Below are 72,089 nucleotides of genomic sequence, written 5' to 3'. Positions count from 1 at the left end.
TTCTTTGGTTTAGAGGGTGGTTTTGACACAGTTCTGCCTTGAGACTCAGTATGTTGACGATCAATAGCTGCCTGAACAGCATTGTTAATCAGAGCCTTCAGTTGTGCGCCTGTCAAGTGTACTGACGCATTGTCATAGTCATCTTCGTTTGTGTGGCTGTTCTCTCCATTGGGATCCGCCATTGTAACTTGAATCTGTTACAGAAGATAACAAAATTTTAATTTAGGAGTTTATTATATGATTGTCTTTTATGACAATTTATCAACCATGGTACAGAGACCATATTTGGTTAACTTTTTATTTTACTAAATATTAGGATTTGAATATATCCTATTTCAACTATATAAATAGTATTGGCGGCATAAAGCCTAATCATGATGATGTTTTATAATATTAGCCGAGATTTCAGAGAATCAAAGGCATAGAGAATTGAACCGTAGTTCTTTTATCTCCTTCTGACAGAGAGTCATAGACTACCACTGCCTTTTGTCTTTATAAGACAGTTATTATGGCCCATAGGCACTACACCTCTAATGGATGTTTGAATATAGTCGGCCCGTAGGCACTACATCGCTAAATGGATGTTTTATAGTACTGGCCCGTAGGCACTACACCACTAACGGATGTTTTAATAATATTGGCCCGTAGGCAATACATCACTAATGGATGTTTTTATAATACTGGCCTGTAGGCACTGCATCACTAATGGATGTTTTTATAATATTGGCCCGTAGACACTACATCACTAATGGATGTTTTAATAATTCTGGCCCGTAGGCACTGCATCACTAATGGATGTTTTAATAATACTGGCCCGTAGGCATTGCATCACCAATGGATGTCTTTATAATACTGATCACCTTCATTGGTGATTTAACCCGCGATTTATAAATCATTTAGTTGGGTTTTGAAATCCTTAAAGGATTATTGTATAAGAATGACGTGCGTGATTATAACGAATCACATCTGCCATGAATGTTAACATGCGTACAGAGGTTAACAGGGAATCAGAATCTTTTCAGTTAGGTCGTACCATCTTGACTAGATCTTAAAAGACCCCAAGCTAGGTTTCACCCTTTTAAGATTCTTTATTTAGGCAGATCAATATAAAAGGAATGGTTTTGATTTATTTTATATATATTAAAACAAAACTCATAACATACATTCCAAAATCTCAAATACAGTTACATATTGCCCTAAACGGGTCTTTCAAATAGTACATACCTCCAGAGAGGTTTTAAAATAAGTGACAAGTCCACGCAGGGACTAATATAAGATAGGTGTCCATGCAAGGACTAAAGATAAGTCCACGTAGGGACTGAATTACGATAAGTTGTCCACGCAGGGACTTATTTCAAAGTAGAAATTACAGTAGTACTACTATTAAGGGCTAATGGTCACGTTTCTTCTTTTTGCCCTTTAGTAGGTTCGCCAAGCCCTTGAGAAATCCTCGGTGGCTTTTCTTTTCTTCCTCGAACTCTCTCTCCACACGATCTAGTCGATGGAGTATTTCTTCCTGTTCAGGAGGAGAGAATCGTGGTTGTGGCGCTTGATGCGGAACTGGAGGTCTGGGAGGTATTGGATACCCATGAGCTGAGTAGTCCGGTGGTCCCATGTTTCCATGTGCTCCGTCAGGGTAGCGCGCATTATATCTTGCCGACACCACATATGGGTCGCGCTCATAGCCGTAGTTGTATTGTGCTTGTGATGGTTCGAACGGGTTGTAAGCCGTTGGACCTGTGTAAGCTGGTATGGGTTGGTCATACCCAAATGGTGGCGAATTTCGTGCAGTAGGTGCGGAGTTCGCTTCTTGTATTGGACTTGAAGGTCCTTCTTCTTGTAGCGGCGGATAGTGGCTACTACTAGAATGTCGAGGAGTGCTGAAGTGGATACCCCCTCCTCCTCGTGTAGACATACGAGCATTTGTCCTCCTACGCCTCGGCGGATCAGGTATAACTGGTTGTGCCGGTGGCGGAGGTGGTGGCGTAACTGCCTCAAAGCGTGAATCCTCAGAGGGATCCCGTGGATGTCTCGGTTGCGATGTCTGATGAGATGGTGTGTTGTACCACTCATGTCGGTCAAACAAGGCCATAAAGCTGTCTGGGCCTTGATACTGCGGACCATGATATGAAGATCCATCAGATACTTCTATCGGATGTGTGGGCGTACCACGAGCTGGTTCAGTTGGATCCTCATCTTCCTCCATGGGATCTTCAGAAAAATGGTCTTGTGGCCCTAGTGGAACAAAACCTGAAGGTTCCTGTATGTAGTCAGCCGGATTAAACTGAGCTACGTAGTATGGAGTAGGGTCGTCATAATTCCGGTGCGAAACCGAACGTTGTAGAGGTATGAAGGAAGGTTGTGGGTTGTTGGGATTATTTTCTGAATCTGGTCCAAAGGAGTGCCGGTAGGATGGCGTCGAGCTGTGCGAAGTGGAATGCCTCACGGGTTCATAAAGATCTCTTCGTCGTTGTGGCTCTTCGCTCCTTGTCATCGAAGGATGTCTTGTACCAGATGGTCCAGCTTCTTGATCGTGATGTGTCACGATTTCTCCTCGGCCTCTACGTCCCCTTCCTCTTCCTCGGAATATAACAGGTGGCATTTTCCTGCTCCAAAACTTATTTAAAAAATCAAATCGAAACATAAAGACAAAAAGGAGTAAAAATCCGAATTTGTCCTAAGTTATTGTCTAGACTCAAGTATGTGCAATTGTGTCACTGAGATTAAACACAATAGGATAGTGTTTAATTCACTCAATGTTGGCTCTGATACCAACCTGTCACACCCCGATTTCCACGTGTCTCACCGGTGGGCCCGGTGGGGGATTACCGTGACGATGTTGGCAACAATATAGTCAAACCACACAATTATATAATGCACAGCGGAAGCATAAGATAAATATATAAATTTCAACCTCTGATCGTAATATCGAAATGTATTACAGGGGTTGAATATATCCACAGTGGATCGTAAATAAACATAAGTATTATTCCATCAGATACTGCAATCAAGCTTGCGAGACTTATCCCGACGCTAGGGAGCTAATACCAGCCAATTACGTTTAGGTACCTGCACTTAATCTTTTTGGGGAAAATACGTCAGTTCACACTGGTAAATACATTCAACTGACACATTTAAAAATGTTTATTAAAATTGATTTGAATGCACAAGGCACAAACTCTTTTATAACTTGGGAAAATTCATAATGATCTTGTGAACGTTTTACATGTTCTTTTATGCGTTTAGTAGCCCGGGTCGTGCCGGGTTAAAGATTTATAGACACACCACGTTTGCGTAAAACCGTAGTACAAAAACCAACGGCTACGTCTTTTAGTTTTAATGTCGACACTTTATACCGGGTGTACGCCTACACCGGGATGTCGATGGTCGTGGCCATTTCGTAAAATGATGCCAAGGATATCCGGGACAACGGTCATTAAACCCCCCAAAGGCTTATAAGCAACAAAACTGTTTAAATGAGCCGATCATATTTAATCAATTAACCACCTAAGCGATGGAATTATATAATGCTCAATCAAGCGGTATTAATATACCGTAACCCAAGCCCATATAGGGGAAATAAGTCAAAAGTATTTACCTTTGCAAGTATTAATCCTTAATTTAGATCAAGTCACCGATAGCTTTTACTGGGGCTCCTAATCTGGAACGAAGGTTTTAATTAACCTCTTAGAATCCTAACGGTCCTTGTATTAGCCGTAGCTTAAACCGGTTGATTCCGACATATAGATATGGTTAATTCGCACGAAAAGGCGAAAACCGAGAATGGAGTATGATTTGGACCCAACAAGTTCAGCGACTTGTTTTATATGGGTTTATAGTTCATACTCTGGATTTTTGGGGTTCAAATAATATAATTTGACCCATATCGGCTATTGCATGAAAACTAGTTTCATGAGCCGTACCGTGTGCGCAAATAGGCGAAACGGTTAACCATAAGTGTCCTACGCTTATTTCCTAAGTCAATATGCCTTAAAAGTATTTTGGTATCAGTAGGATACCTTCCGTAATGCCCGTAACGAGTTTAAGTTAATATTATGCCCCGTAGGGGCTTTTCTGTCATTTTAAAGACTTTTAAAAGGGCTTTTCGAGTTCTACAGGAAATCTGAGTTTCCCGAACAGCTTATAAAGCTTAAAATACTTTATTTATTATTTAAAACCCGTGGCAATTGGAATCGGGTCAAAAGACCTTGTAGAACTCCCGTTTTGGCCAAAAAGGGCATATTCGGTATTTACCGAACCGTAGCCATAACCGCAGGTTATGAGCAAGGTAAAAATTATTAAAAATCTTTAAAATTCCCAAAATATTATTTTACCACAGTGGGTAAAAGTTTTGGTGACGAAAACTTGGGTTAGATGGGCGTTATGCTAATTGCGCCGTTAATTACAAAACTTTCTTAAAAGTGCGCCTTTTAGCATAACTCTCATTCTAGGCCTCGGATTGACGTGAAACTTTAAGGACATGCTTATAATTTAATAAGCAAGGTTTTGGTCCATTCACGTGTCCGAAATACTCGTTTTAATTTTAAAAGGCCGTTACGGTCAACTTTTAGGCGAATGACGGAATTGCGCAAAAGACTCGGATAACTCATGAACCGACCACAGAGGTTTATACCAACATGTGACCTGGTCCTAAGAGAGTCCTAAGGTATATTTATACATCACTAAAACGGGTCAGAACTGAAGTCAAAGCAAAAGTCAAACTTTTGCGACATTCGGCTCCGAACCGGTTCTATATAGTAAATGATCGATTCAAACGAGCGCAAATAGGTTTATATACTTATTACCATGTTTTATGATTGTCAAAACAGGTTCCATAACATATACATTACAGATTATGCATAAATCGCTAAAATAGCTTTCTGTTGACTTTTTAACCGCACGTTTGACTCGACATTTGACATAGTTAGAGTGGTGATCAGGGGGAACCATTTTAGAGGTTTATTACCCACGTAAATACCAACTCATAACCACTTTTGATTCGTCATAAGACTGAACCATTATTGAGTTATTGTAAAGTCAAACCGTAGTTACGACGGTTTGGTTTTTAGCTAAAAACTAAGCATAAACTGAACAATGGATGATCAAGGTAACTTACAGAAGTTAGAACTTGAATATGGAGCAGAGAAGAATGCTTGGAAGCACTTAGAATGATCAGAGAGGTGTTGTTTGAGTTGTGTGAATGTTGTAACTACAACATGGCTATTTATAGTGCATTTTAGGCTCCAAGATTATTCCACATTGCCCTACAACTGGTCATGGATGATGGGCAGGTGTCCCTAAGGGTTATGGGTCGTGTAGGGGGCGCCCATGCTCCATTAATTGGTGTTTGATCGTTTAAAAGCTCCAAAAGGCAAGAAACTACAAAGTTTCTGCATCTGGGCACTTTACGCGGCCCGCATGGGAGTTCCCATGCATTTTAATGCGGGTCGCCTAAAGATCAAATATTAGTTGCGTATTTGAGGTGGCTCGCGGCCCGCCTCAACTTAACTATAACCTTCACGCGGGTCGCGAGAGGTTAAGATTTCAGAATTTTAAAATCTTTTTGCAATGATTGCAGAATCCAGCCATTAATAACGAAATCTTTCGTAATGATTTACCTGACCTTTCGGGTTTGAAGGGGTAACTTTGCGGTTTGGCCCTCGGTTATTTACCGATAGGAGCCTCGTGTTATTTACCCGCTTTATTAAGTCCCCGGTTTATTTATTTATTATATTGGAAAGCCTTAACTTTCACTGTTGACGCTTTTAATCCTTCTACGAATTCGATCGTAACTTTCTCGTTTCATATCGAAACTTCGCGAAATTCATATATATTATTTTAGTGAGGGTATAATACCGTTACAAAGTCTTTGGAACGTTAAAGGGTCACTCAGAGGTATTATTAAACATGTTGACACAGTTAACCCCTGTAGTTTGTAATCTCTCACTTTCTTCCGCGTTTTGTTTTTGTACGATCTATAATTTATTCGTTTGAAGGTTTAAGCATTATTTAGGGATACTATACAGTATATTTACCCTTGTTGACATTTATAACCCTCGAATTTATATACTTTCAAGGTTTGTCAAAATTAGTCCTTTATTTATTATAGATGCCACGTGTAAACAAATGACACGTGTTAACACATCATTGGACACAAAAATTCGAGGTGTTACAGAAACCACATATATGTTGGTATTTATGTGGGAAACAAACCCTCAAAAGGGTATTCTCTGATTCCCACTATATGCATGCTAATTGTCGAGTCAAACTTGTTTCTAAAAAGTCAACAGAAGTTGTTTTTGCAAAAATAAGCTTAAATGATAATGTAAAGGACATGCAATCTGTTTGATCATCATAAACAACCTATAATACATGTAAGAATATGTTTTATCATAATAAACTCGACAAATCTTTAGTATAAATACGAATCGGAACCGAAAGTCTTGTAAAACGACTATTTCGTAGACTATCGATTCGGATTCGTACATGCATGTTTGAGATCTGTATTGAAGAGTATTTTTGACCATTTTTATTTTGGTAAAACTCTCTGGAATTTTGTTGCTTGAGTCTATACTTAGCCGATTCATTTGCATGTTTCCGATTATGCTTAAAGTTGACTATTTTGCCCTTTTTGATATAAAACATGATTTTTGGAAAAGTGAAAGAGTAGAAATCTTTATTTCTAATATATAAACTTGCACCGAAAATTTTGGATCAGTTGGTGGTCCAGATTTTGAGTTATGGCCATTAGCGTAAAACTATGTTCTTAAGTTACATAAACGACCCTTTTCGCGTATAACCCATTTCAGGCCACGTTTTGATACAAAACTTTTTACCCACTGATGTTATATAATATTTTGGGATTTTAGATGATTTTTATTTAATTTCTTGGCTGGTCGTATCTTAGATCGCTTAGTTATTTCGGTTTAATGTCGGTTTTGACCGTTTAAGCCATAAAATGAGTTTTATACATTCTTTTGACCCGAAACCTTTTTCTACTGATTTTATATGTTAAATAAATTATTTTGAGCCTTCTGGAAATGTAAAAATCTCAGCTTTCTTATTAAAACCCGGAAACGGCGTTAAATCGTATTTTAAGCGTTTTTAGCGCATAGTAAGCGTTATACTCATTTTAAACATATAAGACTCATACCCACTGATGTATTTAGTATATTTTCATGTAATAACAGTAAGTATAAGTATATGAACTCAGATTTCCAGTTTTGGCAGTTTTAGCCCTTGTGAAATTACTAAAATACCCCTACGGTGCATAGTTTGATTTTAAATGATAAGTTTGGTATATGGGTCATACCCTACTGTTATAATATGCTAAATGAAGTATATTTACTGTATAAACCAGACCCGTAACTCAGATTTACAATTTTACTCTTTTATAATCTTTTAAATAACCAAAATGCCCTTCTAAGGCATAAATTGAGTTTAAAAACTATTCGGGGCATAATAGAACATAACTTACTGATATTATATCATATTTAAAGCATAATATCTCAGGGAACTTACATATGACTCATTCGGCTACCCGTAACGCCCATTTTGCGTTCGTTTCGGTTTATGTAACTAGTTTGCATAGATTGACCGAAACGGGTCAAACGTTATCATTTTTGTCTCAAAATCCAGAATGTATTTAGTATACCCATATTACACAAGTATTCAAACTTGTCGGGTCTAAATCACGTTCTATCCGGTCTTCGCTTAATCGTGCGCTTGAACCGTATATTTCCTTAAAACTAACCGGTCTAAGCTTAGGCTTAATTAAAGACCCGTTAGTATTCTAATTGGTTATTTATACCATCGTTCCAGACTAGAGCTTTCCGGTAAATTGTACCTACGCTTACTTAGGAATACGGCTGAGTTATTATTCTTGCTATTTAAGACAGGAGCTAGCTCAGGTAAATACTTTTAACTTATTTTCCCTTATACGGGCTTGGGATACGGTATTATAAAAATACCGCTTGGTCGGGTGTAGAAACTGTTTAATCGGAGATGATTAAATTGCATAATCCCGTTTTAATCTGTGTTGATTGATAACAAATAACATTGGGGGTTAATGACCGTGTCCTGGATATCCTTGGCTCATTTTAAAAAGTGAATGGCCACGACGTAAGCACAAGGTGTAGGCAAAACACCTCCTGTTGCATATGTATAACGTATACTCACTCGTGAGAGTATCTTCTTGTGAGATTATATTTGTGGTGTGTCGATTAATCTTGTCCGGCTTGTATTGTATAATCACCGGCCCTAAATGTTGGACAACCATGTAAATCGGATACAAGATTTTTATTAATAAAATTGTCCCAAGTATAAAGATTAATTTGCCTCTGTGCATTTTAATCAATGTGTCAAGATGTTTTGTGCCGTTTGCACACGAATCACTTTTCAAACTCTTTTTCCAAAATGAGTCAGTTAATTGTATTTACCAGTGTAAACTGACGTATTTTCCAAAAGGTTGAGTGGCAGGTACTATGCGTAATTGGCTGGGAGCTCGGGGCGTCACTAGGGAATCTTGCAAATTCTAGATGCCTAAAGTCTATTGAACAGTTTTCTTTTATTGATCCGCCTGTGGATCCTTTACCTTCCGTTGTAATACTTTGACATTACTTATATTCGGAATGTAATATATTTATCTTTTGCTTCCGCTGTGCATTTATATATTGTGTTGTTTGTCAATGATGATGCCAACTACGTCACTATACTCCCCACCGGGCCCACCGGTGACACGTGGAAAAATTGGGGTGTGACAATATCCGGAGCGCAAGTCTATCTTAGAAAAATATTTAGCGCCTTGTAATTGATCAAAAAGATCATCAATCCTAGGTAATGGGTATCGATTCTTAATTGTAACCTTATTCAATTCTCTATAATCGATACACATTCTCATCGATCCATCTTTCTTTTTCACAAACAACACCGGTGCACCCCAAGGGGATGAACTAGGTTGTATAAATCCTTTGCTTAGTAATTCATCTAATTGCTTTTTCAATTCTAACATTTCGGTAGGAGCTAATCGATAGGGTGCCTTGGCTATCGGTGTAGTTCCTGGAATTAGATGAATCCTAAATTCTACCTCTCTATCTGGTTGTAGTCCAGGTAAATCTTCTGGAAAAACATCTGGGTATTCTGAGACTACAGGAATTTCCTTAAGTTCTTTTCCTTTAGTACAAATGATTACTGAAATCATATATACTATTCCTTGTTTCCGTTCATAATTAGCAACTTTCATTACTGATATGAACTTTAGTGGCTTCCGAGGTTTATCTTCTGAAATCTTAATTACTTCTCCAGTAGGTGTTTGAATTTCTATAGAGTTTCTATCACAAATGATTTGAGCATGGTTGGCTATTAACCAATCCATTCCTAACACAACATCAAACTCGGCTAATTTCATAGGCAATAGGTTTGCAGTAAATTTATGACCTAAAAGTTCTATTTCTACTTTTTGCAAAACCTGATGGATTTTGACTGAATTCCCATCTGCAGTTTCGACTGTAAAAATCTGCCTAACGGTAGTTAAAGGTAACTTAAGAGCTTGACAGAATGAAGTATTTATAAAACTTTGGTTTGCACCAGAGTCCAATAATACTTTTGCATAAATGTTGTGAACTAAAAACGTACCGGCTATCACATCCGGGATGAGTTCTGCTTCTTGAGTAGTTAGCTGGAATGCTCTGGCATTCTTCTTAGTAGCTCCTTCAGCTGCCTTGGGTTTGTTGTCTACTGGGTTAACTAACTTAGGACATTCTGGTTTGATATGTCCGGCTTCCCCACAATTGTAACAAATTATGGATTTCTTTCTGCAGTTTTCTTCCCGATGTCCTATTGTCTTGCAAAAATTGCAAAGTTTGTTACATTTTCCAAAATGTTTCTTTTTGCAAATTTTGCAGAATGGCACAGTTGAAGATTGTCCTGTTCCTTTCTTTTTGAAATTACTACTATTACCCACCCTAAATCCTTGGGTAATTTTCTGAGCTAATTCCTTCTTCCTATCTTCATCTCTTGTGCGTATCAGTTCATCAGTTAAGGTGTTAGCTAATTCTACTGCATCGTCAATAGTGCGAGGTCTCGCAGCCTTAACGATATTTCGAATTTCGCTAATTAATCCCCAAATATAGCGAGAAATGAGTACCGGTTCTGGCGAAGCCAGGTTAGGTACCACTCTAGCATATTCAAAGAATGTCGAAGTATAACCACGACAATCCACACCTATCATCCGATGAGTTAGGAACTTATTTGCCATTTGTTCCTTTTCATACTCAGGACAGAATTTTCTTTCTATCAAACTCTTGAATTCTTCCCAAGTCATAGCATAAGCCCTATTTCTTCCTTTAGCTTGTAACACAGTGTTCCACCATTCCAGTGCTCCTTCTTTAAACAGATTTGATGCGTACATGACCTGATCATCTTTGGCACACTTACTTATTGCAATTACTGCTTCGGTTTTCTCTAACCAACGCAGTAATGCAGTTTCCCCTTCATTGCCTGCAAATTCAGTGGGTTTACAAGCAAGGAATTCTTTGAAAGTGCAACCAGGTGTTGCAGCTTTCTGTTTCTTAGGGAGCAGCGTGTGCTGAGATTCATTGTCATCATTATTGCCCCCATTTATACTATTACTAAAGTTATCTTCAGAAGTACGTTTACTAGGAACAATATGTTGCGGTTCGATTGGACTTTTTACAGCAGCAACAAATGCTGGAATAGCATTGGCTATCCCTTGAGCAACAATATTTTCAATATCTTGTCTAGTCATATATTGATCTCCTGGATGTTGCTCCGACTGATTAACCTCATTTACTGGTTCATTACCATTATTTGCCATCTGATGATATATAATAATTTTTATTAGTATTTGATAAATAGTAATCATATATACAAACAATCAGACAATTCACAATGCACATAAAGTCAAAACTATCGATTTCTCGATTCCATTTCATATTCGTTATAGTATGCATCACTACACACAGATATTTTACAAAGTTTTATTTGAAGTTATGTTACAGACTGATTTCATTATTTACTATACTATTACACAACTATAGTTTACCACCTTCCTATCCCTCACCGTTTGTTGTTCTAAAAACGCATTTCCCTTTCATCATACTTCCAAGCAATCTGTCCCCCTATCTCTCTGATTCTATTCCCTGCATCCATCAATTCTTCACCGAAATGGCGAAGTTCAGCCATATTCTCAGTGCTCATTGGTGGATTAGGTAGGGGTTCTGGGTCGAATTGCGGAAGGAAGGAATAAGGGTCGTTGACAATATTTTGAAATTGCCAATCATTCGTCCACCATTCTTCCATTTCTACAGGTTGAGCGTGGACTATTGGGTCTGGGATTGCTGGTGCAAAATTCATAAGGAGTGGATTTTCACTAGGATAGGTAAAAACATTTGTATTGACAGGCTGAATAGTTTCACAGTTTGCCAATAGAAAATCTATTTTATCCTGAAAAGTTATTCCCTGGTTTTGGTTTTGATTGGAGCTCTCTCCAATTTCTATCTGAGTTGGTCTAGAACCTTGTCCTACTTCCATTTCTATTTCCTTAGAATATTCCTCAAACTGTATTTCCATTTGCCTAGAATCTTTCCTAACTTCAGTTTCCATCTCTTGCTGTTTAGAACTCTCCTTGATTACAATTTCTTTTCCTTTTTCTAAAGGGTTGTTTATTTTAGGAGGTTTCGGAACTGGCTTTTTCCTACGAATACGACTACCCCATACATAATTCTTCTTTTTCTTTCGTTTTGGCTTTGTCAAAGGTGGAGCATGGAATTCTACAGGTTGGTCCACATCAGCAAAGTATCCAGTAAACTCTTGGGAAACTTCTATATTCACCGGGTAAAGATTGAGGTTCTGAAAAGCTTCAGATATCTCGCTCATGCTGTGTAGCATATATGCAAAATGCACAGAAATACTAAGTTAAAACTTTTGGAACAAATTTTAACAAATAAACACCGAAGTTTTATTGCACACTATTTGTACAAAATAACAGAAAAGAACACACTCAGATTTATTTATTTATTTACTGAGAAGTGTTATTACTAGATTTAGGGTATTTAAAGATTTGCATGTTCTGCTACAGTGGCTAGCATATACAAATTTGACCATTTCTCATCTAGCTTATCTTCCCAAGGTGATTTATTGATTAACTCCTGGGTTTCCTTTTTAATTTTCTTTTCCCGTATTTACTCCTTACTTTTCTTAATAATCATACTCCTTTTTCTAGGAGAAAGCGGATTCTCATATTGTGCTTTTCGCACAAATATTCCTTCTTCGGGAATTGTAGGGAGCTTTGAAAATTTAGTTTTGGATGAACTTCCCTCTTCATAAACTGACTTATCTAATTTAAGATAGATATCTTGCAACTTTTGCTTACCCATACTGTAATTAACAAATAGTCAGTTTAATAAAACACATAATCACATAATAGTAATCAGGAAAAAATAAAGTATCTGTTAAATACTTAATTAGCTTAACTCAGTGGCTTTGATACCACCTTATTTCTGTCACGGCCCCCGACCCGGTTTTACCTGTTTCAGTAGCCGCGGGACAGAAATCCCGTGATATTTATTTATGTGATTTTAGCAGCGGAATTTTAACATCAGGATCGTTGTAAAGCTAAAAACTTTTCCCGATTATTTTATTTCACAACTCGGGATAAAACCCCGATAATTTACAATAATAAGATTTTTCTGATAAATCTTTATTTCAAAACATATTTCTTTATTTTATACTGAGCCACTATATTAAGCTTGAAATGCTTCCCAGCACTTTTCCTGAATTACAGTAGATCACCTGAAACATGTTTGAAAAGGTTTTGTCAGCAGGGAAATACTGAGTGAATCATTCTATTTACTAAAACGACACTTTTGTTATAATTCACAGTATTAAGAGTTTTTACATATGTTTATTATCAACCAACTTTCAAGAATAGGTATTTGTCACAGACCAGCTCTGTGACTGTGGTCATATCACCATTGGCTGTCCCAATGAGTGACGTATATCACTTACTTTTAGGCTCGCCCACCTAATGTGATTAAAACAATAATAATACTGTGCACAATACCCCACATACCGGCTGTAACTTGGTGATTACATAAACTTAATCACTGTAATTATAACTTTTGGAAAATAATTTGGAGTATTGTAAAACAGTTGATAAAAAGAGAATGACTCACATTGCAGATTTAGTATGGATAGAATATGATTTAGCCCTGTTAACCTAATTTCAACAATAATGCACACAAAACAGGGTTAGTGATCAATACAGCAGTTACGATAACTCACGAGATCAAATTCTCACAATGAACGACAAAGTACAATACTTAAACATTCATCGATTTAACGACGAACGACAAAGTATAATCCAATGTGGGCGGCACTTAAACATTCTTTGGATATATTGATCTCGGAAAATGAATCGTAATAGCGATCGATTAATTACCCTGTTTTGCGGCAGCGATTCGAATACAGTGTGTGTTTAATTATAGTATTTTGGTGTTAATTCGACGTACAGACAGCAATTGAACGTCGTTTTCATTTCTAATTTCAAGTCCCAAGGTCGGCTATTTATAGCCAGAAAATAGACTTGCTTACGGACCGTATGCTTCAACCCTTACGGTCCGTAAGGGAAGTACATATGCTTACGGTCCGTAAGGCATTTTCCTTTACGGACCGTAAAGGGTGCAGTCTATTTACCTAGACTAGCTGATTTCGGGACTAGCTTAGCTGACTCACTTAAAATTCGAATTTCATCTGTACAACGCAATTTTGTTGATAATTATCAACAAGGGTTTACCCCCCCCCCCTGAGTTTTAGGGGCCCTGATCCTAATTCTGATTGTTCTGAAAATTTTAGGGTTAATGCGGAATTACTTGGGTGTCTCAATTAGGGTTTCCTTATTGATTAATTATCATTCTAATTATAAATTTTAATGAGAGTTGTTACAGGTAGCCACCCGGTGGAGGCCAGAAGACGCTGATTTCTTGTTTTGCTTTATAATCAACTTTTTGGAGTGACCTTTGGGTATCTTTTTCATAGTTTTCGATCCAGGACTTGTGGGAGGCGAATTTAGGGTTCCAAGTCAATATTTTGGGTGTTTTTATTGTTGCTTTGTCATCCTTGATTCACATGAACAACGGATTTGAAGTTATGATAATCAACCTAACTATGTGTGGCTAAGTCCTTTGTGATTTTCCCCGGATTGTAAGATTTCTTATGAATGCTTTGTTATTGTTTATGTTATTTGTGGGATAATAATTTAATCATTTTGATTGTGTTGCTATGGTGATTGTGTGTTTGTTTTGTAACGGTTTATATTGTTAGATTCCTTTTTCTAAACCATATGTTCTTGGTGCCATAGGCAATCAGGATTTAGTGGGGGGTATTTGGGGTTGGCGATAATGAACTGATTATCGGGTGACAACCTTACCTTCTTGTAATCCAAGTACTCGGTCCCCTTTCATCACAATCAAGCACACACTCGCAAACTATGTCTATGTGGTTCATCCCAGGTAAACTTTGACATTGTTATTGATAGAAAACCTGAAACCGGGGGAAGACATTCTCTCTCATTTCTGAATACAAAACTTGTTAAGTGATAATTAGTTAATCTAAATTTTATAAATCAAACAACCCAAACTTTGAGATTACTTTTTTGCATTTTAGTATTATTATTAGTCAATTACCAACTACTTGGTAAACGCATTTTTCACAAACTTCATGTGTTTGATACCCATTTACCGCTATCTATTTAGTGTAATTGGTTTATTTTTTAGTGGGACTTCGACCTCACATCAACCACCTCTCTTGATGTCTCTCTTTCTCTGCATCTTGGTTACACGTATATGATTAATCAAAAGTAAGGCTTCTCTGACAAGCCATATCCAATGTACAACTAACACACCATACAACAAAGATGCGCATATAAACAGTTTATGCATAGAGTACAACCACCTATTGCCAAAGTATGTTACAAATTTATAATATAAAATATAGAATGTAAGATAAATTTAATTGTGTTTTATTTATTTATTTTACTATTTTCACATATGTCATAGATTTCTATTAGGCCATGCGTAGTGGTAAGGGTGAATAATGTCTCCACCCTTGGGCGTTTTCCGCCATTTGGCAGTACAATCAGCAAGGGGCATTATTGGGTGTTTTTCTAAAATAGGTGTGGTGGAGATGTGGGCATTATGTTAAAAGGGTGTAGAGAATTAAATAAAAATAAAAAAAAAAAACCAAAAAGGCTATTGGCCAAAAAAAGTAAGCTTAAATGTGATTGGTCAAAAAATTGCCCCAACAGCGTGATTTAAAACACGCCCAAAAAAAAAGGCCAAACACGCCCAAAGGGGTGGTTGGTCGGTGTGATTGGGTGAGATTGGGCACAAAAAACGCCCCCTGAGCAACCAACCACTACGGGTGTTCTTATATGTCTTCACCGACCACCATGTTTCACCCCATGCACGGACGTCGACCATCACATTATCATACTTTATTGTAGTTTAAGAGTTTGACAAATTATACATTCGTGGTTTTTTAAACCTAAATAAAGTAAAAGACAATGATTGAAATCTAGTTTACTCCAAACCTAACTTCACTAGCTCATTATTCTTGGTGAAAGTAGGTTTTTTTGTGTTTTGTTTATGTACAACTAGTTTGTGTTATGGTAAATTAATTTGGGGTCTCTTTAATTGACATGCTCATGGCATCCAAGGTCCCTATCTTGCGCAACCATATCTTGCATTATACCAATTCTAAGTTTGAGTCGTTTTTATGTTTCTTTTTAACAAGTGTGTATGTTAGTTCTCATCTTATTAGTAAAAGTCAATCCCATTTTTTTAAATAATAAAAAATGTTAAATAAAATATGTCAATAAGTCAAGGTTTAGATTCACACTTTCACTTGCAAGAGAAACTATAAACTAAATGCTATGAAACCGATCCATTGCATTATAGTCTAGTAGCATTTTAGGGATGGGATAAAACTTAAGGATTTTGAGGTCCTGGGTTCAATTCTCACAAGGGATTTTTTATCAGATTTATTGAGTAGATTTATTGGGTTTCTTTCTGAATTGATGTATATATATTATAGCCTAGTGGAGATGGATATAATCGGATGGTTCCGCTAACCGATGATACGATGATACTTCAGTGGTCTATCATTAATTCAAATTTACCATTAAAAAAATGTGATGAAACCGAGAAGGGGTTTGATACGCATGTTAGTGACAATTGTTTGCTATATGAATTGATATCTGACATGGTTCGGTTGGGTAGACATGGTCCAATCAATTTAAATACACCGGAGTTATGTATATCCTCACAAACAATGTTGTAAAATAAGGTATCGGAGGTCGGGTACTTCCCAAATAATCACTACAAGGCAGGCTGGCGAGACGATTTTTTTCAATTTCGCCTAATTACTTGGAATCAATCAAACGCAGTCAACTTTAGCGAGAATCGGATCTAGTAGGTTAACTCGAGCCGAGTTTGACTTGAAAAATAATAAAACATAGTTTATATGTATATCATAATAAAGAATAAATATCATTTTAAATGAATAAATATCAATTTTTGAAATACTTTACTATTTGAACATGTATTTTTTATTTATGTAGATTTCACGTATTTGTTATAATATTGATATGGGATAAGCGAATTAGGCAGGATTTGCTATAGTTGCACCTCTCTGAGGACATGGTCGAGAATATGAGTGCGTGAAGATGTAGAATTAAGATTAAGGACTTTTAGGGGATGGTATAGGTGTGTGTTCACTTTGTATCAAGGGTTAGATTTTTCTTCATTTTAGGTTGACTTTGCATGTAATTGGATGTTTGTTTATATATCTATCTACTGTTTAATAATGTTTAATCATTTTGGGTTCTGAAATGATCGTCACCCTATATATATATATATATATATATATATATATATATATATTCTCTTTCATTATGCTATTCTTTCACCATTCCTTCTGTTTTTTGTACATACATATCCTTTGTATCTAGTTGTGCTTGTTCGCCTGCTGTTTGTTTTAGAGCTGATGGTCTCTCTGGAAGCAGCCTTTCTATCTCTAGGAATAGAGGTAAGGTTTGCCTACATCTCACCCACCCCAGACTCTACGAGTAGCTTTGCTATTTGTGGGATTTACCTGGTTTGGTGGTTGTTGATGTTGTATTTGTTATAAATATTAGTAAATTTGTAAAATCAAACAAAAAGAAAGCCCGCTTTTCAGGGGGTCTTCTCCAGCAAAGTCGCTGGATTCCGGCCATATCGGATCTGTAAAAATTGTCTGATTAACTCGTTTTTTTCGGTTAATTATTATCTCCATCATAATCATAACTAATAACTCGTTTATGTCACGTATAAACTGCAAATTATGCTTATCCGTTAACCGTTTAACTTCGAAATTCCCATCATCCTCTCATCTATTATATCTTCAATTCGAGTATATATATACGCCTCTTGACCTGATGTGACCTCATTTCCACACAATTTCACAGCCATTTTCATCCCTACAACTAATCGGAGCCACGTCGGCATACTGGATCTCCGGCGATGCAATTCTTGTACATAACATCGCAAACTGGTACGAATATTATGTGCTATTTGTTCATTTTATCATACAGAACCAAAGCCCCATATTTATTTCAACTTACAAAACTGTTGTATTTCTAGATTAGAAATTTGTTTTAGTTATTTTTATAAATATTAACTTGGTTTATTATTTAGATTAAGTTAAAAAGTTTATTTACTAGCATATTATTTATAAAATCAAAGTTTATAAATAAGAAACTTCAAATCCATTCAATTTTATAAAAAAATATAAATAAAATAGAAAACATTACTTTAAATTATTTTAGTCAAAGATAATTAATTAAACATAGACCCTCTAGTTATTAAAGGGGATTTTAGTAAGACTTAACAAAAATTTTAACAAGGTTTGACCTTAGTACTCAACATTGTGACAAATTAGAACGTTAATAATACCTGAGTTTGCAACAAAAAACTATTAGTATCCGACATTGAAATTTGGCAAAAACCACAACGATTTTATTTTTATTTCAATATTAAAACGGCTTCTATTTCTGTTTATAAGTAAAAGTTTTGAAAAACATTATATAAAATAATTTTTTTACATGTAAAAATGTTTTTATGAGTTTTCGACATGTTTTACTCATAAAAATAGGAGATGAGAGAATGAAATTCTTAGCATTATAGCATGTTTTGCCCACGGCTGTAGTTGTATTCTATAGATGTTTTATAACGTATTGTAAAACAACCTATTATATATATCAATTCAATTCAATTCAATTCAATTCAATTCAATTCAAATTCAAATTCAAATTCAAACTCTCCATAAATAGTAAAACAAATATTATATTCAAAGCTTTTTTAATTTTTGATTTCAACTTTTATGTTTTTAATAATATACATTGGTAACCCATTTAGTTTTTATTTCATTTGATTTTCTTTCAATAACATGTGTTCATTATCCTTTTTAAAAATTGAATACGTGATCGTGTTTAATAATTTTTTATCGATATTTATGTATAAACTTTGCTGAAAATGAGTTTTATTCAAGACAGTACAGTGACGTACCAAACCAATACCGGCACCAATACTTTTTATTATTATTGGAACCGATATTTGTATTCGCTTTTATGATTTTATTGTTATTATCGAAACCGGTACCGGTTTTCGTTTTAATGGTTTTTAGTGTAAAACGCGTTTATTTGTGCATATCATTGACTCTAAACCGAATGTCGGTACTATGGTGATACCGTTACCAACCGAGCCGTACCGACCAAATTCCCGCCACATCACGTGCGGAATATATAAATTTAGAACTATGATGAATAGTAACATAAGTTTTTTTATGTTATTATATTAAAAAATTATGTTCTGATTTTACCCATTATGCTTTTAAATAATATACATTTTTAACCAATTTAATTTTTTATTTAATTTGATTTTCTCGAATAATTCGCGTTCAATATCCTTTGTAAGATGAATATGTAACTATGTTTAATATATATTTTTTTCACCGGGTTCATGTATGAACTTTGTTGAAAAAAGAGTTTTATTCAAAATAATACAGTGACGAAACGAAACGAAGCTACGCTGACATCGGTACCCGTATTGTTATTATCAGAATTGGAACCAGTCTTTGTTTGTATGGTTTTTATCAACATTAGTATTGGTATTGTTATTAACAGAACCGGCATTCATTTTTATAGTTTTCGATGTAACAGAACCCCTTAGAGGGGAGGTCCACTTTACGCCCGGCGGACATCCTTGTGTTTGGATGGGAAGGGGAAAACACGCTTGTGTAGATCTAACTGGAGTCTCCCCCCTTGTTGGGCTCAAGGACAAGGGCTTTGTCGTAGGGCAAGCGGTGCTCAAGGCAGAGGCGAGCAAAGTGGCAAAACATGAGAAAGCCTGCCTGGAGAATCAACATGTGTTTGTCCCGTTTGCGTTTGATAGGGGTGGTCTCGCTCCTGACGCTGTGCGACTTTTGAATCGGGTTCAAAAAGTCGTTAATAGTAATTCTTCGTCGCTAAAGGTTTCAAACTTTGTATTTAGTAGAATTGGTTTTTCTATTCAAAAGGGGGTGGTGGCGTAACTTGTTACCCGACTACCTGCCATTGCTTTGTAATTGCACTTTTTCGTGTGGAATGATATTGTTTAATCGATAAAAAAAATGTAAAACACATTCTTTTGCATAAATATCATTACTTTAAACCAAGTGTTGATACCATCACAAATCAACTGAGTTCCTGCTACAACGTGCGGAAAAATCTTGCTAGTTAATATTATAGAGAGAATAAAATATGAGAGTGAGAATTGTTAATGTTGATATGAATATGCAATACAAATTCCTTTATTTATAAGCTTTCCATTAATGTATACACGAGGTTAAACCAGATAAGAAATGAGGTTTTTAGAAATAAATTAGGAGTGGCTAGTATATTTGATAAAATTAAGGATGGGAGATTCAGGGGCATACCCACTGATATGCACAAAATGCAACATGTGAATCATATCAAATGAGGTATAAAAACAACCCTTTTTCATTACTAATGTTGGAAAAAGTGTGTTTCTTTGTTTACTTTTGATTTTCAGGATTAAAAGAGCTTAAACGGACAAAAGGAACAAATTAACGGCGAAAACCAACATAAGCACGAAGAAAAGAAGTTGGCACACCATACTGACCCTCCAAGCTTCACCTCAAAGAGAAAAATAACAATACCAGAACCAAAGCATGGGGCCGTGCCAGCCGGGCATGGGTCGTGTCCCATTCAAAATTCCTAGAGGATAAAGACAAATAGAAAAAGACAAGGGACACGGGGCCATGTCTCCTAAGCACAGGCTGTGCTCAACTCTCAGATTTGCAAATATGGGTTCGTACAGCAGGTATAAGAGACAAGGGGTCGTGCCGTTGAAATATAGGGTTGTGTGTGCAGATGGGGTGACAACAGCATTAAATGAAGACACAGAAGGGAAGGTCACGGAGCCGTGCCTGGTGGGCACGTATCAAATGTGAAGCTACTGTTTTCAGCTATAAAAGGAGGTGCTTGGCTCATTTGCAAACCATCCCTTGACAAACCACTTCTCTCACACCTGCCACCACTCCAACACTACAATACCACCATCATCTACCACTTTCATCCATCATCCATCCTTAGAGTGTATGTGTAGTCTGGGGATCTAAAATCAATAGTAAGAGTTTTTGTCATACAAAGGCCATGTTTGGGTAATCTCTTACATCACTTGGTGAAGATAAGATTATTTATGTATTACTTTTGATTTTGTAGCTTTGGTAACTTTTTATTTGGGTTTGTATTAATGACTTTAATAACTAGTTTTTTATATTGAAGGTGAACTTTATTTAATCATTTCTTCAGGTTTTGTTGATTCACTCATTTGTGTCTTTACGGTCTATATAAAGCGCGTTAACTGCCAGGAAGGGGGTTAGAAGGGTGGTTGGGTAAAGTTCTTGCCTCTTTTAGTGTATTGATCCTGCGAGGACCTGATTTAAGCTTATTAGGATTTCCCTTGAGGCAGATAGCATCAAATCGGGGGAAGTAAGAATGGCTTGTAGTCCCTTATAAATTAACTACTATTAAAACTTTAAACCTGCCTTGCAGGACTGTATCCCTGCTGACTCGGACCAATATGGCTGAGGATAGCGTTGCCTCCAAAAAGGGGACGTGCCACTTTTTGCATTAATAATTCACTTAATTATCTTTCAATAATCCAGCCATGCAGGACTGTATCACTGCTGACTCAGACCAATATGGCTGAGGGAAGTGTTGCCTCCAAAAGAGGGACATGCCACAATAACTAAGATAACCTCTTAAAAACTCAAATCATGGAAATCATCAAAGGATACATAAATGACAAGTTGGGTCCAAGTGATTCTATCTTGTCTATCTGTTTTATTTATTTATTTATTTTGTTTCTTTATTTTTATCTATTAAAAACAAAAAAAAAATCTCTCCATATTTGGTTAGATTAGACGTCGACGATATTCCGGTATTAAAAGCTCTTGTGTCCTTGGATGACCTTAGTATCTTACCATCACTATACTACGCCAACGATGGGTGCACTTGCCCTAGCATGTTGTAGAGAGTGATAGTTTTATATCATGTTTTATAAATTTAAAACTTGATTTAAGAGTAAAAAGGTACTAAAAATACATAAAAATCCATACACGCTCCGACACGTCACCCACCTATTGCCCAACGTGGGCGGGCGCACCCCTTGAAAAAAAATAGTGCTAAATCCCCCGTAAAATCTCGACCGCACCCCTTGAAAATTTTCGTCCGCCCCCTTGGAAATTTTCGACCACCCCCTTAGGAAAAAAATATTATGAATTTATAAAAAAATTATGTAAAGACTGAATTTTCTTAAATACAACCTAATTAACTTTCTCTTAACCTTTAGCCCAATAAAAACTCCATAACTCAAGCCCAAGCCCAACCCAATTTAATTATCTAATTTGAACTAAAATATAATAACCCAACCCACCGCTCTTTGTTATGTGATCCCAGACCCACGACACCAACAACAGCGCACAACAGATCTTCAGCAGGCAGCAGTAGCTTCAGATTTCGTCGGACAATAGTAAATTTCGGCCACCAAACTCACGAAAACAACATCTTCTTCACTCTTGCCATGTGTGGTTCGGTTATTTTGTTGTTTTCTTGTTTTATTTGGATTGTTAGAAGAAATAAAATTGTTAAAGAAGTTTGAAATTTTAGTTGTTTTTTGAAATTTTATTTGGTTGATTTTGTTGTTTTAGTTAAAGTTTAGTGTATTTATATGGTAAGTTACAAGGAATCAAAACTTAAAACTACGAATTGATTTTGAAATTGAAAATTATGAAGTTTGGTGATGATTGTTTATGTGTTTAGTGTAGAAAATTAGATGTATATGTTATATAGAGAAAGACTTGCTTAGAAAAGTAGCTCTAGGTGATGTTTTGGATAGATTTCAAAAAATGAAAACCCGTATGGCAACATTTTAAAAATGTTTGTAACACGTTTGACGTGTTTTTTATGATTATATAAAATTTACTTTGATGTTTTTTTTTTGTTTTACATGACACGACCCATTATGAACCGAATTTTATTATATACCTGGGGGCCTAAAATCTTTAAAAATTATGCACCCCCATGATAAAATTCTTGGGTCTGCCACTGGGGAGATTGAGATCGTTTGGGCATGTGAAGCGGAGGCAACCGACGACAGCAGATAGAGTCGTGGAAACCCTCACTGTGGAGGAATGAGGGGTAGAGGTAGACCCAAACTAACATGGGATTAGTTTATTAGGAATGTTTTACTAAAGTCGCACCTTTTTGAGGACATGGTCCAAGATAGATCTTCGTGGAAGCGGAGGATTATGGTTATGGATTTCTACGAAAGAGTCCAGTAGGGTTTTAGTTGTGTCCTAGGGGCCTAGTTTTTTTTTCTTCTTTCCAGGAGGACTTTACATGTGATTGGCTTCTTGATATATGTATGTATGTTGTTAGGTGATGTTATACACGTTCTAAAATTTTACTGTGTTACTTTCTTGGATATTGGTAACTTCCTATTTATATAATTTTTGGGTATGTGTTTTGGTCTGTTATCTCTTTTGGAGCCGAGTGTCTCTCTGGAAGCAGGCTCTCTATCTCTAGGGATAGAGGTAAGATTTGCCTACATCCCATTCTTCCTAGACCCTACAAGTAGCTTGCCTATTTGTGGGATTTAACGGGTATGGTTGTTGTTGTATAAGCTTTCCATTAATGTAAGTGTAACTAAAGGATGAGAGTCAAGTATATGGAGAGTCGTCATGTTAGACCACACAGAATGGGCGTGAAAATGTGGCGTGTGGAAGGCGGCGTTGTAGATGGGGCTGAGGATCTTCACCGGCGTGGGGGCAAATGTGTGGGTAAGGTGACAGAGTTTCATCAGTGGATGGATTTCTGGTTGGTTTTGATTTGTTCTTGTCTCTTTTTTTTTTTTTTTTATAAAAGCGCCACTTTCATGCCCCTCACACTTCGTGCTTTTTTTAGATGCCCTCTTGCTGACATAGCTGTCATGTGGCGCTTAATGCCCTCCCACTTTGTATAGTCTTAGACAATGGAGTGTGGGGCGTGGGTTGGGGCGGTGGATTGGGTTTAACGCTGGCTACACTACCCCGGCTAAACATTGGGCATGACTTTGCCCGCTTGGCGTGGAGATTGTGCCTGGCGTGGGACGGGGGGCTGGGTGACATGACGGGCTTTGGTTGGCTGCTTTAAAGTAGCCGTTGCCAAACGGCTAGTTTAAAAAAAATCCACATGGCTGGCCACGCCCAACTAAGTCATGCCCCACCATAACCCTAGTTTTTTAGTATTAGCTTGTGGATCCCACCCTCACTATGTGTTGAGCAATGCCCCCAACCCAATCTCCTCCACACCCCATAGTGTTATGGTCCATGTTTGAAGAGTCACTGTAATTGATGATTTCATAACAAATATCCGTTAATATAATTAAATGGGTCGTAATCTATTTTTATAAATCATCAATGCATGCGTGATTCCAACCTTTATTCCTATTTTTATAAATCATGAACCTTTAATCATATGTTTATAAAAAGTAAATTACTATTTGAGTCCCTGTATTTTAATGGTTTTAATCATTTAAATTCAAAATTAAAGTTTAATTATCTGAGTCTCTAACCGTTTATTTTATAACGTTCCTAACTAAAAGCATAAAATAAATCATGCTAATGATTTATGAAATCATCTCTACGATTATGTGTATTGATTGTATTAAATTTCTATTATTCGGTTTCCTAGTATAGGTTGTTTGAATCTCTATATATTGTACACGTATTGTATTTTTATAATTGAGAAATTGAGTTTTACATGGTATCAACCTAAACGGCGATCCTACTCCCTCACCTATTTTCCTCTTTCCCCTATTTCTTCTTTTTTTTCTGACCAAACCCTTACCGCAAACTTTTTGCTGCCGTCACCCCAACTTGCTGCCAAAACCCACCGCCCCTTTATTTTTCTTCTATCTTTATTTGCTGCCACCAACCCTTGTCTCTTGTACCTACACTTTCTCCCACAAATTTTTTAACCACCGAACCCACACATTCCTTTGATCAAATCACACATAAATTTTTTTTCTTTGGTCTGTTTCTTGGTGCCTACCGATACTCTGCCTCTGCCGAAACCCTTATAAAAAATTCCTTGGCCACATCGACACCCAATACCACCGAAACTCCTCTTCATTCCCTCCTTCACTTCATACCTCTCAAACTAAACTCGACAAACTACCTAGCATGGTCCCAACAAGTCTCTCTCGTTCTCACTCTTCAAAAGTTGATTTGACATGTTGATGGAACCACTTCCATATCACCCGAAACTGTTCTTGAGGCCGATAAACCTGTCCCAAACCCTGCTCGTACTGAATGGTTAACCAAGGATCAATCGGTATGTCTCCTTCTTCAGTCCTCTCTCTCCGAGGAAGCCATGTCCGAAATTATTGGCATCTCTAATGCTCGTCAGGTCTGGCTTGCCTTGGAAACAGCATATAGTCACTGTTCCACTAACCGTATGCATATCTTACGTGATAATCTTGTGACAACCCTCACCAAACCAGGTATCCGTACGAACTAATTAATATTTAATTACTGCTTAATTACTGTGCTTGCTTACAATTGTGGATAAATTGCTACGTGATTTCTGATACATACACGTACTTGCATCATACTTATTAACTGTCACTCCATTATTTACACAGAACTATAGTGACAAACTTGATGCACAAAAAGCACAGTAGCACAATGAACGGATAACCCATTAAACATGCTGACATAGCGAGCATCAGACAGATACTGTCTCTAAGGCCAGTATGAGCCGGGAATAGTTCACTGCACTAGTAAGGAGTGTAGGGAAATGAGGATTGTAGAACTGCGTCACTAGGTATTAGTTATAGTGACCGGATGTGCCTAAAACATGATTTAAACACAAAATTCTGCACTTTAAAACAAAAATTCAGCTTTTAAGCTAACTAGTAAAGTGCAAAAACATGGGGAAATAATACTAGACACTTTCCAAAGTCTTGGGAATTCTTTGTGTCACTAAAAATAATATCAAAGACACTTTAAATGCTTATTAAGCAATTTAACGGATCAGTATCCAACCGAACAACCGGACTTTACCCGGAACATAAAAATATTGTCAATGACACTATTTTTCCTTTTCTGTGCTAGTTAGGGTCCTCGAATACCCTAACACCCATTATAAATCATAACACACAAGTAATTAGCTTAACCTCCTAACTAAACTAACTATAGCCTAACCATCTAGTTCAAACCAAACCAATTACCCCCCCCCCCTGACCGAAATCGGTCCCATGTGGGGACACCCCACAAATTTTTGGATTATTTTAATCTCTCTTGCTTCATATCTAGAAGACATTTTATCTAATGGTTAAGAAGATTGTTTAGTCTATAAATATAACTCAAGGTCCATCATTCACTTCACTAAACCACACTTAACAAAATCACAACTCTCTCTCCTCTCCTTGATATCTCGGCCGAGAGCATCCACATACATCCAACCATTTTCAAGTTTTGATCTTGCAATTCCAAACACATACAAAGGTGAAGGATCACATATAAGGAGGCTTGGTGCTTACGGAATCACAAGGACCTCTCTACAACGCTATTAACCACCTTGTTTTCGCTTGATTTCTTCCCTAGCCTTGAGCTAGTAGTAAGTGATTCTAAACACCTTCTTGATCTTGTCTAAAGTGGTTAATAAGAGATTTAACGGGTAAAAATCATAAACACTAGAGATCAAAACTTAAAGTCTTGTGAAAATGATGAACATGGTGGTTAATGAGTAAATATTAGGGTAAAACTCATGAATCTTGTTTTGTTATGATTATTTTATGTTGTATGATGCTAATAGTAGATCGGATCATCATCTAACCAGGCTAGGTCATGTTCATGAAACATGAACTAGTGTTATGTAAAGTGTGAAAATGGTAAGATGATGAACCCTACTACTTATGAACATGAACTTGTGTAAAAGTGATTTTTCTTGTAAAATGGAGTTCAAAACTAGTGGATCTAAAGATCTACAAGTGGTATTTTCGAAGAACCAAGTGTAAGATGAAATCATGTTTAAAAAGCCGGATATTCTTGAAACAAAGGTGTTTTTGTGAACAAACAAGTGTGTAAACACTTGTGTGACAAAAGGTTTTAACAAAGAAGTATTTTTGTAATCCTTGTACTAGAAGTTGTAAACCTGCATTTTCTTTAAAAATAAAGCTTCCAAGAAACCGATTTCATTTTTAAAGGTAAAAAGATCTACTAAAAATATTAGAAAGTTACTACATACTTTTACACTACTTACAAGTTCATGTGTTTACGATTTATATTTGTTTTGAGTAGTTCAATGTTTGAATATTGTTTGATGATGATGGTTGAAAATTGTTGATTGAATTTTGAAAAGAAAATGATACGCTTGTAAGCGTGGCCACCTCCGGTTACAGAGAAAACTCTGGCAAAAATTTTTTCCAAAAAATAACACTTGGAATATTTTCATGACAAAAGTCTATAAATATATCTTTAACTTATTTTTCCAAAGATAAAGTTCGCCATGATTTTATTACAAAAATCTCCAAGTGTCGGAGGTGGGAACATAAATAAAACATGCTAAAATATATATTTAGAATATATATTTTTCATAATAGCACTTGTGTGAATTTTATGATTATTTTGTGAACTACATAAATATTATTATTAGAGTAAAAATAATATTACTGGAACATACCGAATATTAACGACTCCAAAATAATACCAACGCCTTCACAACAAGCATTTAAGTTACACCCGTATTATTATTACCACACGAACGTTAGAATGTAACTTATGTATTTTCAGAAAATACTCTTAAATGCGTATTTTGATAAAAGTATTATTTTGGAAAATTGTATGGAATAAAATATAATATTTTTGGGAAAAATATTTATATTTTGGAAATAGAATGTTTTAGACGAATGAATTAAAGTATATTTTATTAAGTGAGACTTAATAATAAAGTCCTGGAATTATATAAACGCACATGTATTAAAACCCCCATCCTTGGGAAGGTATAAAGTTACTAAATAATTAAGAAGTGTACACACGAAATAGTTGTCTAACTATTTCCCAAAGACATTTAACCTTAAGCTAAGGCACGGCCGTCCGTCTAATAGAAGTTATTACGTGTAGGTCGTTACGCAGCAGGTTGACTGGGAGATTTCTATTTCGAGACGCACTTCAGTGAGTTCATGCTCCCCCTTTTCTTTTAACTGTTTTCAGTTTTTAAACTGCGGGGGTGAAATACATGTTACTACGATTACGAATACTTTTTACATGGTATGGTTAGCGTAAGGAGGGTTACTACTTAGATCATGTGAGTGAGTAGGCGGGAACTGAAGGCCATTAATCCTCAGTGTAGGATCGAGGGACAATAGCGGTAGATCTATCTGGGTGTAGCGAGCCCAGCCCCAGGCCCAACAGTACGGACCTCGGGGTGACTTGGTGCCCGACTCAAAAATCTGCTAGGTTTGAGTCTTCCTACTGCACTTCACACATATCAATGGCCTTGCAAACCATTGGTGATCTCTTTATTTCCTTATTTGCTACATACCAGGATTTTATAATTACAAAGGTTTTACATACTCACTACACATGAACTCGCTCAACATTTTTGTTGATTTTTCCAACTTACATGTATTTCAGGGAACTAAGGATCTGGCACGGTATGCTACGTTTTCACACTGCGTAGAGTTATGGGATCATCCGAGTTTAGGGGTTGTGGCTTTTACCTGGACGAGTCACAGTTCTTAAACTGCGTCTATTTTATGTTTGTGGTTATGTCTTCTGAACAATGTTTTCATTTTGTAGTGTTGTAAACTCGACGCATGTGTCAGCATTATAAGACAATGATGTGGTACTTTTATTTTAAAACATAAATCAATGGATGATCTGCATGGTTTTACTTTCATATAGCTTGTTGTGATTAAGCTATGGTATTAAGAAGTCACACCAAATAAACCCACGCTTCCGCAAAGCCAGGGTGTGACAAATCTGCGCATGTTACAAAAAGGTTCTTCCTCTGTTGCTGAGTTTGGCCGAAAATTTAAAACCATATGTGATCAACTTGCTGCTATAGGTCACCCGGTCGATGAAACTGATAAATGTCATTAGTTTTTATGTGGTCTTGGAATCATTTTTGAACACTTTTCCACAACCCACCGTGCCTTAGGCACTTCATCCTTTCGTGAATTACTTGGGAAAGCATAAAATCAAGAAACCTTTATGACATCCCTTCACGGTCAGAATACTCCTCAGGCTGCCTTTGTTGCTCAACAGACCCGTTCTGGTGACACATCACGTTCCTCTTCAGGATCCTTTTATACTAATCGGGGTCGTGGCGGTGGTCGAAATTCTGGTCGCGGCTGTGGCAAGCGACATCCTCATTGTCAATTATGCAGGAAAGATGGTCACTATGCAAATACGTGTCCAAATTTGGCTTCCTTTGCAAACCAAGCCGCTCCTATTGATGCAAACTTGGCCCAGGCTTTCCACGCTCAGTGTCATGTCAGTGATGACTACCTGGATTGGACCGGTGATACAGGTGTGTCAGCCCATATGACTCCTTCAAAACATGATCTTGAAACCACTTATGACTCTTCTAGAAACGACTTTCTTTGTTTCGGAAACGGTCACACTTTACCTGTCACTAACATTGGAACAACATATCTTGCCCCCAATCTCCCTTTAAAGAATGTCCTTGTTGTTCCTCACCTTACCAAATGTCTTCTTTCTATCAGTAAACTTACACATGATTCTCCTGTTGATGTCATGTTTCTAATAATTTATTTCACATTCACGATCGAAAGACCAAGGAAATCCTGGCAAAAAGGACAGGTGAGAATGGACTTTACATCCGTCGTGAAGGGAATCATGCTTTCGTGGCCTCCTACTCTATTCCTCATCTCAAGGCTTCGTTTGAACGCTGGCATGGTCGCCTTGGACATGTTTCCTTTGATATTATTTCTAGATTGCATAAACTTGGTTCATTGTTTGTTACGTCTTTGTTACCTAAACCTAGTATTTGTTCTCCTTGTCAAATGTCTAAGTCACATTGTTTACGTTTTGATTTAAATAATAAACGTTCTATGCATGCTTTGGATTTAATTCATTGTGATCTTTGGGGCCTTGCACCTGTTACATCATAAATTGGCTATCATTTCTATGCAATCTTTATTGATGATCATTCTCGTTTTACATGGTTCTACCCACTAAAACAGAAATCTGATTTTTATGAAGCTTTATTAGTTTTCACACCTTTTGTTCAAAATCAGTTATCACGAAAATTTAAAATTTTTCAAAGTGATGGTGGAACTGAATTTACCAACCATTGAGTTCAAAAATTCTTTCATGAACAGGGCATACATCATCGCCTTTCTTGTCCCCATACACCTGAACAAAATGGTTGTGCTGAGCGTAAACATCGGCATATTACCGAAACTGGTTTGGCAATGCTTTTTAACTCTCATGCTCCGACCACATTATGGTTGGATGCTTTTGCTTCTGCTACATTTATTGTCAATCGCCTTCCTACCCAGTTACTCAAGTTCAAATCTCCATTTGAACTATTATATGGTCACCCTCCCACGTATTCCACCTTTCGTGTTTTTGGATGCCCTTGTGTTTCCTTATCTAAGGGATTATGCTAAATGATGTGTGTAAAATGCAACATATAAATCACATCAATTAAGGCATAAAACTAACCCTTTTTAAGTACTAATGTTGGAAAAAGAGTGTTTTTGTCTTCCTTTTGTATTTTCAGGATGAAATGAGCTCAAATTAACAAAAGAAGCAAAAAGGCAACTAATTCTAGCATAAATACAAGAAAAGGAATAAAAGTAGACTGCCCGAACCCTCAACGGCATCCTCCAAAGCAAAGAAGGGAAATCAGAAGCCTGAACACGCCCCGTGCTCAGCCAGCACGGGGCCGTGCCCAAGAAGCAGCAGAAAAGACAAACTTGTAGAAGCTTCTATTGCCCACCACGGGGCCGTGTCCAGTGAGCACGGGGGCGTGGCGAAAGTACAGCAGGCGCATTAATTGTAATTGCGAATTACAATTAATGAAGAGAGATGGTGTCAGACGGGCACGGGGGCGTGTCCAGCGGACACGGGGCCTTGCCCAGCCTTCTGTTCAGCCTATAAATAGGAGTGCTTGGTTTCATTCCATCTCATCCTTGGCACACCACCTCTCTCACACTTCATCCACCACCCACCACCACCATAACACCATCATCCACCACCATCATCCATTGTCCATCGTAGAGTGTGTGAGTCGTCTCGGGATCCAAGATTGATAGTAAGAGTTCTTGACAATCAAGGCCATGTTTGCCTAAGTCCCTTACATCACTTGGTGAAGACAAGTGTTTAGTATAATACTTTTTATTTTTAATCTTTTGCACTTTTTATTTGGTTTTGTATTAATGACTTTAATAACTAGTTGCTTATGTTGAAGGTGATCTTTCCTTATCGTTTGTCCGTGGTGTCTTGGCATTATTTTACTGTCTATATAAAATAAAAGATTTTCACCATTCATATCTCCACGGTCTATATGGAGGTATGTTGGCTACCTGGTCGGGGGTTAAGGGAATGGTTTGGTAAGGGTCTTGCCCTTGTTCAGCGTTTAGAGGTCTTGCTTGGGACCTGGGTCAAATTTAGTAGGATCTCCTTCAATACCCATAGGTATTGGATGGCGGGGATCCAAACTCTTTGACCCCCTCATAAGTTAACTACTATTAATACTATAACCCGGCTATTTAGGACTGTATCCCTGCTGACTCAGACTACTTAGCCAAGGGTAACGTCACCGCCAAAAGCGGGGCCTACCATAATTTGCATTAATAACTTAATTCATTATCTTCCAATAATCCAACCCTTTAGGATTGTATCCTTGCTGACTCAAACTACTGGGTTGAGGGTAACGTCGCCTTCAAAAGAGGGACCTACTACAATAACTAAGATAATCTCTTAAACAAGTGCAAAAGTGCGAAAATAATCAAAGGTTATACTAATACACGAGTCGGATCCAAGTGATTCATCTTGTCTATCTGTTTTTATTTTTATTTTATTTTTCAGCATTTAGTTAGTTTTTATTTTCTTAGTTTAAAAACATTTTTCTCACTTTTTTTTTATTTGATTAGACGTTGAGGATAAACCGGTATTAAAAGCTCTTGTGTCCTTGGACGACCTCGGTATCTTACCAACACTATACTACGTCCACGATGGGTGCACTTGCCCATATGTGTGTTTAGTGTTAGTGAATATCGTGTTCTATAAATTTAAAACTTGGCTAAAGGTGTAAAAAGGGCTTAATTATACATCTAAATTATATATACACCGACACACATCACTAAACATAAACCATCACCTTACAGCACTGAATGTATTTTCATTGGTCATGATGCTAAATACAAAGGCTATCGATGTTTGGATAAAAAAACTCATCGCGTCTATGTTACAAGGCATGGTAAATTCGATGAGGATTCGTATCCCTTTAGCGGTCATGTCAAACCAATTGATGAGGCCACCTTGGTTTTCTCCACTTTGATGAAACGCTTCCACCTATCTCTTTACCAAATCCCCCACCAGTTATTTCACCTCTTACTTCTGAGTCCACTACCTCTCACGAGTCCTCTCCTTGTTCCTTATGCCCTGCTGATCCACCCTTTCCCACTCCTCCATTATTCTCCAATCCTCACACCTCGGCCCAACAAACCCACTCATCCATATCTACTCCACGGTCCAAACACAAGCCCAAACCTCATCACCCCACCCACCATCCTCGGCCCCCATTCCATTTCCCACATCACCACCACAAACCCATCCTACCTCTTCCTCACAATCGGTCCAACCACCACACCTCTCAAATCCACCAACGGCCGACCTAACTCCACCTATCATACCCAACACCTCTCACCAATTTACCCAGGGATCTCCTGTTGAGCCAATGCCATCTCATCCTATGAGTACTCGATCAAAAAACGGCATTTTCAAGCCCAAATATTATGCTAACTTGTCTTTATTTTCAGGTTCGTTACATCATGCTTTACTTGCAGCTTATGATCCCCGTGGTAACAAATCAGCAGCAAAACACTCTAAATGGGTGAAGGCAATGGAAGAGGAGCTCCAGGCGTTAAAATCTAACAACACTTAGGTACTTGTTCCACGACCTACAAGTGCAAATATTGTTGGATCTAAGTGGATTTTCATAACAAAATACAAAGCAGATGGTTCCATAGATCGATACAAGGCTCGCTTGGCGGCCCAAGGTTTCACTCAGGTTCCAGGACTTGATTTCTCTGACACCTTTAGTCCTGTTGTCAAAGCCTCTACAGTCCGTGTTGTTTTATCGCTTTCTACTATTTATGGCTGGTCTCCGCGTCAATTCGATGTGCGCAATGCCTTTCTCAATGGCAATCTTTCTGAAACGGTATACATGGAACAACCTACTGGTTTTATTGATGCTAGATTTCCTAATCATGTGAGATTTACACAAATCGTTCATTACTCTATATATTGTTAGATTTTGTCTACAGTAAACCCTGAAATTACAGTTATATCCTTAGTCCAACCTTGATATTACTTATATACCCTTGGTCCAAAAGTGTCCCAAATTTCAAAACATTTGCAAAAATGCCACAATTTAATATACTTTTATGAAATTGTGAAAAACTTAAAAAAGAAGCACCCAATTTCAATATATTTACAAAAATACCACCCTTTAATTTTTGTGGCTTGCCTTGGACTGTGTCATCTCTTTGCTGGTAATATTTCTTAATGAAGTTATCTTGCTGTTAAAAAATATAAAAATAAAATTATTACATAAAATAACTAGAAGGTAGGCATTTAATTATTTGTTCTAAAATAGTTTGATACAATTTATATAATTAACTTGTAATTTGGTGGGTCTTGAGTTTAATCGGCAAAGCCATTAGAGTTAAGGTGTTACTCCCTTTGAGGTCAAAGCTAGAGTCTCACCAAATGCGGATTCGATGTTATTTGAGCCGTTCATTAAAAAAAAAACTTACAATCCGTATTTCTAATAAATTCTTTTTTCTTTTAAAAAATACAAAATAAATCATATTTCAAACTCTTTATATTGATAAATTCTGTTAAAATGTGGTCTTCAAAATTGCTTATTCTATGGTCAATTCGTTTGTGTGTAGTCGATTGTTCATTGTGAATTGGTATATTGATTGTATTAGCAAATTAGTTTAAAAATAACACGAGAATACCAACTGCTCTTATTATAGATGAAACCCGTCGCGAAGCGCGGGGTTCCTTACTAGTTTTATAACACTTTGAGTCCAATTTTTAACACTTGTACTTTTGATTTTGAACTCACACACTCAAAATGTAATTTACTCTTTTATAAATCATTAATGTAATTTACTCTCTCTTATAAATCATTAATGCATGCATGAGTCTAGGATAAATGAGAGACCTTTAGCCTCTTAGCAAATGTAATATATTATACCAAATGTAACTGTTTATTGGATTTACATTTCTGTTTTATTTGAACATATGACAAATTAAGAATCTCTAAATAATTGGCTTCGAGTTCTACATGAAAACAAAATTTTATTTAATAATTCATTTTGCAAGGAAAATAGCGACTTGAGTCGAGTCTAGTAGTCTAGCTGAATAAGTGTAACTGGGCTATTAGAGAACTCGGGCCAGCAATTTTGTGGACTAACCAGACCGGTCCACTCGCAACAAAAAGATTCAGTAGTTGATTTGAACACTTCTATTATTCTATAGTTCGATGTTACTCTCTAATAAAAACCATTTAAAATGTTGAAAATTACAAAATATATATTTAAGGTAACATTACTAAATACAAAATCAACATATAAAGTATCTGATTTAAACACTTCTATAGTTCGATGTTACTCTCTAATAAAAACTATATAAAAAGTTGAAAATTACAAAATATATATTTGAAGGCAATATTACTAAATACAAAATCAACATATAAGATGTTTTGTAGTTGAAAAATATTAAGTTAGAAATGTGGACCAGTAATAAGATGAAATCAACATAAAAGATGTTTTGTGCTTGAAAAATATAAAAATTTTCATTTATTTTTCTTAAGATGTTACAATATTAATTTGAATGATAAAAAAATAATTCCTAGTCTTATTACATGGGACAAACTATCTACACACCAAGTGTGTAGATAGTCACCATTAAAAGGTGTTTTTTGTCCTTACATGCACACTCTGCAGTGTTGAACTGTGACCAAAATGCGGCGTTTTGGTCCGGTTAACCAGACAAAGACCAACGGGTGTCTGACGGGTCTGTTGTCCGGACCAAAACGCCGAGCTTTGGCCGCGTTTTGGTCCTGTCAACCAGACCGGGTGTCAGTCTTTTGTCTGGTTGACAGGACCAAAACGCGACCGAAGCTCGGGGTTTTGGTCCTGTCAACAGACCCGTCAGTCTTTGTCTGGTTAACCGGACCAAAACGCCGCATTTTAGCCACAGTTCGACACTGCAGGGAGTGCATGTAAGGACAAAAAACACCTTTTTTGATGTGTAGATAGTGAAATAGGTGTGTAGATAGGTACACCCTATTACATATCTCGGGTAAGTAGCTAGCAACTAGTAGTAGCTACTGTACCATAAGGATGGCTCAGAAGGTTGGTCATCAACAACACTTCAACATAAGGACATATTCTGTTATTGCGTTCAGAAAATAAAAGGGAAAATTACCACAGTAGCCATTTGACCAGCCCAATTTCGAAAATAGCCATTTGATCGGGCATAATGGACCCTCCCATCAAAGTGAACTCCCATTTTTATGCACCTTCAATCCAACCACACGCTAGCCGCCACGTGTCCCTTCAGCCTGAACCGGCTTTATGCCGCATCGCCTGTCAGCCGAGCCGCTTCCCCTCCAAGCCAAGCCGCTTCGCCGCCTGCCCACAAGTACAAGCCATGCCGCCTAAAGTACAAGCCATGCCGCGTAAAGTACAAGCCGAGCCGCTTCAGTAGCATTTTTTAAAAAATATCAAAATATATAAAAAAACATCAAAAAAATATCAAAAAACATCAAAAAAAATCAAAAAAAATCAAAAAAATATCAAAATACTCTTTCTCTCCATATATTTAATAACTAGGTTGAATATTGTGAAGAATAGAATTCATTTTTATCTCTTTTCTCTTTGGTTTTTATCAATTATTAATTTAATAATTTAATATTTTATTAAATTAAATAAACTAATATTTTAACAAATTAGTTTTTGGTTAACAAGGTTAGTTTAAACCTAACCTAGTTAGTAGATCCTTTAATACATTCAAAATAACCTAGTTAGTCCAACTAGGTTAGTTTTTATAAAAGAAACCACTAACTGAGTTAGAAAACTCAGTTAGTTCAGTTAAGAAACCACTAACTGAGTCCAACTAACTGAGTCCAACTAGGTTAGTTTTTATAAAAAAAAACAGATGTATATATATACATACGAAATTATAAATAAAAAAACATGTGTAGCGGCTTGGATATTGGATGAAACGGCTTGACCATGGTGAAACGGCTTGGCCATTGGATGTTGGATGAAACGGCTTGAGCACAGGTTATAGCGGCTTGGGGGTAAAGCGGCTTAAATTCAGATTATAGCGGCTTGGAATGGGGTAAAGCGGCTCGGCTTGACCATGAAGCGGCTCGGCTAGGCAGTCCTCAAAGCGGCATAAATCAGGCATTCTGCGAAGCGGCTTGGCTTGGGGGGAAGCGGCTCGGCTGACAGGCGATGCGGCATAAAGCCGGTTCAGGCTGAAGGGACACGTGGCGACTAGCGTGTGGTTGGATTGAAGGTGCATAAAAATGGGAGTTCACTCTGATGGGAGGGTCCATTATGCCCGGTCAAATGGCTATTTTCGAAATTGGGCTGGTCAAACGGCTACTTTGGTAATTTTCCCAAAATAAAAAGCCTTATGATTATAGAACATATATTCATACGCAAAATGTACATACAGCCAGCCTATTGCCCCCACAAAAAGCTACACCTGGCAAAAGACCGACTAACCAACATTCATTTCAAAAGACGATACCACTACTTCATAACTAACCTAAGACTTGAAACTGAAACTTAAGATATATTTACTTTACAACTGTTGATCATAAACCACTTGCTACTACGTACTTGAGATCCATCCATCCATTAGGTCTTGGTTCGATACTTGGACTCGTCGATCTCGATACCTTCTTCCTCAACACGCTCTTGACCCGACTTCTCAGTGGTGCTCAGACCACCTTTACGCCCCATCTCCTTATACCCTTCACTTCCCATCTCTTCCCTACGCGCCTCCCCGCCTTTGCTGCCCATCTCCTTGTAACCCTCGGTCCCCAGCTGCTCTTTTCGAGTCTGACCACCCTTGCTGCCCAGCTCCTGGTACCCCTCGGTCCCCACCTGCTCTTTTCGAGTCTGACCACCCTTGCTTCTTCCTAGTTTCATCGTATAAAGTATTATTAAAATGAAAGTAAACCATATCAGGGTATTGTCCGCTTTACGTGAAATTACGTGAAAGCGGAAAGAAAACTGTAAAAGTTTTCAGTGTCGGGATATTATCCCGCTCTGCTCTGCCCTAAAAGCGGCGAAGAACTGTAATATCCCAAGTAAACTTTGTCAAGATATTATACGTTTATAGTAAACCTTGTGAGGATACTTTTTAGTAAACCTTGTTAGGATATTGTACGTGTTGGAATATTATCCGCTTTGCCCTAAAAGCGGCAAAGAACTGTAATAGCCTATGTAAACCTTGTCAGAATATTATACGTTTAGTAAACCTTCTAAGGATAAGGTTAGTAAACCAAACCTCGTCAGGATATTGTACGTCCACTAAACGAGGATATCTTGAAAATATGTTTACTTGAGATGTTAAACGACTTGAAAAGGTTTACTTGAGATGTTAGAACACACATGTATACATAAAGAGATACCTTCAGCAAGGTGTTGTTGAGCTTCAAGGCTTTTGCCTCCTGTGCCACCGGGGACGACGGTTTCACCTTGCTTGGCCTTAGCGTCCAGTTCTGACCTCTTCTCTTGAGCTTGTGCCATGATGTTTTTCTTCCAACGAAAGAAAGCTGGTAATCTTATTTTTGTTTTGTTGTTGGTGGTGGATGTTTTGGAGGGTGTTGTATTTATAAGTGAATGCAGGTATGACACGTAAGACAAGTAGGTGGAATGACGAGGCAAATTAGGACATTGTTAAGTTGTTAGATAGCGACACGAAGTGTGTTATTCACTATCTATCGGTAGACCCGAAGCAGATTTTACCTTTTACTTTACATGTTAGGAGATTTTATCTGAGGTTGGTATCCGTGACGAAACTTGATCTGAATAACGAGGGGTCGAAAACGTATATGTCAAAAAATTTCTATAGAACCGAGTTCTTGAAAACGTATATTGTCACACCCTGGCTTTGCGGAAGCGTGGTTAATTTGTGTGACTTCTTAATACCATAGCTTAATCATAACAAAGCTATATGAATTTAAAAACCATGCAAGTCATCCATTAAGTTTTTGAAAACATCATACAATACCATTGTTTTTAACATGCAACCATAACCTTGTTCAGTAACATTACAACTTATAACAAAACATAAACGTGATTTAGGGATTGTGTCTTGTCCAGGTAAGAGACACAACCCTAAACCCTGATGACTTCATGACCAGTGCAGCGGAAAACGTTCCATACCGTGCCAGATCCGTTTAATTTCCTGAAATACATGTGAGTTGAAAAATCAACAATAATGTTGAGCGAGTTCATGCGTAAGTGAGTATGTAAAACCTTTGTGAGTATAAAAATAGTTGTGGTATGTAGCAGTGTAAGAGGACTTGTGATCACCAATGGTTTGCAAGGCCACTGACATATGTGAAGTGCAAATAGGGAGACTCAAACCTAGCAGATTTATGCCACGGCAAAGTATGTGGACAAAGTCACCCCACGGTCCGTTTCTAGTTTGGCCGGGGGCTGGGCTCGCTACACCCAGATAGATCTACCGCTCCTGTCCCTCGGTCCCTACATGAGGACTAATGGCCCCATGTTGTTCCTATCCACTCACATGATCGTATAACACCTCCTTACGTTAAACATACCGTTGTAAAGTACTCGTAAATCATAGTAACATGTATTTCACCCCCGCAGTTAAGTAAACTGAAAACAGTTAGAGAAAAGGGGGACATGAACTCACAGTGAATGCGTATCTCTACCAAGTAATCCGAATATCCGAAGCTGTGCAACGACCTACAGGTGCTAATTCTATTAGACGGATGGCCGTGCCTTAGCTTTATAACTTATATTTTTAGGAGACGGTTAGACAACCGTTTCGTGTACATACTTGGTATTTTACTTTCCTTCCCAAGGATGGGGGATTTAAATACATGTGTATTTATACTATCTCATTAAGTCCCACTTAATATATTTTTATTTCTTATTCCAAAATATAATTATTTTTCTCAAAAATAATATATTTTCTCTTTACATAATACTTTCCAAAATAATACGTTGACAACATACGTGTCGGTGAATATTTCCGCGTAATGCGTAAGTTACGTTTTAATGATTAGGTGGTAATAGAAATTACCGTTGTAACTTTTATGCTTGTCGTATAAGCGTTGGTATTATTTTGGGTTTGACAAGTTAGTAAATATTATTTTTACTCTAAAAATAATATTTATACATTTTCACAAAATAATCATAAACAGTGTTGTGACAAAATATGTTTACCGAATATATATTTATCACGTTTAGTTTTGTGAAAATCCCACCTCCGATTATTTATAAATAAAGTTGTGGCGAAATATATTTGAAAACATATCAAAGTAGTCTAACACTTGTAAATAATTCCAAGTGTTATATTTTTAGAAAATTTCGCCAGAGTTTCCCCTGTAACTGGAGGTGGCCACGCTTTCAAGCGTATCATTTTCTTTTACAAAATCATTCCAACAATTCTTCAAATCAACCAAATCATTTTCCGATACTTCAAACTAGTTTCAACACATTAAACTCGTAGACTAGTATGTAAAATCACAATATTACATGAACTTGTAGTTTTTCTAAAACTATTATGTAGATCTCATTATATTTAGTGGATCTAGGTATAAAATAGTTTAGTCTTGCAAAAACCCCGTTTTGGAACAAATCACTCTTTACAACTTCCGACAATTTTTATAAAAATTGTTATTTTGTCAGATCTTTCATTTCACAAGTGTTTATACACTTGTAGACTATAAAAATCACATCTGTTAACCTGTTATACAACTTTTATAAAACATGATTTTCTCAACTCCCGGTCCTACGAATATACCACTTGTACATACGTAGATCGGCTCGTTTTAAATACTATTTTTCATGTTAAAACACTTTTACACAAGTTCATGTTTCCCGTGTGGTGGAGTTTCACCTTTTAACCCTTGTACAAAAGAAACAAGTGTATGTCAAGATACGTGATCCTAACAAAGTCGGGTTAAACGATGATGAGAGCCACCACATCATAGATCGGGTCATAAAAACCAACATATTCAAATACTACGACATTTACACGCGTTATGTTCTTTTATCCAACGATTTTCACTTTTTAGTAGACTTTAAAGATTCATGAAGCGGGTTACCGACATTTAACCGATAAAAATCCTTTTAACCACGTTAGACACGACTAAAAACGAGTTTTAAACAATATACCTCTAGCTCGAGGCTAGGGAAGAAACTAGTCGAAAACGGCGTGGATAAAAGCAAATGCTCGAGGTCCTTCAACTTCTGTTTGTTTCGAGCTTCGTCGTACGCGATCCTCAAGACTTGTATGCACTTGGAATGTAGAGACTTGAACCGAAAAACGGATGGGTGGTGGTGGGGGTTCTCGGCCGTGAGGGAGCAAGGGGGAGGGAGAGAGTGATCTTGAGTGTGTGTGTGTTATTGTGAGAGAGAGAGAGTTTAAATAGAAAAAGTTTAGTTATCGTCCATCGGTTTCTCGTTCTAGATATCCGCATAATCTAATAAAATATAATAAAGGACGTACTCCCTTGGTCCCACCATTTGGCCGATTCCATTAGATGGTAATGGTATCCGGTTTGTTTTCGATTGTCCAGTTACAGTTTAGTTATGTTAAGTCGGTTACTTAAAGGTCTAACCTCGTTAGTTGTTTAATGCGTTGTAAAGCGGGTGTTAGGGTAATCGGGGACCCTAACTGGCTCAGAAAAATACTAACAATAATTCTGACAATATTTTTATGTTCCGGGTATTGTCCGGTTGTTCGGTTGGATAGGAATCCGTTAAAGTGCTTAAGATATCCTTTAAGCGTCGTAAGTAATATTTTTAGCGACACAATTTATTCAGCAAAGTGTCGGGAATAATTCCTTGTATTTTGGCACTTTATTAATTAGCTAGAAGCTAGTGTGTAAATAAAAGTGCTGTGTTCCGTGCTTAAAGTATGTTTTAGGCACATCCAAATCTCTATATCTTATCCCTAGAGACGTAATCATACAACCCTTGTATCCTTACACACACTATGGGTGTAGTAAAATAATTCTGGCTCATTCAGGCCCTTAGAGGCAGTGTCTGCCTGATGCTGGCTATATCAGCATGTTCACTGTGTATCCGTTTAGTGCTACTGTGCTTTTTGTGCATCAAGTTTGTCACTAGAGTTCAGTAAATAATTAATGTAGTGACAGGAAAAATCAAAGTATGATGCAGACATGTACATGTATCAACAATCAAGTAGCAGTTTATCAGAAATCTCGGTTAAGCACAGTAATTAGGCAACAGTTAATAGCTAATTAAGTCATACGGATACCTGGTTTTGTGAGGGTTGTCACATTCTCCCCCCGTTAAATAAATTTCGTCCCGAAATTTAAGTTCTGCTTGTAGATGCAGAGTTTTTAGGAAATAAGTGGGGGTATTTCTCTTTCATCCGGTCCTCACGCTCCCAGGTGTATTCAGGACCATGTCTGGCATTCCAGCGAACCTTGACGAGTTTGACACTGCTCCGGCGGGTCCTGTTAACTTTCCAATCTGTGACCTCGACAGGTGCTTCTACGAAGTGGAGCGTGTCGTCAACATGAATCTCGTCGATAGGAATGGCAACGTCAACTTGAGTTGGACTCTTCTTTAAATTGGATACATGAAATGTATCGTGAACACCATTTAATTCAGCAGGTAGGTCCAACTTGTATGCTACGGTTCCAATTCTTTCTAGAATTCTGAAAGGACCAATGTAGCGTGGATTTAACTTCCCACGCTTCCCAAAGCGTGCCACCCCTTTCCAGGGTGATACCTTCAATAACACCATCTCTCCAACTTGAAAATCCACATGCTTTCGGTTTGGATCCGCGTAGGCTTTTTGTCTGTGGCGAGCGGCTTCGATGCGTTTAAGAATCTGCGCAATCTTGTCCGTCGTCTCTTGAACGATTTCGGGACCGGCAAGCTGCCTATCACCTGCGTCAGCCCAACATAGTGGTGATCGACACTTGCGTCCGTATAGGGCTTCGAAAGGCGCGACACCAATACTGGTGTGGTAGCTGTTGTTGTATGAGAATTCGACCAAAGGTAAGTGTTTATCCCAGCTACCGCCCAAATCCATAGCACATGCTCTCAGCATGTCTTCCAAAGTCTGTATCGTTCGCTCGCTCTGGCCGTCAGTTTGCGGATGGAACGCAGTGCTCAGATTCAATTGTGAGCCAAAAGCTTCTTGGAAGGATTGCCATATCCTTGACACAAACCTTCCGTCTCTATCAGAGATGATCGAGAGGGGTACTCCATGTCGTGCTACGATCTCTCTCAAGTAAATTTCTGCAAGTTTACTAGTACTGTCTTTCTCCTTGATTGGCAGAAAGTGTGCGGACTTTGTTAGGCGGTCAACAATCACCCAAATCATATCATGCCCTCTTGGCGTTCTTGGCAGTTTTGTAACAAAATCCATTGAGATTTGTTCCCATTTCCACTTGGGAATCTCAGGTTGTTGCAGAAGTCCCGAGGGCTTCTGGTATTCCGCCTTGACCTTAGCGCACGTTAAACATTTGCTCACGTAAATAGCAACGTCGCCTTTCATCCTAGGCCACCAATAGTAATTTTTGAGATCTTGGTACATCTTATCCGATCCAGGGTGGATAGAGTACCGTGACTTGTGCGCTTCATCGAAAATAACTTCCCTTAATCCACCAAATAGAGGAACCCAAATCCTCTTCCCAAAACATAGCGTTCCTTCCTCGTTTGGCACCAATATCTTCTCCATCCCACGGAGATACTCTTTCTCAAGGTTCTCCTTCTTGAGAGCTTCTTTCTGCGCTGCACGAACGCGCGAGGAGAGATCGGTTTGGATTATCATTTCCATAGCCCTAACCCTTAGGGGCTTGATCCTTTCCTTACGACTTAAGGCATCGGCGACTACATTCGCCTTCCCTGGGTGATACTTTATCTCGCAGTCATAATCGTTCAATAATTCAACCCATCGTCTTTGCCTCATATTCAACTCCTTCTGGTTGAATATATGCTGTAGGCTTTTGTGGTCTGTGAAGATTGTGCACTTCGTACCATACAGGTAGTGTCTCCAGATCTTTAGTGCAAAAACCAATGCGCCTAGCTCCAAATCATGAGTGGTATAGTTCTTTTCGTGCACCTTCAGTTGGCGTGATGCGTAGGCAATGACCTTTTGGCGTTGCATCAACACACAACCCAATCCTTGACGCGATGCGTCGCAGTATACCACAAAATCGTCAGTACCTTCCGGTAGAGCTAAGATTGGCGCGTTACAAAGCTTATCCTTCAACACTTGAAACGCTTCATCCTGTTTGATTCCCCAATCAAACTTTTTATCTTTCTGCGTGAGGAGCGTCAAAGGTTGAGCGATTTTCGAGAAATCCTCGATGAACCTTCGATAGTAGCCAGCCAAACCCAAGAATTGCCGAATCTCGGTTGGCGTTGTAGGCGTTTCCCAATTCTTGATTGCCTCGATCTTGGTGGGATCAACATGAATTCCATCCCCGTTAACCACATGTCCAAGAAACTGGACTTCGCGTAGCCAAAACTCGCACTTAGAGAACTTGGCGTACAACTGTTCCTTCTTTAGCAGCTCCAGAATAGCTCTAAGATGCTGCTCGTGCTCAGCCTTCGTCTTCGAATAAATCAAGATGTCATCGATGAATACGATCACGAACTTATCCAAGTACGGCTTACAAACTCGGTTCATCAAATCCATGAACACTGCAGGTGCGTTTGTTAAACCAAACGGCATAACGAGAAACTCGTAGTGTCCATAACGAGTTCTGAAAGCTGTCGTCGGGATACTCTCCTCCTGTATCCGAAGTTGATGGTATCCAGATCGAAGATCGATCTTTGAATAGAAGCTTGAACCTTGAAGCTGGTCGAACAGATCATCGATTCTTGGCAGGGGATACCTATTCTTGATCGTTAGCTTGTTCAACTCTCTGTAGTCAATACACATACGGAAGCTACCATCCTTCTTCTTGACAAACAAAACTGGAGCTCCCCAAGGTGAGAAGCTTGGTCGGATAAAACCCTTGTCTAACAACTCTTGAAGTTGTGTCGACAGTTCTTGCATCTCAGACGGAGCAAGTCTGTAGGGTGCCTTAGCCACAGGCGCAGCGCCTGGAACTAAGTCGATGCGAAACTCCACTTGCCTTTGAGGTGGCAAGCCAGGCAAGTCTTCTGGAAAGACTTCTGGGTAATCCCTCACGACAGGGATGTCTTCGATCTTTGGCTCAGCAGCCTTCTTATCCATAATGTGTGCTAGAAAAGCAACACATCCTTTCCTCAAACACTTCCTTGCTTTCAGGCAGCTAATCATCCTTAACGGCGTCTCACGCTTTTCTCCATGAACAACAATGGTCTCACCATCACCGGTCGGGATACGAATAACCTTTTCGTGACACACTATCTCAGCCTTGTTACTCGTTAACCAATCCATCCCTACTACCACGTCGAAGCTTCCCAACTGGACTGGTAGTAGATCTAGAGTAAACTCGCGTTCTCCCAATTCAATCACACAGCCTCTGATCACATCATTGGCTTCTATCAACTTTCCATTAGCCAATTCGATTGCGTAGGGAGTGTCTAACTTATTAGCGGCTAGCCCAAGTATATTCTTAAATTCTAGTGATATGAAGCTATAGTCGGCACCAGTATCAAACAGAACAGATGCATAACGTTGATTTACAGGGAACGTACCTGTGACAACGTTGGGATCCTGGCGTGCTTCCTGTGCACCGATCTGGAACACCCTTCCACGGGCTTGGTTCAATCCTGGGCAATCCTTCTTGAAGTGCCCAATGTCACCGCAATGAAAACATCCTAATCTTTTTCCACTTCCTGCACCGCCCCCAACTGGCGGGTTGTTTTGATTGGCAGTTCCGGCTTGATTTGCATTGTAGCCTCGATTATTCCCTTGTGGGCGATTTCCCAAACCACCACGATTATCGTTTCTATTCACATTTCCTCCCTGGCCTCCTCGGCCTGTACTAGCCCAACATGATTCCTTTGAGTGGCCCGGTTTTCCACAAGATTCACAAACCTTCACGTTACAATTGCCAGTATGGTGGCGTTGGCAGTTGTTGCATTTGGGCTGGGTGCCCTGGTACCCTTTCCCTTTCTTGGTACTACCAGCTGATTTTCCTTTCTTTACTGCCATGCCGACGCCTTGTTTGAAGTTTGAAAACTTCCTTTTGTTATCTCCTGAGGACTCAACGTGAGTCTCTGTCTTCTTCGCCTTGACTTCATCAAACTTGTTTAAACGAATTGCCTCCTCAGTGAGAGCCACGCTCAAATCAATGGCTTCCGTAATAGTTGCCGGTCTGGCGGAGGTCACCATGCTAATGATTTGGGGAGCTAACCCCCAAATGAAGCGCTCAATTCGCTTGTATTCAGGCGTGACCATATAAGGAACCACTTGAGATAGGTCATGAAACCTCTGGACGTATTCTGCAACCTTTGGTCCATCCATCTTTAGGTGCCAAAATTCAGTCTCCAACCTTTGAATTTCTGCACGGGAACAATACTTCTTGTGCATAAGCTCTTTCAATTCGGCCCAAGTCAGGGCGTAGGCGGCAGCTTCGCCTAGTGTTTGCACTTGTAAGTTCCACCAAGATAGGGCTCCGTCTAGAAACAGCCCTGAGATGTAAGTGACCTGTTGGTCGAGCGCACATTTGCTCATGCGGATGGTTGAATCAGTCTTCTCTGCCCAGCGAACGAAAGCAACAGCACCACCTGTGCCGTCGAAGTTGATGGGCTTACAGTCCAAGAATTGTTTGTAGGTGCACCCATGAGGAGGATTTTGGTTGCCGTTGATGTTCGTGTTACTTCCGCTTGGTCCTTCTTGCGAGGCAGCATACTGAGCAATGGCGGCAGCAATAACTTGCTGTAGTTCTTCAGGAGTAGTGGGCATCGGCTGCGGTTGACGTCTTGGTGCCATCTTCTAAAGATGCGTACGTCGATTAGGCCACAATAAACATACGTATATAGTAATAGCAATCTCATGTTATCAATATATCACACACAACATCCCATGTCCCAACATCCCATGTTGCAAATATCATACATACAACATCCCATGTCACATAACATAAATAAGCAATCAAGTGAATCAGATATGGTGAGAATACAGCGATTGTTATATATATCGAGACCATAAAGTGTAGCAAGTGTGTCAGCACGTCACTGTATCATACAGTCACAAATCAAATAGGGGCTACATCACCCCTGTCAAAAACAACATCACATCAGTGTCACATACAACCAGTACATCAACAAATATCAACAAAAATCTGTATCGTCAGATGGTCTCCAAAAATCTGTGCAGTCACAATCGCGGTCGTCTCACCATCGCCTACCACTACAGTACCAATGAACCCTATGCGGGTGGGGGTGGGGGAGGGGGAAAGTGAGCGAAAAGTAAGCGGCGTAAGTGATACCAGTCCTCCTCCATCGCCTGCTGAGTACGGATCACGGACGCAACCTGCTGCTCCAAGGTCGAAAGTCGGGCAGCAATGTCAGGAGGAAATGATCGAAAAGGCTGAAATGATGATGATGTCTGACCAAGATATGGACCAAAAGACAACTGAGCTCTCTCGAGCTCCTGGAGTCGCTGTGAATGAGACTCGTGCTGGGGTACAAACGACATCAAAAGATCCTCAATAGTGTGGCCCAAATGAAATGGGTGATATGGATCTGTAGGTGGCATGGCAGATGGGGTTGACCAAAGTAATGGCGTGCTGGTAAGATCGATAGGTGCAACAGAAGATGGGATAGATGCTATCTGAGGCATGGTCGTCGGTACATGACCGAAAGGGTGGGCTGAAGAGCCCTCTCCAGGCCCCGCTGAAGGAATAAATGATGGGATCTGAAATGAGAAATCAGTATGATGTGTGCCAGTGTGATGTGGGGGAAACGGTGGAACATCCTCGTCCGCCGGTATCCACCCGTGCTGTGCCTCCTTATCTGGAGGATCCATGTGCTCAGCAAAAAGAGCGTGCTCGGGCTCGATGGGTAAAGGATCGATAGGAGCAATAACGGGGTCAAGAGGTGCAATAACAGGATCGACAGGATCAATAACAGGATCAGCAGGTATGTCACCTACGGGTAAAGGAACAATGGGATCAGCAGTAACATGATCGCCCTCGATCACAGGAACACCTACAGGGGGATCAACATCAACAGGCTCAAGAGGAAAATCAGCATGAACAGGGTCATGCTCAGGTAAAGGGTCAAAAGCAGCTGCCTGCTCTGGGGCTATGGCAGGCTCGGGGTCGTCGAACGCCATGTCAAAGTCAAAATCTGGGTCAATGGGTCCGATAGGATCATCAGGGTCCTCTATGTGCTCATCCATAGGAATATACTCGATATCATGGTCAGGATCAAATCCTGGAGGGAAAACAGGGTCAGAATCCTCGATATCATCATGCTCAAATGTGAAACTCGGAATAGGGGCAACTGAAGATGCATGATCAGGGTCTGAGTCGTGAATAAACTGCTGCGTGCTCGCCCCGCGAGATGATACAGATGCCACAGACTCTAAAGAGTCTGGGACTGGTGAGTGAATGGGCGAGTCTCCAGCTGGAACGTCAGCTATCATCAAGAGACCGCCAGCAGGTAGAGGAGCTACGTCAGGATCCTCGTCCTCAAATGGCTCGTCCTCGTAAAGCTCGATGTCTCCGTCGGCATCGGCGTCTGGCATAAGCTCATAAGCAGGGTAAGAAGCAAGAGGAATCGGTGCCGGAATCGCAACAATAGGGAGGTACTCAGCAGGATCGCCAACAATGGGCTCATAGGCAAAAGGTATGGGTGCCGGAATCTCTACCAGAGGGTGCCGAAAGTCATCGTCGTCCGTGCTAGTATAGTCTGAGGTGTGCACCTCATGCTCCGAAGACATAACATCGTCTGACACTAACGGTAGGGGTCCAGTGGTACCTGATCCACCTGTAGCTGGTGAATCCATGGGTCTGTAACATAACACAGAATAAGCACAAAATCAGTGAATCAAATAGTCACATAAGTTACCAGATAATAATCACGTAATCCACCTAGTCCCACTAGCCTCCCAGCCTCCCAGACTGTCCTTCCTAGTCTCACTAGCCAACACTCCTAGTCCCACTAGCCAACACTCCTAGTCCCACTAGCCAACACTCCTAGTCCCACTAGCCAACACTCCTAGTCCCACTAGCCAACACTCCTAGTCCCACTAGCCTGAACCTCAGCCTCCCAGACTGAGCCTAGAATAATGAATAAAATGTGCTCAACATTTGTTTGTAAAAAGTTTGTGGATTTGGACTTAAGTGGTAGAAAAATGTTTTCGTGAGAGCCCTAGTGATCATAGTCTAGACTCGAGAAATATATTTGAAAACATATCAAAGTAGTCTAACACTTGTAAATAATTCCAAGTGTTATATTTTTAGAAAATTTCGCCAGAGTTTCCCCTGTAACTGGAGGTGGCCACGCTTTCAAGCGTATCATTTTCTTTTACAAAATCATTCCAACAATTCTTCAAATCAACCAAATCATTTTCCGATACTTCAAACTAGTTTCAACACATTAAACTCGTAGACTAGTATGTAAAATCACAATATTACATGAACTTGTAGTTTTTCTAAAACTATTATGTAGATCTCATTATATTTAGTGGATCTAGGTATAAAATAGTTTAGTCTTGCAAAAACCCCGTTTTGGAACAAATCACTCTTTACAACTTCCGACAATTTTTATAAAAATTGTTATTTTGTCAGATCTTTCATTTCACAAGTGTTTATACACTTGTAGACTATAAAAATCACATCTGTTAACCTGTTATACAACTTTTATAAAACATGATTTTCTCAACTCCCGGTCCTACGAATATACCACTTGTACATACGTAGATCGGCTCGTTTTAAATACTATTTTTCATGTTAAAACACTTTTACACAAGTTCATGTTTCCCGTGTGGTGGAGTTTCACCTTTTAACCCTTGTACAAAAGAAACAAGTGTATGTCAAGATACGTGATCCTAACAAAGTCGGGTTAAACGATGATGAGAGCCACCACATCATAGATCGGGTCATAAAAACCAACATATTCAAATACTACGACATTTACACGCGTTATGTTCTTTTATCCAACGATTTTCACTTTTTAGTAGACTTTAAAGATTCATGAAACGGGTTACCGACATTTAACCGATAAAAATCCTTTTAACCACGTTAGACACGACTAAAAACGAGTTTTAAACAATATACCTCTAGCTCGAGGCTAGGGAAGAAACTTGTCGAAAACGGCGTGGATAAAAGCAAATGCTCGAGGTCCTTCAACTTCCGTTTGTTTCGAGCTTCATCGTACGCGATCCTCAAGACTTGTATGCACTTGGAATGTAGAGACTTGAACCGAAAAACGGATGGGTGGTGGTGGGGGTTCTCGGCCGTGAGGGAGCAAGGGGGAGGGAGAGAGTGATCTTGAGTGTGTGTGTGTTATTGTGAGAGAGAGAGAGTTTAAATAGAAAAAGTTTAGTTATCGTCCATCGGTTTCTCGTTCTAGATATCCGCATAATCTAATAAAATATAATAAAGGACGTACTCCCTTGGTCCCACCATTTGGCCGATTCCATTAGATGGTAATGGTATCCGGTTTGTTTTCGATTGTCCAGTTACAGTTTAGTTATGTTAAGTCGGTTACTTAAAGGTCTAACCTCGTTAGTTGTTTAATGCGTTGTAAAGCGGGTGTTAGGGTAATCGGGGACCCTAACTGGCTCAGAAAAATACTAACAATAATTCTGGCAATATTTTTATGTTCCGGGTATTGTCCGGTTGTTCGGTTGGATAGGAATCCGTTAAAGTGCTTAAGATATCCTTTAAGCGTCGTAAGTAATATTTTTAGCGACACAATTTATTCAGCAAAGTGTCGGGAATAATTCCTTGTATTTTGGCACTTTATTAATTAGCTAGAAGCTAGTGTGTAAATAAAAGTGCTGTGTTCCGTGCTTAAAGTATGTTTTAGGCACATCCAAATCTCTATATCTTATCCCTAGAGACGTAATCATACAACCCTTGTATCCTTACACACACTATGGGTGTAGTAAAATAATTCTGGCTCATTCAGGCCCTTAGAGGCAGTGTCTGCCTGATGCTGGCTATATCAGCATGTTCACTGTGTATCCGTTTAGTGCTACTGTGCTTTTTGTGCATCAAGTTTGTCACTAGAGTTCAGTAAATAATTAATGTAGTGACAGGAAAAATCAAAGTATGATGCAGACATGTACATGTATCAACAATCAAGTAGCAGTTTATCAGAAATCTCGGTTAAGCACAGTAATTAGGCAACAGTTAATAGCTAATTAAGTCGTACGGATACCTGGTTTTGTGAGGGTTGTCACATATATACCCAAAAATTTCTATACGAAATCGCTAGGATACCGGAGTAGCGGTTGTTAAACCCTAGCGATTTGTTTCCCCTAATCTTCGTCACCTGTCGAAGCTCCCAGAGATATGGTTAGCCTGCAAAAACCTAATCCAGCCATCAGCGTCGTTGATTCTCGATAAGTAGAAAATAGTTGTGAACGTGCCGGAAGAGGTGTGTTGTCGGAGCACATCACTGGCTTCGCTTTCCGTTGCTAGCGGCTCCACCCGTTCACAACGGAGCAGCCGGTGGGAGGAAATCCACGTCTGCGTACGACACCACTACGTTCATCACCGGCCAAGTGCGTAATCGGGGTGAGGAGCCGGCTGGAGGCCATGGTCGGATCCTCCTCCATCACTCTCTAGATATTTCCTGTCTCTTTCTCTTCCGTATCTCTTTCTCACTCTACTTCCTAGATATCAAAGATCACTACTAGAAAAAAGACCTTTAATGACACAAGAACAATGACACACACTAATCTTATGACACGTAAACATGTGTGTCATAAAAAAAATGTCATCGTTGGTAAAATCTGAATATTTTATGATACTTATATTTGTGTGTCATCGTTTAACTGTGATTAAAAATCATATTGAAATATGTGTGTCATCGTTGTGTGTCATCATATAATTTTAATTTTTATGACACTATATTTGTGTGTCATCGTTTAAAAATCATATTGAAATATGTGTGCCATCATTCTGTGTTATCTTATAAATTTATGGTGTATCCAAAACCTGAACCCAACATCACCCGACCTGAAAAACTATAATACCTGAGCCCAATGAAGGGTGAAACCATAACCCGATTGAACTTACTCAATGGATATGATTTTGGTGTTTTGGGTTCACCCAAAAAACCCGAAAAACTATTAGATCAACATTTCAAATCCTAATATATTCCAAGTAATTTGAGAGTTGGGAGGTGGAAGAATGGGATTCTATGCGGGCACGTTGTGATAAACTGAATATGCATGGTCAATTTATGTATCACTACAAGAAATTTAAGTTATAGTGGAAACAGTTTCAGCATCGACAAAGAAAAGTCGCTGCTAAAGGCCTTAATTTGGAACACGGACCTTTTAAGTGATATGGGCCTTTCCTTCCTTAACTAATCAAATGGATAGGGTTTATTCCTGAATAAAGAAGGAGTAAAAGTCTCTCCTTGACTATTAGCGGGCATTTTCCCTCCACACCAAATTAGAGATGGCAAATCAGGTTTTTTGTATACCCGGGACTGGTTCCTAACCGTACCCGGTTCTTGACTGAGTTTGACCGGAACCGATTCTTCTAGGACCCGGTTCCGGTTAGTACCCGGTCTCAAACCAAAATTACCGGAACTGTTCCTAACCGGTCCGGGTATCTTCCAGAAAAAGCTGCAATAAAGCTGCCGAAATCGATTCCTAACGGCTTTCTATCCGTTGGAATTGATTAATTGCCATTAAAACTTTAGAATCAGTTTCAAGTATTTATAAGTATATCACCTTCAACCAAAACTTAGTCCCACTCAAATCGGTTTCAACCTTCAAGTTACCCCTCAAATCGGTTATGGCATGCAACGATGAAGTGGTCATGGTTTTGGAAACCAAAAGAAAACCCCAAGTTTGGAAGCACTTTGATCTGTGCCTGATGTCTGATAGCCATGAAATGGCACGTTGCAAAGGTTGTGGGAAGTTCATGAAGGCTACGGCGAACTCGGCCCTTAAAAAACACACCGACGGTCATTGTCCGGTGACAAAGGTTGCAATGAAGAAAAGTGAAGGTGGTGAATCATCCGGAACCGGTTCTTCGAAGATTTAGTGTGTTTGTGATGTTGGTTTGAGGAATGAAGAGGAGTTCCTTCAAGTCATGTTGGAAATATGTTTACATAGAGAAGCGTTACTACCAGTTCCACTTGAAGAGGAATTCATTATGGAGGTCGGAGATGCAATTGGGCACATACTGAGTTGGCCAAGACATCTAGTCATTCAATGCTCTGACTTGGTAATATTATTTTCATAGATTTAATGCATATAATAAATATGAGGTCTAATTTAAAGAATTTATATTTTTTTCAGGAAAAAATGTTGGCGAAACCAAAGACAAAACCCGTGAAAGATTTAAAAAGTAATAAACAAATAAAACAACCAAGAGGGACTAATGAGGAAAACGAAAAGGAGCTTGAACAAAAGATTGTACAAGTGGAAAAGGTCACGGGAAAAGAAGTAGTAAGTGAGAAAGAAAAAAAAACGGAAAAGAGAACCTAAAGTGGAAAATGAAAAAGAGAATGTACAAGTGAACGAAGGCAAAGGGGGGGATGACGAGAGCACAAAGGAGGCCAAGGATAAGAGTTGAAAACAATGCAGTTTTGACAATGACTTCATTGGTTGTTGACGCACAAGTTTTAAAGGCTGATTCTATAAAATTGCAGTGTGTAGACGATCTATTTGGATACGAGAGTTTCACATATTTAAATTGGGATGATTTTGAAGCAATTTTTACATTGGATGAGCTGACTGGTTCTGTCATCACTGCTTATATGATGTAAGTGCTTAAATTTAGTTTCAAAAATTGTTTGTAAAACACAATTTATTTAATTGATTTAGTTTTTGTATGTTGACGTAAAACACAATTTATTTAATTGATTTAGTTTTTGTATGTTGACAGGTTCTTGTATGAGCAAATCAAGAATGGGCCAAAACTTGATCATGGTATTTGTTTTGTGAGCCCGGGTGCAATCTCGCCAAGTGAACGTAAATCAAAACGCAAACATATTGATGATGCAAGTAGAGTGGTTGCAGATCGATTGTCAACAAGAAAGGAAAATGACATCATCATATTGCCCTACAATCCCGGGTATGATTTTCCATTTAAATAACTATTCATAACGAAAAAAAAACTATTATCTTGATATTATTCGACTTAATTTGGTTTTTATAGAAGACATTCATAAAGAAAAGGGATATTTACGTATATCACCTGATTAAGAGGCTTAATAACATAATTACCCAATCCAGTGAATCAATTACATATTTCCCAATTTTTCAGTTAAATTACCCGGTTACCATTATATTCCTTACTATTCCAGTAGACGCTTTCTGGTTTGCATCTTTGATTCTTTTTATTTTTGTATAGCATAAATTAACAAGTTTTATTTACCTCTCAATAGTTATTAAAACCGTGTATTATCAATAAAATAAAATTCCTCTTTTGAGTTTTGATTCTCAATATTTCTAAAGAAGCATTTTTTTAAAACCGGTCTTGCTTGTCTGAAAGTTTGACGCTGGTAAGGCCAGAGATTTTTTAAAGGGAGTCATCAGGTGTTTAACGAGTTTGTTTTTGTTTCACTAACACCGTAATTGGTTTAAGATACTTTTATGGCATTATTTTGTGATGTATCTTTGCAAATTCTTTATAGTTTTAATTTTGCATGCAGGAGTTAATTTTAATCTAAACTAAATTTCTTCTTTTTTATGTGTGATTGTGTTATGCTTTTAGTTCAGTTAAACAAAATTGTTAGTATCAGTTATTTAGCTTTTCAGTAGCATTTTGTTTTCTTTTGCAAAAGGTGACTCTTTATATGATTTTTTTGACAAGAATGATATTGTTTTGGAAGAACGAGTAGAATGATTGAGAAATTTTAGAGTGATTGATGGTATTAGAAAAGGGAAATATGTAAATAGTTAGTTATTAGGTTGATTAAGTGTAAAATAGTAATTTAATAAGAGTAATTTTAATAAAATGGGTAAATATGTAATATATATGGTTTAGGAAGGGGAAATATGTAATTGATTTTAAGGGTTGGGTAAATATGCAATAATTGATCTTAGTAGGAGGATATATGTAAATGACCCTAAAGAAAAAAACTATTATCTTGATATTATTTGACTTAGTTTGGTTTTTGGTTTTTGGTTTTTGTAGAAGACATTGGGTGTTGGCAGTTTTGGACATGAAAACATATACTTGCTATTATCTGGATTCTATAAGGAATGGCACAATCAATCCGATGTTGAGGCAAATTATTGATGCGTAAGTAATATACATTATCGAAAAATTATATTATATTATTATGATATATTTCTTAATTTTTTAGGGCAATGGCCTTGCATGCTATACAAAATGTCAACTGGGTTAAGGCTAAAGTGAGCACTTATATCTTATTGAAAGAAACATATCAGCATTTTTATTTGTGTGGTGTACATGTGTTGAAATTGTAGCTTTAACTTCATCGACTGAATTAGAATCTTTAATTGTGTAGTGTCCATATCAGACGGGAGGTACTGAATGTGGCTATTATGTGTTGAAGTTCATGAAAGAGGTGGTTGAAGAAGGAATTGAAATACTAGCCAATGACAACGTAAGTACTATTTTTAAATGATTACTTTTGGAGTATTATTAGTTTGTTAGTTAATTAGTTGCAAAACTTTTTTTAGATCACTGAATTTAGTTTATAATTTTGGGGATTTTGATGAGATTTGTGTGTTTGATTTGCATATAAAAGAAACTGGGTGAAAAGATAACTAAATAACCGGGTGGAATGAGAATATAATTGTGTGGATATCATCTTTTTTTATCATATCAAAGTGCATGTATTTAGGCTCTATAATTTTGTTTGTCATTAATTGTTTTTCATATCAAAGTGTATATATTTAGGTTCTTTAATATTTTTCTCAGGTTGGGGAAGGAAAAGAGGTATACACGGATGAGGATATTGATGGAATACGTGAAGGGTGTTCGAGTTATGGGGCAACGTTTGTTTTCAAGTGACTATTTTAGATGTTGAAGTATGTACGGCAAATAGTATTTTTTTTTTGTTAACTTAAGATATTTGAATTATATTTGACATATGACTATGAAATGAATTGCTTTGGTTTTTGTGTATTTTATCATGAAATAGATTTATATATTGTTTTGGTTCTCTAAAGAAAATTCGAATTTCTAAAAAAAAAATTAAACAATGAAAATCATGACACGCAATGCGTGTCATAAATGTTGTCATTAAAGTGTCATAACCGCGTGTCATTAAAATGTGTCATCAACGTGTGTCATAAATGTGTGTCATTAAAACGTGTCATTAAGGTGTGTCATTAAAGCGTGTCATAAATGTGTGTCATTAAAGTGTGTCATTAAAACGTGTCATTAAGGTGTGTCATAAATGGATGACACACAAATGCATGCCATCTTCAATTAATGACAGAGGCTTCCTTGACACTCTTTTGTGTGTCATATCTACCCTTTAATGACGTGCAATGCGTGTCATTGAAGGTTTTTTTTCTAGTAGTGGATACTAACGGCCGTTATCGTTAATTCACTATTCATCCGTTATGTTATAAATTAATATACTTTTACAATTTACAATTACAATATCCATTAATATAATTAAATGGGAAGCTTATTTTTACTTTTTTACCCGACAAACTAACCGAGTCGTAATCTATTTTTATAAATCATCAATGCATGCATGATTCGAACCTTTAATCCTATTCCTAATTTTATAAATCATGAACCTTTAATCCTATTTTTATAAGAGTAAATTACTATTTAAGTTTATGTATTTTAGTAGTTTTAACTACTTAAATTCAAAATCAAAAAATTAAATGCCCTGAGTCCCTGACCATTTATTTTAGAGTAAATTACAAGTTTTGTCATTTATGTTTGCACCATTTTGCAGGCGATGTCCTTTGTCGCAAAAGTTTACAGGCGGTGTCCTTAACCTTCCAAAATCTTGCACGCTACATCCTTTAGCCCTAACTCAGTCAGATTTTTGGTTAAATATGATCATGTGCTTTGCACATGAGGGCATTCTTGTCATTTAACCTTCCCAGGGGTTATTTTGTAAAGAATTATTAATCAAGGACTAATTATATAAAACTGAAAAATAAAAATAAATATATTTATATCTGAGTTCAGTTTAAGCGAAGCTCAATACCAATCATCACAGAAGCAATTATGATGCAGATCAGCATTCAACAAATTGTAAGAAAGAAAGAACAATAAACCTCCGTACCAATCATAAACCCAATCACGTAGATCAGCATTCAACAAATTGAATGAAAGAACAATCTTCCCATCAGCACCAACAGGCATAAACTCCCCTTGAATACTCCCTTCATCTTTCGCGCCACTCACAAACATCTCCGCCACCATTTCCGCCACCAAATTCATCTCTCCAACCCTACCTACAACCCAAGCATGCAGGTACTTCCCCACCACCGCCCTTAATCTATCCCATTGATCCGTATTCACAATCACAACAGTATAAACCCTACTCCCTCCCACATCCTGCAAGTACTCATCAAACACTTCATCATTCTGATCAAATTGAACTCACTTAATGCTCCACACTTCCATAATATCCTTTTATCACCATCTTCATATTCTACACAGTCATCACCAGTGTCTAAACTAACCGAAACCGTATAGTTTCCATCACAAGTGCCACAATGTGATGGCCGGAATTGGATCGTCGAACACCTCGTAACTCTGATCGTCTCGCTCTTCATCATTTCGTCGTCATTGTAAGTGATTCTGTTGTGTCTCTCGATCTGTTTTAACTAAAGATCAAAAGCCCTCTATCAATTCGGCATTACAGGGGCTTGATCGTCACAATTTGCAGTTTGTCAGATTAGGGTTCATCTCGTTTATACTTCGGGAATTTCGCTGAAACTGAACTAAAAGATATAAATATATATTCGTTTTTATTTTTCAGTTTTATATAATTAGTCCTTGATTAATAATTATTTACAAAATAGCCCCTAGGAAGGTTAAATGACAAGAATGCCCTCATGTGCAAGGCACATGACCATATTTAACCAAAAAATCTGACTGAGTTAGGGGTAAAGGATATAACGTGCAAGATTTTGGAAGGTAAAGGACACCGCCTGTAAACTTTTGCGCCAAAGGACACCGCCTGCAAAATGGTGCAAACATAAAGGACAAAACTTGTAATTTACTCTTTATTTTATAACATTTTGAGTTCAATTTTTAACACTTATACTTTTGATTTTGAACTCTTAAGACTCAAAATGTAATTTACTCTTTTATAAATCATTAATGCATGCATGATTCGAACCTTTAAATCTTTAATCTTTAGGATAAAGGGGAGACACCTTTATATCTGGCCTCTTAGCAAATGTAATATATTATACCAAATGTATCGATTTATTGGATTTATATTTTCTGTTTATTTCTAACATATGACAAATTAAGAATTTCTAAATACTTGGATTAGAGTTCTACATGAAAACAAAATTTGATTTAATAATTCATTTTGCAAGGAAAATAGTGACTTGAGTTGAGTCTAGTACTCTAGCTGAATAAGTGTCACTGGGCTATTAGAGAACTCGGCCCAGCAATTTTGTGGACCAACCAGACCGGTCCACTCACAACAAAAAGATTCAGTAGTTGATTTAAACACTTCTATAGTTCGATGTTTACTCTAATAAAAACTATATAAAATGTTGAAAATTACAAAATATATATTTAAGGTAACATTACTAAATACAAAATCAACATATAAAGTATAGCTGATTTAAACACTTCTATAGTTCGATGTTACACTCTAAAAAACTACATAAAAAGTTGAAAATTACAAAATATATATATTTAAATGCAATATTACTAAATACAAAATCAACATATAAGAGAGGACAGGGCGGTCCCGCCGCCTCCTTGCTATAACGCGTTATAGCAATCACGCGATTTCATTTTCGTTATTTTTTCAACGCGTTATTACTTTGTTTTGTGAGTGTAATTGTTGGTTGGGAGGAAATTGTTGGGTGTGGTGGTGAGTGATGACCACCCCTACTAAAAAAGTTGTGAGTGATGAAAAAATGGTCGATGACATGGCGAAATTTGATTGGTGCTTATGAGTGATAGAATTCTATCACTAGTGAGGTGTTAGTAGTTGAAAAATATCAAGTTAGAAAACTGGACCATTAATAAGACGAAATCAACATATTAGATGTTTTGTGCTTGAAAAATATTAAAATTTTCATTTATTTTTCTTTAGATGTTACAATATTAATTTGAATGATTAAAAAGTATTTCCTAGTCTTATTACATATCTCGGGTAAGTAGATAGTAACTGGTACTAGATAATGTACCATAAGGATGGCTCAGAAGGTTGGTCATCAACAACAAGGACGGCGGTTAAGAAGCAATATGCTCATGCAATTCTGTTATTGCGTTTAGCAAATAAAAAGCCATATGATTATATAGAACATATATATTCATACGCAAAATGTACATACAGCCTATTGCCCCCACAAAAAGCTACACCCGGCAACAGACCGACTAACCAACATTCAAAACACGATACCACTACTTCATATCCAACCTTAAGACTTGAAACTGAAACATATATATTTACGTTACAACTGATCATAAACCACTTGCTACTACTCGAGATCAATCAACCCATCAGGTCTTGGTTCGATACTTGGACTCGTCGATCTCGATACCTTCTTCCTCAACACGCTCTTGACCCGACTTCTCAGTGGTGCTCAGACCACCTTTACGCCCCATCTCCTTATACCCTTCACTTCCCATCTCTTCCTTACGCGCCTCCCCGCCTTTGCTGCCCATCTCCTTGTAACCCTCTGTTCCCAGTTGCTCCTTTCGAGCCTGCCCACCCTTGCTGCCAAGCTCCTGGTACCCCTCGGTTCCCAGCTGCTCTTTTCGAGTCTGACCACCCTTGCTGCCCAGCTCCTGGTACCCCTCGGTCCCCAGCTGATCTTTTCGAGTCTGACCACCCTTGCTCCTTCCTAGTTTCATCGTGTATAAAGTATAATTACATTTTTGGAATGGAAAAATGAAAGTACACCTTATTAGGATATTGTCCGCTTTACGCAAAAGCGGAAAGAAAACTGTAACCCGCTCTGCCCTAAAAGCGGCAGAGAACTGTAATATCCCAAGTAAACCTTGTCTGGAATATCCCAAGTAAACCTTGTCAGGATATTGTACATTTAGTAAACCTTGTTAAGACATTGTCCGTGTTGGAATATTATCCGCTTTGCCCTAAAAGCGGCAAAGAACTGTAATATCCTAAGTAAACCTTGTCAGAATATTGTACGTTTACTAAAGCTTGTAAGGATAAGTTTAGTAAACCAAACCTTGTCAGATAGCGACACATGTATAATATCCTAAGTAAACCTTGTCAGAATACGTCCACTAAACGAGGATATCTTGAAAATGTTTACTTGAGATGTTAAACGACTTGAAAAGGTTTACTTGAGATGTTAAAGGAACACACATGTATAATACACATAAAGAGATACCTTCAGCAAGGTGTTGTTGAGCTTCAAGGCTTTTGCCTCCTGTGCCACCGGGGACGACGGTTTCGCCATGCTTGGCCTTGGCGTCCAGTTCTGACCTCTTCTGTTGAGCTTGTGCCATGATATTTTTCTTCTAACGAAGGCTATTATTTTCGTTTTGTCGTTGGTGGTGGATGTTTTGGAGGGGTGTTGTATTTATAAGTGAATGTAGCTAGGTATGACACGTAAGACAAGTAGGTGGACTGACGCGGCAAATTAGGACATTGTTAAGTTGTTAGATAGCGACACGAAGTGTGTTAGTCACCATCTATCGGTAGACCCTAAGCAGATTTTACCTTATAATGGATATGGATGGATATATGTTTTTTTTAACGCCCAACATAATTAATTCCGATCATTTTTAGGGCACACACTGGATAAGTGGAATACTTCGAGAGTAACCCGAGTTTACCATCAATTTTAGGGAAAACCTGGTAATTTACCCGTTCATAGGTACGATGATGAAATTACTGATAAAACATGTTTGTCTCAAAGTTCCAATACAGATTTTCTTAGGTCTCCTATTATTACCTACCAGTTACTCACTCTCCACCAAATAAAAAATACAAGGATTATACCACTTGATTTAGAGGCAATTCAAACGTTAGCACACTTCAGCAATAAGATATAAGACAAAACTCAATACACCGTATTTAGATGGCATATAGAAACTATAAACTAGCATTGGAACAAAGTAATATTTTGAGTATCGCCCTTCCGTGCGCGCATTTGAAGATAAAGGCGGAATGATAATAAAAATAAATAGAGTAAACTGACATTAACTGCCATTTTGGTTCCTGTGGTTTGGGCACTTTTACCATTTTAGTTCAAATCTTAAACTTTTTACATCTGGGTCTCTGTGGTTTGCATTTTGTTGCCATTTTAGTCCAAAATCCAAAAACCCCCTTTTTTAACTGTTGAAAGCTGCCTATTTTGTCCTGTAGTGCAGGAGCATTTTGGTCAAATAAAAAAAACTTAAAAATACATAAATCTCTATAAAGTCTTGCACACTCTCTCTCTCTCTCTCTAAACAAAATCTGACTCTCTCTCTCTTCTCTCTCTTAATAACACCGCTCGATCCAGGAAATCCAACACCACAACTTTTGTTTTTGATTCAGATCGATATTCATTCGATGAACAACAACAACAAAACATCGACGAAGAAAGTGGTGTTTCTCTTTCTAGGTTTTGACATTTTTGAAAGGTTTCTCTCTCTAGATTGGGGGTTTTGAGTACGAAGAACAATCGTCGCCGCCTGAGGCGGCGCTGCCTTTGTCTTCGCCAAAACTGAATGAGAGAGAGAGAACAGGGGTGCCAGAGCTGATATCGAGAATGCCAGAGCTGATATCGAGAGTGACAGATCAAGGGGTCTGTGCAAAACGACTGGTGGTGGTTATTGCTTCCATGGCGGTGGTGGTGGTGGTGATGGTGGTGGTGATGGTGATGGTGGTGGTGATGGTGATCAGAGTCATCGCTTCTATGGCGGTGGTGGTGATGGTGGTGGTGGTTATTGTTGTTGTTGTTGTTGTTCTGGCAGTGGCATTATTATTTATTTTGTTTCAAGGCTATGATGATCAGAGTATCCTGAGCAAAATTAAAGGGACATTGAAGATCCGACCCGCATCTTGGCGGGGCAAAATCCAGATGGCATAGTGAAGAAGAATTTGACATTCTCTCACCAAGCAACTGTGTATTCTGCAGCCATGGCGTAACTCGTTTCTTCTTTGTCCCCATCCCCCAATTACATATCTGAGCCTGTCTCCTTGTATTTAATTTATTTTCTCTTGAAAATATGATTTTTCTTTTAAATCCAGACTCTTTACACTTTTGTGTTTGTTTATTTTGTTAAATTCATAATCAAGAGTTGAAGATGATGATCAGGGGGTTTTCATATTTAGGGGTTTTTATATTTGGTGGTGCTATAGAGAGAGAGAGAGAGAGATGGAGGAGGTGGCGGTGGTGGTGCTATAGAGAGAGAGAGAGAAACGGGAGATCTGGGATTAATTTCCCCGTCCAAGATGATGTTTGATCTGAGTTTTATTGCAAAAAATGATGTTTGTACTGGGTTCTGATGATGATGATGTTTGATTTGGGTTTTATTGCAAAAAAAAAATGAAATTTAAAAAATAACCAAAATGCCTCTGCACTACATGATAAAATAGGCAGCTTTCAACATTTAAAAAAGGGGGTTTTTGGATTTTGGACTAAAATGATAATAAAATGCAAACAACAGGGACACAGATGTAAAAAGTTTGAGATTTGGACTAAAATGACAAAAGTGTCCAAACCAGAGAGACCAAAATAGCAGTTTACTCAATTAAAAGAATTATTTATCCCAACAAAGTCTAAAGGATATTGAAACAAGTTTCTATTTTTGCGGATCCATTCTCAACCGTAAGAAGATTAAAGCATCACAATTCCTAGTTTACCCTCTGTTTTGTTTAGTTTTAATTCTTTAAGTTAAATTTTGGCTATGTTTAACTACTTTTATTGTATCTAGTTAATAATTTATCTTAAATTAATTTTTAAATTTTAACTATGTTTGATTATTTTTATCGCATGTAAATAATGATTCACATTTTTATTTTTAATAATATGAAAAATACAAAATAGATTAATTATAAAAAGAATTTGAGTATGAAAAAGAAAATGTAAAAGGTGGTGATAATGTGTAAATGTAAGTATTGGTAAGAAAAGAACGTTTGTAGGGTTTGAGTGAAAAGAAGTGTTTTTAATGCATTTAAATAATCTAATGTGTTAGCTGGACATGTTTTTAGGTACATTTAGTATCTTGCATTGGTGATGGTCTAAAGATAAAGTGAATATATAATAGCTAGGACTAGAGCGGGGCGAATAAACGTACGAATAATAAAACCGAAATAATCGACTCAGATTAATAATCAATGGTTTTCTAAATCGAAAACTATAATTTGGTTTCGGTTATGCCAAGATTTAAAACCTCACCTCACAAAGACTAAATCAACTTACTGGTTCAACATTTAATGATTTAGATTGTTTGCCTCTGAATAGTTAAACATTATACTGAGTCTGAATGGTTAAGACCTCTAATCTGAATTGATCATAAATTTGCCTTTGGACGGTTAAGCATTATATTGGCTCTTAATGGTTCAGATCTCTTACTGGCTCAGCACTTAATAGTTCAAACTTCTTACTAATTTAGCACTTAACCATTCAGAAGTTGTCAAACAGCCTCTAAGATCACAATTAGGGTTGTAAACGAACCGAACAAACACGAACAAGGCCTTGTTCGTGTTCGTTCGTTAAGGAAATAAATGTGTTCATGAACGGTTCATGAACACTTATCGAATGAGATTTTATGTTCGTGTTCGTTCATTAATGAAATGAGAGTGTTCACAAACGGTGCATAAACACAAATAAATTTGGCCAACACGACGAAGGATAAAGGTAGAAGACCTATAGAGTAGCTCTGGAACTTGAACCCCTTATTGTGGAACGGAGGTCGATCGTATTCGTCGATGTAAATAATGAGAAATGAAAAGGAAATGGTACATAAACAAAGTGAAATAAGGTTTCCTAGTTTAAATGTTATGGTAATAAAATAAATAAAAGTTTAATAATATGAAAGGTATAGATATAATATATGAAAATACAAAAATCTTTAATTAAAACACAAACATACGAACATAATCGAACGCATATAAAATGAAGTGAAAGCTCACGAACACCTTACCGAACGTTTATGAACACAATTGAACGAACGAGACCTCTGTTCATGTTCGTTCATTTAACTAATCGAACGAAATTTCTTGTTAATGTTCATGTTTGTTCGTTTATTAAATGAACGAACATAAACGTACTTCCCGTTGAACGGTTCATGAACTATTCGCTGAACGTTCGATTCGTTTACAGCCCTAATCACAATGATATTTTTAAGTGAATAGATGTAGAAGAGTTAGTTTACACTCTCATAGTTTCATAAGCATAATCCATGGAATATGATTTTCTCCTAAAAAGGAGGAACTTGTATCATAGTATTATACCTGATTCTTTTCAAAGCATTATATTTGTGGTTATTAGTTTAAAGAATTTGTCAAAAAATCACTAAACAAGTGGTGAACTATAAACGGTCTGGCTAGTACATATGGTTAACACCCATCCTCATATCTATTCTTTTAGCAACAATTATTATTATTATTATCTTTATCTATATGAATTTTGAGAGGGTATGAACTTAATTATAATATTACTAAGGTTAGAACCACGTATATTATATGAGTTGAATAAATGTAATTTTATATATTAAATAATAAAAACTTATATCTTTATGAACCTTATATATTTTACGGGTTAAATAAATAATATGAGTTGAATAAATGTAATTGTATATATTAAATAATAAAAGCTTATATCTTTATGAACCTTGTATATTGTACGGGTTAAATAAATGTAATTTTATATATCAAATAATAAAAAAAGTTATATCTTTAAAAACCATGTGTATTACACAGATTAAATAAATGTAATTTTGTATACTAAACACTAAAAACATCGTATCTTTAAAAAAACACGTGTATAATCGGGTTGAATAAATCTACCAAATAATAAAAAATTACATCCTTAGAACCCCGTATATTACACGTGTTGAATAGATATAAAAAAAGAGTTATATCTTTAAAAACCATATGTATTACACAGATTAAATAAATGTATTTTTGTATATTAAATACTAAAAACGTCGTATCTTTAAAAAACTCGTGTATAGTTGGGTTGAAAAATCTACCAAATAATAAAAAAATTATATCCTAAATAAATGTAATTTTGTATATTAAATACTAAAAACGTCGTATTTAAAAAAAAAAACCCGTGTATAGTCGGGTTGAAAAATCTACCAAATAATAAAAAAATTATATCCTTAAAAACCTCGCGTTTTACTCAAATTGAATAAACATAATTTTGTATACCAAATAATAAAAAAAGGTTATGTTTTTAAATAATTAGGATAACATTTAATATTTTTATTATTTATATATTTAATATAAGATAAGTAGATAAGAGAGGTATTTGTTTTAAAAATATATTAAATTAACAATTTAAATTTGAGGATAATATTTTATTAAAGTATGATAAGATTTAATATTAATTTATTGTTTATTTATTTAGATAAATATAAATTTGAGTATACTTTCTATGAATGACATGTATTCAAAAGTTAGTTTATAGTAGTTAGATTAGATTTGTTTTATTTTGCTTATTTGAAAGACCGCATGAAATGTATAGTGGGATACAAGTTGTGTTCTTGCATGCTGCTTTCAAAATAAACCAATTGACTTATCCTATATTAAAGTTCGATTGTTTTTGTATAAAAGAAATAAAATGATGCAACTAAAATCGTTATAACAATTTAAGTTGGCCAAGACACGTCACATAGTTTTTTGATTTTGTGAAATCTTAGCGTTTATATTGTGTTTTATTGTTATGTTTCGATCATGATACCCAATATTCCAACAACATGCGGTAGATGAGTGGTGCACACGAGATGAATACCCTCGAAATCAAGTAACTAAAATGTTGAATACATAGTGGGGCACATGAGATGAATATACTTGAAATCTAGGAGATGGATATGATCGGGTGGTTCTGCTGGTGGCACGATGATACTCCAGTAGTCCGTCAGTGATCCAAATTTGCAGTTCAAAAAAAAAAGTTTGAATCTAGCTAAATTTAAACAAACTCGATCCTAGATAAAGTTCGTTTAATAAACGAGACGCATCTTTATATATTGAGTTTACCGAACTCATGAACCTAAACAATCTATTACTTGTATAAATACATTTATTTAATCATATATAATAAATGTGAATTACATGATAAATATTGTTATTAACTGAGAAAAAGAGTTAAATGTCATTTTAGTCTCTGTGGTTTGGGTCATTTTATCAGTTTAGTCCAAATGTTTCATTTTTCCCCTATGGATCCAAAAAGGTTTCACTGTTGCCATTATAGTCCACTGGGTTAACTTCATCCATTTTTTCTGTTAACCAGAAAGGCAATCCGGTTATTTTATATGTAATTCTATTAACTAGAAAGGCAATTCGGCCATATAAACATAAGAAGCTTCGACGAAAGTACATACCTATTGTAAAGGTTAAATGGGATGCCCGTAGAGGCCCCGAATATACATGGGAGGTTGAGTCCACAATGCGACAAAAGTACCCCTATCTTTTTGAATAAAATCTCAGGGTCGAGATTTCTTTTAAGGGGTTGAGGATGTAACACCTCATAAAATTGTGTCCAGTCATGTACTGACACGTGTCCATACTCTCATGTGTACCAATTGTTGGCCGACAGGGACTAATTATGACAATTATTGAAAGTATGAATGTGGAGAGACTAAAGGTGTCAACATGCAATTTATTTACCACTGAGTGACCCTTTGCGGACCATATAGCTTAAGGCTTACGGACCGCCAAGATATATAATTTTGATTTTTGTTGATCGGTTACGGACCATAGAGGCGTATGCCTTACGATCCGCAAGGGAGCAAAAGTCTGTGTGCGCATCAAGTCCTTACGGACCGCAAAGGGTTACCCCTTACGGTCCGTAAAGAGTCGCTAGTGTCAGGTTTTTGTTTGGGCTCCAAGAATACCACCTATTCGAAACCACGAGCTCCATGGCTGCATTTGCCACGTTCAATAACACTTGTACTGATCCTCTAACACCTCTTGACACCTATTATAATCTGGATCACGTCCCTCAAGTATAAATATAAGGCATTTGCAACCATTTTCACTTGCACCTTCTTTGAATTCATATCTTCTATACTCTCTTCTGGAGGTTCCTGACTTGAAAGGAGCTTCCCTCTGAGTTATAACTATTCTCCTGGACCAATTGTAAGTGCTCCATCCTAGTTCTTTTCGCTTTATAGGTTTTTTATAACCGAAAATCAAGCAAAATCGATTTTTGCTTTGACTTTCGGGTTAGACCATTATGGTCCAGTCATTGTTCGAGTCGAGCGTGGCTATGTTATCGTAATTAGGTAGGTGTTAATCCCTCAAAAGAGCACTTCCTGAAAATCACGTTAACTAGGTCAAATGACGGGTCAAAGTTACCGTAATTAAAAAGTAAAAGGGCAGTTTTTCGTAAACTTTATAAATTGATCTTATAAATGTTATAACCCCTGTTTTTGACACTTAATCAGTTGGTAATTAATATTAGAACATGTATGAACATGTTTAGCCCATCATTCCAGCTTTAGGGTCGGTTCGCAACCGAAAGTCAAGCAGTTTGACTTCTACTTTAACTTTCGATTCTGACCGGATTTAGCATAGTTAGCTACTGGGTTTTAGTTGTATTATGATCATATTATAATGTAGGATAACCCTTTGAGGTTAACTACTTGATCATAATCAGATTCTGAGTTTTTTATACAAGTTTCTATATTATGCCCTTTTTGCATAAAACTTGGTTTTAATCAATGATGAACTTGCAACATGAATTACCCACTGATATGTAATTAGAATTAACATATTTTGGTATTATAAATCTATTCATAAACTGAGTTTCGTGTAAGATTGTAAATTATGTTATAATATGACCAAAACGCTCTTTTGGCGCATAGTATGGTTTTCAACCATAACTATCATTCAAAACTCATTACCTACTGATATTATGACATAATTAAAGTGTTTTCACAGAAGGTACCTGATCATAACTCAAATTTTATGCAAGTTCCCAAATTATGTCAAATAATGACTAAAATGCCCTTATGGTGCATTTTTTTTTTTGATTTTAAAACCTCCATGGTCATATAAGTTGATAACCTACTGATGTTACAACTTATTTAAAGTATATTGGCATATAGAACTTGTTTATGACTCATCCGATTACCCGATATCGCTTATACGCGTACGGTTGAGCTTATGTAACTAGTTTACGTAAGTTTACCGAAACGGGTCAATTCTTATCATTTTCATTTCAAAATCCAGAATGTATATTGTTTACCCATATTATATAAGTCTTAGTACTTAGTGGGTTTAAACTACATTCTATTCCGGTCATCGCTTAATCAAGCGTATCGTACCGTTTTCGTTAATTTAAGTTAACCGGTCCAAGTCTACGACTTGAATAGGACTCGTTGACATTCTAATTGGTTATTATACCGTTTATTCCAGACTAGGGCATTCCAGTAGATTGCAACCAACCTTAATTAATAGATGTAGGATCGCGTGTTGACCTAAATGAGTCAATTTGAAGAGCTCTAATCCGTTTCAGATGCGGAAAATAAGAAACGGACACGAAAAACAGCTTGATATACTTAACTCTGCCTTGTATTGATGATTTTTCACTGAATACAGTCAAACGGCACTTCGGCAGCAATTCGATACTGGAAACAAGAACCTTATCTCTGATTTCGCTCAGAGACACCTATATATAGGGCCCTGATTTCGCTCGGAAGGACACAAGACATTAGGAGCGGAATCAGAAGCTTATGATTCCGCTCGAAAGTGATCTCCTGATATTTGGAGCGGAATCAGTAGCTTGGAGCGAAATCAGAACATTTACACATTAACTCGACCTATTTTCTCGTACAACGTGCCCTGATTTAACATTCTAATACTAGACTCGATACAAGACGAAGTCGACAGATGTATGCACCAACAGACTCCCCCTCAGATGTTGACGAGTCTTCAGTGTCAAGTCTTCTCATCTTCAATCTTTATCAGTCTTCAGGCTTCCAAAATCTTTCTCGAACTCTTTGTTCCACTCTAATTCTCTTGATCAGATCTCTTGATTCTTTAAGTTCATCAGCATCTGCATTTTCAGGATCAGAAACTGGCTCTATGTCAATCCGATTCCCCCTCAAATTGTGCTGGGATCGTAGTCTGACTTTTACAACAACAGGATTGCAACCAGGCTCGCTATTCTCAATCAGAATCTAGGCTTTCTTGCAAATCCTCTACCCAAAACATAAGATTCATAAAAATAAGATATTTAACAAATTTAAAATTGTATGCACCAACACTGACTCCCCTACTAACAAAATATAATCAGAAAAACTGTGATCATTCATAAAATCATTTTTACGAAAAATTTCTTTTCTCTGAAAAACTTTTCAATCAAACTCCCCCAAACCTGTTCATCATGTTCAGCACTCGGAATTTTGATAATCAGCTCTTCAACATCAGTTGTCTAAACTCCTTTTGGATTTTTCAAAATTTTATCTAAAACACACCGAAAATCTTTTTGGAATTTTGTTTTAATAACAAAAATGAAATGCAATAAAGAAATATTTACAAACAATATTTTTGTGAGCTTGTGTAAGAGGATCATATCAGTTTCTGAGACAAATTACCAACACCGTTAAGCTTTAATCATTTTAAGTTTTAAACGATTCACTTAGATTTTCAGTATACTGATCCACTTAAATTTTCACACAAAGTTCAATTGTTTCAAGATACGAGATTAATGTTTTAGAGACTTAAACTTATTCACGTGTCCCACCTCAGAATATACTCCCGTATCCAGATCCCAATATTCAGTCTTACAGGTGAGTATACCTAGATGATATCTGTAAGGGGTTAAATGCGAAACCGTGAGAGCTCAGGTCAGAACTTCCGTTCAGCAGAGAGATGACGGCTCGACTTTTGGTGGGCTCCCTTTAGAGGATCTTTTTTACAACAGCAATGACTATCAATTTTATTGTTTCATCAATTTGCTGAGGTGGCACTATTTTTCAAGCAAGCGAAAAGTATTCTCCGGGGACTAGGCCATTGCTTCCGTATTATAAGAAGTCCCGGGATAATACCCCAGATATCACTAAGCATAAAGACCTAGTACCTCAGAAAGAGGGGTCCTTCAAACAAGATTTCGTGGGTTACCCATATATTCGAGAGATGTTACCCACGAATTAAGCAAGTTTGAAATTTAGGTTTATATCTCGTCACAATCTATTAAATGTGCAAAAACCTACTGACACATTATCAGTGAGACCGTTTATCACTATTTAACTTTCCAATTCTTTAGCATGCCGTGATCGTCCACTGATGTACTATCATTTCCTCTTTTATACAACAAAACTCATTTTTGATTTTATCATGTTTTTGACTTTTTCAAATTTTATAATGTTTTTGGATTTTCTGTGAAATTTTTACTCCCCCTAAAATGCAAACACATTTAAATAAAAATTTGAAAACAAACTGTACAAACAAATTGACAACAGATATCAAATCACTTCAAATCGCCATCCACTTGGCATGAACAATCAGAACTCTCCCTCACAACAAACTATTTTCCCATTATGATTTCAAAACACTTAAGTTTGTTTTAATCAAATGGTTTTTCCGGAAAATTAGTTTTGTTGATTTTCAAACCACTTTTAGGTTAGGGGATAAACTCATCATTTGTTCTCCAAAATACCACTTGTAAGTATGGTCCAATCAAGTTCAACTTAATGACCTTGATTAACCACTTGTCAATGAAAACCTCTTTCAACCACTTACAGGTTCACTTACCAACCATAATCACTTGTAAATCAAAATATAACAATTTAAAGATATCACCTGTAGATTTACCAAACAATCATTTCAAGGATGATGCCGATTCCTGCTCCACTCTTACCAACCAGGGAGCTTCGGCAAGTCAGGTGTTTAATCAAACATAATGTCCACCCAAGCCTGACCAGCCTTGGGTGATTTTGGAACACATCTATCCCACCAACATTTTGATTTGTAAAATTCTTTAGCACCCTTTACTTTTCTATCAACCATTTTCCCAAAAATATGTTTGACTTTCCCATTGAAAGCCTTCTCAACATCAAATTCTCCCTTATCAGCGAAGAATTGATTTGAGATCTCTACCTTTCCCACTTTCGACATCAGATTTTCCTTTGACAATTTAGGAAAATTCTCATCGTTCACTTCTGGAACGGAACTCACAATTTTTTTCTTAACCAATGACTCCTCTGATTTTATGGAATCAGATTCATTGTCAGAACAACTATCTGTTTTAACCACCCACTTTTATTTACTCAAATCACCTCTTCTTTTGTAAAACCTTTTTGAACTTACTCCTTCCTGAGAAGTAGAATTTTCAAATTTTTTAACATTTTTCACAGGTTGTTCTTTCTTATCAACACAAGTCTTTCTCAACACAGAGTTAGAAGAAACTCCCTGTTTTTGGTAGTTGGTCTTGGGGCAATTCTAAGCTATGTGTCCAACTTCCTAGCATTTGAAACAGGTTCTTCTGTCAACTCTTTGAGCAAATTTTCTCACATTCTTCTTCACTTCTGTCACACCCCCAAAATACCACCTAGGGAATGTCCCTGTTAGGCGGGTGACAACCCAATAACGAGCCACTAATCGTGTTGAACCAATCACAAGTGTTAAACAAAATCATCATTTATCACTGAAAAGTACCTTCAATAAGTTTGAATGAAAACCAACATGTTCAGCGGAAGCAAATAAAAGAAATCATAGTTTAACTGTTTCAAATTAAATGTATGTAATCAATAAACCCATAATTCGTATCCAATCAGCACGACCCATGACCACTCCAGCTACTTCAGACAGCAAGTTCCAAATCCATATGATTTAACGACCTGCGAGCATGCAACAAGTGTATCAGACAACGCCGGTGAGTTCATAATTTTACAAAAACGTTGGTTGCCAAGTGTTTAGTTAATCCATTGAATTTAATTCCGCAAGTAATGTTGAAAACAATGTTGATAATACCCCAATACAAGACGGCTTCTGATTATTTTGCCCTTTCTCCAATGCTCCTATCAAAGCATTGGTCATGACTAGGTCATTAGTTCAACACCCGTCCTCCCAGGTACGGGGTGAGGTTGCCAAACCTAAGTAGCGCTACTAACTAATACCATGTTACCTTCCCAGTAACCAAACAACACGGAGGGACTTTAAGGGTGATAGGAAGAGTATATTATCCAACATTCCCGTTTTTACCCAAAAGACTTATCCCTCCCCAGGATACCCACTGACTGTCCCAACCACCGGGACGCATGCTCAAGAGAGATGAACTCACCTTCGGTTTGCTTGGTAAGATTAGTTACGTGGTTACAATTGATCAACCGAATCCTAACATTATTACCAATAACAGTTAGTTGTATAGCACTTATTCACATATTACCTACACATATTGCACATGATACCCGCTCATAATGTCACAGAAAGCATAACAGCGGATCATGTAATTTATCAGTCGATAGCATGTATAATATCATCCAAGTGTGTGTTCTAATCTAATGAAGGCCCATATTTGTTTACATATGCTTTGCACCCTAAATCACT

At 37.4% G+C, this 72,089-nt stretch overlaps 5 protein-coding genes across 7 annotated transcripts; 3 read left to right on the top strand and 2 right to left on the bottom strand.

The window, feature by feature from the left end:
* Positions 1-36,570: 36,570 nt before the first annotated feature.
* On the bottom strand, positions 36,571-37,740 carry LOC110903059 (late embryogenesis abundant protein B19.3). The gene is made up of 2 exons (XM_022149265.2): positions 37,583-37,740; positions 36,571-37,087 (listed from the first exon to the last, which is right to left on the bottom strand). The coding sequence occupies exons 1-2, from the start codon at positions 37,698-37,700 to the stop codon at positions 36,804-36,806; spliced, it is 402 nt and encodes a 133-aa protein (XP_022004957.1). The 5' UTR covers positions 37,701-37,740; the 3' UTR covers positions 36,571-36,803.
* A 14,602-nt stretch (positions 37,741-52,342) lies between these two features.
* Positions 52,343-52,815, top strand: LOC118485573. Its single transcript, XM_035981803.1, has 2 exons — positions 52,343-52,492; positions 52,567-52,815. Exons 1-2 carry the CDS (start codon positions 52,358-52,360, stop codon positions 52,753-52,755), a joined length of 324 nt encoding a protein of 107 aa, XP_035837696.1. The 5' UTR covers positions 52,343-52,357; the 3' UTR covers positions 52,756-52,815.
* A 32-nt stretch (positions 52,816-52,847) lies between these two features.
* On the top strand, positions 52,848-53,931 carry LOC118485824. The gene is made up of 3 exons (XM_035982300.1): positions 52,848-53,032; positions 53,156-53,344; positions 53,925-53,931. The coding sequence occupies exons 1-3, from the start codon at positions 52,863-52,865 to the stop codon at positions 53,929-53,931; spliced, it is 366 nt and encodes a 121-aa protein (XP_035838193.1). The 5' UTR covers positions 52,848-52,862.
* Positions 53,932-54,414: 483 nt separating this feature from the next.
* LOC110903060 lies at positions 54,415-55,369 on the top strand. Of its 3 annotated transcripts, none has more exons than XM_022149266.2 (4): positions 54,415-54,517; positions 54,582-54,630; positions 54,747-54,845; positions 55,163-55,369. In XM_022149266.2, the coding sequence occupies exons 1-4, from the start codon at positions 54,438-54,440 to the stop codon at positions 55,253-55,255; spliced, it is 321 nt and encodes a 106-aa protein (XP_022004958.2). In that variant the 5' UTR covers positions 54,415-54,437; the 3' UTR covers positions 55,256-55,369. The 3 variants fall into 3 exon arrangements, 2 of the variants coding, with proteins under 2 accessions (XP_022004958.2, XP_035837695.1); XM_035981802.1 differs by having other exon boundaries at positions 55,142-55,369; XR_004876721.1 differs by lacking the exon at positions 54,582-54,630 and having other exon boundaries at positions 54,424-54,517; positions 55,142-55,369.
* Positions 55,370-58,682: 3,313 nt separating this feature from the next.
* On the bottom strand, positions 58,683-59,918 carry LOC110898838 (em-like protein GEA1). The gene is made up of 2 exons (XM_022145684.2): positions 59,767-59,918; positions 58,683-59,253 (listed from the first exon to the last, which is right to left on the bottom strand). Exons 1-2 carry the CDS (start codon positions 59,882-59,884, stop codon positions 58,910-58,912), a joined length of 462 nt encoding a protein of 153 aa, XP_022001376.1. The 5' UTR covers positions 59,885-59,918; the 3' UTR covers positions 58,683-58,909.
* Positions 59,919-72,089: the final 12,171 nt, after the last annotated feature.

The sequence above is a fragment of the Helianthus annuus genome, chromosome 13 (assembly GCF_002127325.2).
Source record: "Helianthus annuus cultivar XRQ/B chromosome 13, HanXRQr2.0-SUNRISE, whole genome shotgun sequence".
NCBI lineage: Eukaryota > Viridiplantae > Streptophyta > Magnoliopsida > Asterales > Asteraceae > Helianthus > Helianthus annuus.
This window is presented reverse-complemented; position numbering and strand designations above follow the sequence as displayed.

What these genes read in the sequence shown, in the direction of transcription:
- LOC118485824 (XM_035982300.1), top strand. Translation starts at nt 52,863, where the DNA reads ATGACTTCATTGGTTGTTGACGCACAAGTTTTAAAGGCTGATTCTATA. An exon ending in GTCATCACTGCTTATATGAT is followed by an intron (nt 53,033 to 53,155) that starts GTAAGTGCTTAA and finishes GTATGTTGACAG; the next exon opens with GTTCTTGTATGAGCAAATCA.
- LOC118485573 (XM_035981803.1), top strand. Translation starts at nt 52,358, where the DNA reads ATGTTGGAAATATGTTTACATAGAGAAGCGTTACTACCAGTTCCACTT. An exon ending in TCATTCAATGCTCTGACTTG is followed by an intron (nt 52,493 to 52,566) that starts GTAATATTATTT and finishes TATTTTTTTCAG; the next exon opens with GAAAAAATGTTGGCGAAACC.
- LOC110898838 (XM_022145684.2), bottom strand. Translation starts at nt 59,884, where the DNA reads ATGGCACAAGCTCAACAGAAGAGGTCAGAACTGGACGCCAAGGCCAAG. An exon ending in TCAACAACACCTTGCTGAAG is followed by an intron (nt 59,254 to 59,766) that starts GTATCTCTTTAT and finishes CGATGAAACTAG; the next exon opens with GAAGGAGCAAGGGTGGTCAG.
- LOC110903059 (XM_022149265.2), bottom strand. Translation starts at nt 37,700, where the DNA reads ATGGCACAAGCTCAAGAGAAGAGGTCAGAACTGGACGCTAAGGCCAAG. An exon ending in TCAACAACACCTTGCTGAAG is followed by an intron (nt 37,088 to 37,582) that starts GTATCTCTTTAT and finishes CGATGAAACTAG; the next exon opens with GAAGAAGCAAGGGTGGTCAG.
- LOC110903060 (XM_022149266.2), top strand. Translation starts at nt 54,438, where the DNA reads ATGAAAACATATACTTGCTATTATCTGGATTCTATAAGGAATGGCACA. An exon ending in TTGAGGCAAATTATTGATGC is followed by an intron (nt 54,518 to 54,581) that starts GTAAGTAATATA and finishes TTAATTTTTTAG; the next exon opens with GGCAATGGCCTTGCATGCTA. An exon ending in TCAACTGGGTTAAGGCTAAA is followed by an intron (nt 54,631 to 54,746) that starts GTGAGCACTTAT and finishes TTAATTGTGTAG; the next exon opens with TGTCCATATCAGACGGGAGG.